Raw genomic sequence first — 72,089 nt, 5'->3', positions numbered from 1 at the left:
GAAGTCAAGTTAGTAACATTGAAAGTAGAATGTATTGAAAATTCTCCAGAAAGATCAATTTTATACGCATTGTTATTAATTCTCTCAAGGACTTGATAAGGGTCATCCCCTCTTGGATGTAACTTTGTTTTCATTTGATATAGGAATCGCTCCTTGTAAAAATGTATCCAAACCCAAACACCGGGTTGAAAAATGATTTCCTTCCGTTCTTTGTTAATTCTTAAAGCAACTTTGAAATTTGTTTCTCAATTCTCTCCTGCCTCTTTGTATAATGTTTTGATCAAATTTGACTTACTTGTGACTGATTCACTCACAAAAATATTAGAAAGAATAGAAAGCAAATGAAGAGGCGTAAGTGGATGAAATCTATAAACAACTTCAAAAAGGAGAATAAGGAGTTGTACTATGAAGTGGTATGTCATATGCAAACTCAGTTAACAATACCCAAGACTTAATATTTTTAGAAATAATAGCCCTAAGCGATGCTACTTAATATTCTTAGAAACAACAATTTGGTATCCAATTTACCCCAAAATACTTTACAATAGTGACTTAAAAATTTAACATCCCTGTCACTCACAATTATTCTAGGGATTCCATGTGATCTTACTTCTTCGGTAAAGAATAAGTCAGCAACATGTTTTGCATCATCTGTCTTATTGCATGCAATAAAATGAGCCATTTTACTAAATTTGTTTGACATAACAAAAGTACTATCTTTCCCCTGTTTAGTATGAGGCAAACCAAGAACAAAATCCATAAACATATTAGTCCAAGATTCGTTAGTACATTCAAATGATTATACGATCCATTTGGTTGTCATCTAGATTAAGCTTCTTTGCATTTAAAACATTGGCTACAAAACTTATGAACATCTTATTTATCTTCGGCCAAAAGAAGTGTTCATGCAACATATTATAAGTTTTATTAATCCCAAAATGTCCCACTAAGCCACCATCATGTGCTTCTTTTACAGGCAAATCTCTTATAGAGCATTAGGAATACAAAGCTTACTTTTCTTAAATAAAAATTCATAAAATACATAATAATCATCCATAATTTTTTTTTTTTTACAATGACAAGATGCATGAATAGTTCCAAAGTCCATCTCTATCTAATTCTTTAATATGCTCAAATCCAAGAATTTTGCACTAAGAAAAGTAAAGAGATTGTACCTTCTAGATAATGCATCAGCTACCACATTATCCTTACGTTGTTTATATTTGATGACATACGAAAATGTTTCAATAAATTCCACCCACTTTGCCTGCCTACGCTTCAGTTTGCTTTGACCGTTAAGATACTTCAGACTTTCATGATCAGAGTGGATCACAAATTCTCTAGGTCATAAGTAGTGTTGTCATACTTGTAATGTGCGAACTAAAGCAAATAATTCTTTATAATAGGTAGGGTACACTACAAGAAATAATGAATACGATAGCATACAAACTAAACTTTTTATAACGTTTTCGTACGTCATGACAACCCATGTTATTAAAAGTCTAACACTTTTTATAAAAAAAAATTTAGAGGTATAATAGATTGTATAATAGAGCATAAAATTATAGTTTATATACGTTGTTATAGAAACATTTCAGCATTGTATTAAAGCTATAATATGTTATAATATGTTGAAATACTTACAATATTATGTTATCTTTAACTTATATTAGCATTTTTTAATGCTATAACATGGTATTCATCGCTTTAATCTTAAGTTATAACAATGTTATTTGATCATTTTATTATTTAAATATCATTTCATGAATTATATTTTGATAAAAAATTTATTCACGTATTCATTTTTAGCTAATTTCACACCGAAATTACTTCATTTCATATTAATACTATAATTTTCATTCACAATTGAAACTTCAACATCTATTTACATTACAAAATGAGTATTCATTAATTCAAAGAATAAAAAAGTTGTTCAAACAATACAAAAGGAAGTATTCTCCATTATTTACATTGATGCTGACTATCATGTNTGATGACATACGAAAATGTTTCAATAAATTCCACCCACTTTGCCTGCCTACGCTTCAGTTTGCTTTGACCGTTAAGATACTTCAGACTTTCATGATCAGAGTGGATCACAAATTCTCTAGGTCATAAGTAGTGTTGTCATACTTGTAATGTGCGAACTAAAGCAAATAATTCTTTATAATAGGTAGGGTACACTACAAGAAATAATGAATACGATAGCATACAAACTAAACTTTTTATAACGTTTTCGTACGTCATGACAACCCATGTTATTAAAAGTCTAACACTTTTTATAAAAAAAAATTTAGAGGTATAATAGATTGTATAATAGAGCATAAAATTATAGTTTATATACGTTGTTATAGAAACATTTCAGCATTGTATTAAAGCTATAATATGTTATAATATGTTGAAATACTTACAATATTATGTTATCTTTAACTTATATTAGCATTTTTTAATGCTATAACATGGTATTCATCGCTTTAATCTTAAGTTATAACAATGTTATTTGATCATTTTATTATTTAAATATCATTTCATGAATTATATTTTGATAAAAAATTTATTCACGTATTCATTTTTAGCTAATTTCACACCGAAATTACTTCATTTCATATTAATACTATAATTTTCATTCACAATTGAAACTTCAACATCTATTTACATTACAAAATGAGTATTCATTAATTCAAAGAATAAAAAAGTTGTTCAAACAATACAAAAGGAAGTATTCTCCATTATTTACATTGATGCTGACTATCATGTCTTTGTATTGTAAGTCTTCTATCACCTTCCATTTCCTATAAATAATCAACCATCTTTAATTTTATATTGCATTTGCTTTGTTTAATAAAGAGAATAAAGAGAAGGTAGCATGTGTACCTCTATATGTATAGGTCATGGGCTCCTTGTGGTATTCTCATACTTGATAATTCATGTGTTTCATGTATCGAGGTTCTGCAAATCTGTGTTCCATGTATGTTCCACTATTATGTGTTGACAAAAAACTTGTGATTAAATTTCTTAAAAGATAATCAACTTTTGATCAAGCACCACAACAAAATCAATCAAGATCAAGATAATATACAGTTGGTAATGTACCTCTTGTGGATCAATAGCCATGGGTTAATGTGCCTTTTCGTTGGCTTGCTGGTAACAGAGACACTTAAAGAGGTTACATGTACCTATTTCGTTGTCTTCTTTTCCATTCATATCTTTTATTGTTAGCTTCAACAAGATTGTCTCCATTAGACGTTTTTTCAACCACCATGTTATCTGGTTCTTCAATGCTTTTGTTTTCTTCTTCTTTCGCTTTTGTTTTCTTCTTCTTTCACTTCTGCTCTTGTTTTCCTATTTTGATCATCGTTTACAGTCACTGCATCTGTTGAACTCATATTCTGATTGGTCGTTGAGCATGTTCTATCATCGATATCAATTGGAAATAAACTATAAGGAACAAATTATTGAAAGATGAAAGATGAACAACTATTTAGAGAAAACATGACAGAGAATGAGCAAATGTGAACCTGACTTGATAGCACAATTGGTGATCCTAGCTCATCATTTTCAAATTCCACCAAAGTACTCGAGAGTACTAAATAATGAGCATCTGTCAAACATTTGTTTTAAAGAACAAGCAATTCATAATTGAGAAAATGAGCAGCAACAATAGAAAGAAAGTACTCGAGAGTAGCCAGGAGAGAAGAGCAAAGCATTCACCATGCAACATCAGTTATGGTAGCATAGTAAAGACTAGTCGTGATTGCTAGTGGCATAACACTTTCACTGTCATAGATATACAAAGAATTTAAAGTCATTACTGCAAAAATGTATCGATGTAGAAACTTAAATAACCGAATTGCACCATTCTTGATACACAAATTAAAGTTACTATTTTTTCAACCAATAAAACTGCTATTAATAATTTATCAAGTAATGAATAAAAAAGATGATATGAAATTAAAAAGAATCGCTCTTCTGTTAGAATTTGTCCAAGTATATCACATGTTCTGTAATGTTATTTTGCAAGGCTATAACAAAAGTTGAATTATGAGTGACAACAAATATGCTCAGTATCACGAATCATTATTGCTTCATCATAATTATAATTTATCATTATCAAACTAGTAATTACACAGAATCGAGTCTTACCTCGAAAGATCCTTCCTATAAAATATATAGGCTATATTAACTGTAGAGAAACAAAAGATCGTGGATAGAAGAGAACCAGTGATATTTTCTAATATGATGCATACAGTTAAAAATAATATTACAAGAGCATCATTTTATTGAGTCACCAAAAGTAGCCCTATTGTAGCTCCCAAAATAAAATTATGACACAGTAACCCAAATAGAAGACTTTCTTTTGCACCCATGTATATGTTGAAAATGGAGCAGGTAACATGAAAACCATATTGGGGAATGAAAAAGTAAGCACGTTGCAAAAGGTGATCAATATGAGCTCACAATTCAGTTATAAAACAAGCTCCACTTGAAATTTTATCAAATCAATTGAAACCATATCTTTGTACAAAAAAACCAAATTGTTTGCCTATGCATTCTAGCATAATGATACAAAGAATAAACAATTAAAATAAAAATAAATGACCATGTGTACAAGAAAACCAAATTGTTTTACGCTTCCCCTTATACTTACCCGGAAAAACTTCAATAGTGTCCCACACTTGAATTTTTTTTCCATAGACTCTTAAAAAAGAGAACAGTGAAGCATTGAGGCTAGACACCTTCCAAACACAAAGTGAACGAGAACTTTGGACACTATACAAACAGGTTGGAAAAAAAAAATAACAAGAAAAAAAAAGACCTAAGAAAGTTCCTAGACGCTTATGATCCGAGGGAAAGGATTATCATCCCATTTGCTTTTTGGTATTTATCTAAGCAGATATAACTGGAAAAACTATTTTCGGTAGAAGTACCCATGCACAATCACTCTTGCTGGGCTCTACTAGAAATATGTTGTCAACCAATTCTGAAAAAAGAATCATAAATTCGAAATAGAAAAGAAATTTGAATACATAGATTTATTGGCAAATAAGAAGAAGATGGCGAATTACCATGAAAATCACTATAATATTATACACAAATGAAAAGCCAAAAAGGAATCAGCCCGGACTATGATATGCTAACAAGTTCAGATTCAACAGAAGCATTCCAAAAAGAAAAGAATCACCACCAAGATCATCATTAAATCATAGACAAATCAAAATACAAAAAATAAGCATTCCTACCCTACATGGAAACTACTAATTCATTCACACATAAAAAAAAACGAAAACAAGAAATCATGCAAAGAGAGTAGCGAGCAGTATAATGAGAAACATTGAGGGAATAATACAAACTGAAGGGGATTCCAACGAAAAAGTTGCAAAAGTTGCCATGGATGAGATGGTGGTTAACGTGGAAGTAAGTCGAGCAGTTTTAGGCGAATCCATAATGAAGAAAGCTAAGTTTTGTATCTAACCTAACAACCATTCTCTTATTTTCGATTAAAACTGATTATAAGATATTAGTGTTATACAGAAAAATTCATTAAATTGTCGTGTTCAATAAGAAAAGGTCAACACTGGCATATTCTTGACGAGAGACCTAACGACACTAATTTTTGGAAAACGAAGTTCTTCTCTTCATGACTGTCATGTGTCGCTCCTAGATATCAAAATCCCCTAGTTGAGCAAAGATTGTTGTAACATGAACCGGAGAAATAGGGAAGGAAAAATGTATGTTGAGGAGAGTTTAGGGTTTAGGAAACTTGTGTGGGTACAAAGGAAAAAGAAATGAGGAAGGGAAAACAAATTTTTTTAAAAAAAATCATATCCTTACGGTTTCTTTTTTTCCCCATTCAAAATCCTTCACCCTTTTTTTTCTTTCAAAATCCTTCAGTTTTTTTCTCTTTCAAACCAAACTTTTTCTGGCTTCCTTTTTTTTTTCTTTTCATCCTTTATAGCATATTTTTTAAAATGCTAGGCTTGAAAGCTATTATATAATGAATTTCGTGCAATGGTAGTTCAATACTGCTCCATCTAGTTTTTCACTAAAATACATTAATGTATTTCATCTGTTAGGATCGTACAACAACGTACACACTTGATCTAGATGAACACAAAGAACAGGATAGAGAAGATGCAAGGGGAATATTGGCTAAAGATTTTGTATTGATAACTATATGTACAGTAAGAGAGAATACAGATAATATAAAAAGTACATTTTCAAAGCTCACCGTTGACCAAGTTATAAATAAGTAACATGCTCCATAACCTAACAATTCTCTCACCTGAAGACTGATCCAGTCAACCAAGAATCTCATTTTCAAATGATCACTGCACCATACCAATTAAGGTTTTGCATAACCTCAATTTTCCAACATCAACACATTTTATCAACATGTCTGTCTGATTCTTTGTATCCTCTATCTTCTCCAAACACATATCACCTTCTTCCACTAACCTGTGAGTGAAATGGTATCGCCTTCTAATGTGTTTTGTCCTTGAATGATAGACTGGGTTTTTCACTAACTATATGACACTCCGACTATCTGTATAAAGAATCTTCTTGCAGTGCTTCATGCCTAATTCTTCTAGATAGTCTGTCATCCATATAATCTCCTTTCCAGCTTCAGCTATTGCCACGTACTCAGCTTCAGTAAATGAGAGAGAGACGCATTTCTAAAGCTTGGACATTCAACTCACTGTTGTTTCATCTATAGTGTAGATATTGTTGTAAATTGTCATAAGGTCCTCTGATTAGTCCTATTCTTTAGGACTTTAAGTTTCTTTCTGCTGATATTTTTAGGTTTAACCATGATGGTAAAGGCTATATAATGCCATACTTAGAATTAATAAAAAAACACTTGAGATTGAGTGACATATTAGTGAGAGTCTTTGTAGTGTGATAGTGAGGTATTCACTTGTAACACTTTGTTTATTAGTGATTGGTTGCTACTCGTGGATGTAGGGGAACTTCTCTCTTCGAGCCACATAAATATCTTGGTGTCTCTTTGTGTAATTTCATTCATTGATGTTGTGAGTACATTTGTTCCGCTTTCGGCGCACAACAAGTGGTATCAGAGCCTGATTGTGATATTTGGGGTATTGTGAAAGTTTTGGCCTCATCGACCACTAGACGTGCCCACAATCGTGGTTATTTTCTTGAAAATCAATTTTCAAGAATTATGTTTTTTAGTTACATCCAGATTAATTATTGCAAATGGCAGAATCATCTGGAATTAAATCACGATGTGGATCGAAATTGTTGAGTTCCAATCTCGAAGTAGAGAAATTTGATGGAACCAATAATTTTGGTGTCTGGTGAGGCGAAGTTAGCGATTTGCTAGTCATGCAAGATCTTGATGCTTCTCTCCAAGGGGAGATGCCTGAAGACATGACAGATGCTGAATGGACGAAATTAAATCGACAAGCTTGTGGAATTATTCGATTCTGTCTTGGCAAGGATCAGAAATATTCATTTATGAAGGTTACCATGGCAAAAGAACTATGGGACAAGCTTGAGGCAAAATATATGAAGAAGAGTGTGGAAAACAAACTCTATTTGAAGAAGAAACTCTTCCGTTTTGACTACAAGAAAGGTATCTCAATGGCTGAGCATTTGGATGATTTTAACAAAATCATCACTGATTTGCTCAATCTAGATGTTACAATTAATGACGAAGACAAGGTGTTGTTGCTGTTGAATTCTTTGTCGGAATCCTATGAGTTTTTAGTAACCACCTTACTAATGGACTCACTGATCTTGTTTTTGAAGATGTTTCAAATCCCTAACGAATAATGAGGTGCGAAAGAAGGAAAAGGAGGCATATCAAGACTCTAGCACAAATGTTCTCACTGTTCGTGAGGACTTCTACTTGGAAAAAGAGCGAAGGTGGAAAGTCCCGATCAAAGGTGAGAGGTAGATCTGATAATTGGAGAAAACTTGATAAAAATGAGTGTGCATATTGTCGACAGAAATGTCATTGGAAGAAAGATTGCCCGATCTTAAAAGAGAAGGGGTCGAAGTCCAATGTGGTTAGAGATGACGACACTGATACAAATAATGCCTTAACGATCTCTTTATCAGTCATCCAAACCAGTGAATGGATTCTTGATTCTGGGTGCTCCTATCATATGTGTTCCAACAGAGAGATGTCTTTGGACTTCAAAGAGTTCAATGGTGGAGTTGTCTATATGGGCAATGATAGTACTTGCAAGATGATGGGAATCGACTCAGTACAAATCAAGGTGTTTGATGGGGTTGTACAAAAAATCAATGATGTGAGGTATGTCCCTGACTTGAAGGAAAATTTGATTTCCCTTGCCGTTTTGGATGCGAGTGGTTATCGCATCATTTTGGAAGGAGGGAATTTGAAAGTAGCTCGGGGAGCTTTGGTGGCAATTAAAGAAACTAGAAGAGGTAGCATATACTACCTCAACGAAACCATAATAATTGGGCATGCTGTTGTGGCAAGTTCGAAAGAACAAGACATATCAAATTTATGGCACATGAGACTTGGGCATGCTGGTGAGAAGGCGCTTCAGACATTGGTGAACCAAGGAGTCCTTAAGAGTGCCACAACTGGTAAAATTGATTTTTGTGAACAATGTATATTTGGTAAACAAAAAATGTGAAGTTTGGTACAGCTATACACCAAACAAAGGGCATTTTGGATTATGTTCACACTGATGTATGGGGTCCCACGAAGAATGTCTCATTGGGAGGAAAGAGGTGGTTTGTCACCTTTATTGATAACTACTCGATGAGAGTTTGGATGTATCCCATGAGGCACAGAAACGAGGTTCTCCAAATCTTCCTAGAGTGGAAGAAAATGGTAGAGAGTCAGACAGACAGGAAAATCAAAAAGTTGAGATCAGACAACTGTGGAGAATATACTTATGATCCATTTCTTAAAGTATGCTGAGATGAAGGGATCGTTCGACACTTCACTGTTCCTGGTAAGCCACAACAAAATGGAGTTGCTAAGAGAATGAACCAGACATTAATAGAGAAGGTTCGATGCATTTTGTCTTAAGCAGGATTGAGTAAGGCATTTTGGGCTTAGGCTCTCAGTTATGCAGTTCACTTGGTGAATCGTTTACCTGTTTATGGAAATGGTGGGAAAACATCGCTTGAGGTATGGTCGGGTACTCCTGTTAGTGATTATGATAAATTGCATGTGTTTGGGTCTCCTGCTTATTATCATGTGACAGACTCAAAGCTGGATCCTAGAGCAAGAAAAGTCAAGTTTATGGGCTTTAGCAAAGGCGTGAAGGACTATAGGTTATGGTGTCCAGAAACAAGTAAGATTGTTAATAATCGAGATGTGACATTCGATCAGTCTAAAATGTTTTTGCAAANATAGATTATGGTGTCCAGAAACAAGTAAGATTGTTAATAGTCGAGATGTGACATTCGATGAGTCTGGAATGTTTTTGCAGGAAATTGAAAATAATGACGAGGCATTGAAGCAGGTGGAGAAGGTGATGTTCNTGCAGGAAATTGAAAATAATGACGAGGCATTGAAGCAAGTGGAGAAGGTGGTGTTCTCTCCTGATATGGTTGCTCCTACTGAAGAACCTATTATCAGGTAGATAATAACTCTGATATCTTAGAACAGGAGGAGCAAAGCCTTGTAAATGAAAGAGTGGAGGAACCTGAGTCCTTCGCCAGGCATAGACCACGAAGAGAAATTCGAAAACTTGCAAGGTTTGATGATACGATAACATATGCTTTCCCTTTGATTGATGGAGTTCCCAATAACTACAAAGATGCTATCCAGAGCCCGGATAGATGGCACTAACAAAAGGCTATGAATTAGGAGATAGCATCATTGTAGATAAATCAAACTTGGGATTTGGTACAACTTCCAAAAGGTAAAGAGGAAATGNGTAAGAAGAAAATTGGTTATAAATGGGTTTTTGCAAAACAAGAAGATTCTTCTGGTATACGTTATAAGGCTCAACTTGTGGCTAAAGGCTATGCAAGAAGATATTGATTACAATGAAATTTTCTCACCTGTGGTAAAACATTCTTCTATTCGAATTTTGTTGGCTTTGGTTGCTCAATTTAACTTGAGCATGTACAACTCGATGTAAAAACTGCTTTTTTGCATGGAGATTTGGAAGAAGAAATATATATGGCGCAACCAGTTGGTTTTCGAGTAGTTGGACAACAACATTTGGTATGCAGATTGAAGAAATCTTTGTATGGGCTGAAGCAATCTCCTCGCCAATGGTATAAAAAGTTTGATCATTTCATGGTAGAGCATATGTATACTCATAGTCAATTTGATCATTGTGTGTATTATCGGTGTCTTGATGATGGATCGTTTATCTATTTGCTCTTATATGTTGATGATATGTTAATTGCTTCAAAGAGACAGGTGGAGATTGATAAGCTCAAAGATTAGCTTTCTAAAACATTTGAAATGAAAGACTTAGGCAATGCAAAGAAAATCCTTGGAATGGAGGTAGAGAAAGATCGAAAAAAGATACAGTCTGGTTGACTCAGTTTCAATATCTACGCAAGGTATTGACAAAATTTAGTTTGAATAATTCAACCAAACCCGTTGGTACTCCACTTGCTCCTCATTTCAAAATTAGTGCTTCCATGTGCCCAAGTTCTGACGATGACAAAGGGTATATGGAGAATATTTCTTATACAAATGTTGTTGGTGCTTTGATGTATGCTATGGTATGTACTCGACCTGATCTTTCACACACAGTAAGCATGGTAAGTCGTTATATGCATAATCCTAATAAAGAGCATTGGCAGGCTGTCAAACGGAATCTTAGGTACATTCTTGGGACTATTGATGTTGGTATTAAGTTTCAAAAACAAGAAATGTTAATCTTGACAACCTTGTAGTTGGTTATGTGGATTCTGATTATGCTGATGATTTGGATAAGCAACGATCTACTACGAATTATTTATTTACTATGGCTGGTGGACTTGTTTGTTGGCGTTCAACATTGCAGTCTACTGTTGCATTGTCTACCATCGAAATAGAGTATATGGCATTAACGAAAGCTTTTAAAGAAGCTATTTGGATACATGGTTTGATCAATGACTTGGGTATTTTGCAAGAACATATAAATATGTTTTGTGATAGCGAGAGTGCTATTTGTTTGTCAAAAAATAAAATCCATCATGCTCGTACTAAACATATTGATGTCCATTTTCACTTTATTCGAGAAATTATTAGTGAAGGGGACATTCGTTTATTAAAAATTGGAACTTCTGATAACCCTGCTGATATGTTGACAAAGGTGATCGCTCGTGAAAAGTTCTGGCATTGTTTGGATTTCATCAACGTCGGAAGAAAAGAGTAGTGTGTTGACGTGGTAGCAACCAAATCAATTATCAACTTGAAGATCTTATGACAAGGTGAAGATTGTTGTAAATTGTCATAAGGTCATAATCTTTAGGACTGATTAGTCCTATTCTTTAGAACTTTAAGTTTGTTTCTGCTGATATTTTTAGGTTCAACCATGATTGCAGAGGCTATATAATGTCATACTTAGAATTAATAAAAAAAGCACTTGAGATTAAGTGACATATTGGTGAGAGTCTTTGTAGTGTGATAGTGAGGTATTCACTGGTAACACTTTGTTTATTAGTGATTGGTTGCTACCCATGGATGTAGGGGAACTTCTTCTCTCCGAACCACGTAAATATCTTGGTGTCTCTTTGTGTAATTCTGTTTATTGGTGTTATGAGTACATTTATTTCGCTTTCGGCGCACACCAGATATATCCAGATGTGCTCTGGCTAGAGTCTACATCTCCACTAAGATCAGCATCCACAAAACCTTGCAGAACTACTTTCATTTCCATAACAAAGTGAAGTATTCGATGTACCTCTCAGATATCTCAGAAGCCACTTCACAGCTTCCCAATGTTCTTTTCCTGGATTTGTCATGTACTTTCTAACAACTTCTACTACATGTGTTATATCAAGTCTAGTGCAGACCATAGCATACATCAAACTCCCAACTGTAGAAGCGTATAGAACTGATGCCATGTGCTCACGCTCCTCAACTGTCTTGGGAGATTGCTCTTTTGACAATTTAATACGATTTGCCAAGGGGGTAGTCCTGGGTTTAGCATCATTCATCTTGAATTTGAACAACACCTTCTCAATGTACTGCTCTTGGGATATATTTAATGTGCCAGCAGATCTATCTCGAGAAATCCTCATCCCAAGAATCTGCTTCGTTGCACCCAAATCTTTCATCTCAAATACTGAAAACAAGCTTTCCTTCAGGTGGTTTATCTTTCTCATACTTGATCCAGCAATTAGTATATCATCCACATACAGGAGTAGAAACACATAAGAATCAGTGTATTTCTTGGGGTAACAACACTGATTCTTTTCACTCCCGTGGAAACCACTCTTGCACAGGAAGAAATCAAACTTCTTGTACCATTGTCTCGGCTTGTTTCAGTCCATACAAGTTCTTATTGAGCTTACACACCATGTGCTCCTTGCCTGAAGCTACAAACCTTTCTAATTGTTGCATATAGATCTCCTCATCTAGATCTCCATGTAAAAATGTCATTTTTACATCTATCTGCTCAAGGTGCAAATTCTCCAATGCAACAATACTTAGCAAAATTCGAATAGTAGTTAATTTCACAACAGGAGAAAAGATCTCAGCATAATCAATGCTTTTTGTGAATATTCTTTAACTACTAACCGAGCCTTAAACCTCCTTCTGCCATCTGGTTCAGCCTTGATTCTGAACACCCATTTGTTCAACAAAGCTCTCTTTCCTGTAGGTAACTCAGTCAGCACCCACGTATTATTCTTTTCAAGTGAGCTCATCTCATCATCCATGGCTTGCTTCCACTTGGTTGAATCTTCCACTTGTAGGGCCTCCTCAAAGGACTCTGGTTCTCCTTCGTCAGTCGGCAATAGATAATGTAATGAGGGTGAATATCTATCTGGTGCTCTGATAGTTCTGGATGATTTCCTCAACACCTGCTCAGATGTAACTTGCTCCACGTCTAGTTCTTCAGCAACAGGAACAGGAGTTTCTTCCACGTCTAGTTCTTCAGCAACAGGAACAGGAGTTTCTTAAGCTTATGTTCTAACATCANCCTGTGCTATCCAACTGACCAATAGAGATCAGGTTCTTCTTGGATNTTCTCTGTCCTTGTACAAGACATTTTCATCAAAGGTCACATCGCAGTGTCTTAGGATTTTCTTATTCTTGTCATCCCAAAACCTATAACCGAACATGTCAGAGCCATAGCCTATGAAGTAGTATTTCAAAGCCTTAGCATCAAGCTTATCTCTCTTCTCTGGATCAACATGAACGTACGCAGTACAACCAAAAGTTCTCAAGTGAGAGTACTTGAGTTCTTTTCCTGTCCATACTTCTTAAGGCAATTTGAACTTCAAGGGTACTGACGGTCCTCTATTAATCAAATATGCTGTTGTGAATGAATCCTCATGCTTCTTGCTCGCCCATTCAATGTTCTGTTCATCATTTCTGCAATATCATTTTATCTTGCCTTACTGGGAATTGTTCTTATTAATCTAATTCCCTCAGCTGCACAAAATGTTTTAAACTCTGATTTGTTGTATTGTCCTCCATTGTCAGACCTCAGACATTTGATCTTCAAGCCGATCTAATTTTCAACTTCAGCTTTCCACTTCTTGAAGGTGGCAAACACATCTGACTTGTGTTTCAGAAAGTAAACTCATACCTTCCTACTGAAGTCATCGATGAAGGTGACGTAGAACCTTGAACCACCAAGTGATGAAATTGGAGATGGTTCTCAAACGTCTGTATGGATCATTTCCAACTGCACTTTCTTCGATTCTCTGGCAGCCTTTGTGAAACTGACTCATTTCTGTTTGACCATAACACAGCTCTCACAAAGACCCATATCAACAGATTTTAAGCCTTCTAAAGCTTCTTTCACAGTCAGTATCTTCATTCCTTTGATGCTCATATGTCCAAGTCTATTGTGTCATAGACTTGAATTGGAAGCACTCTTAGCAGCAGCAGTCATGTTTATACACTCTGCAGTAGTGTATAAGGTTCCAGATTTTGTGCCACGTGCAACAACCATGACGCCCTTCACAATCTTCCACGAACTCTTTCCAAACTCTGCTGCATAGCCTGTGCTATCCAACTGACCAATAGAGATCAGGTTCTTCTTGGATCAAGAATGTATTTGACATCTTGTAATGTCCACTAATTTCCTGCTGAAGTTTGTATGANTGTCCATACTTCTTAAGGCAATTTGAACTTCAAGGGTACTGACGGTCCTCTATTAATCAAATATGCTGTTGTGAATGAATCCTCATGCTTCTTGCTCGCCCATTCAATGTTCTGTTCATCATTTCTGCAATATCATTTTATCTTGCCTTACTGGGAATTGTTCTTATTAATCTAATTCCCTCAGCTGCACAAAATGTTTTAAACTCTGATTTGTTGTATTGTCCTCCATTGTCAGACCTCAGACATTTGATCTTCAAGCCGATCTAATTTTCAACTTCAGCTTTCCACTTCTTGAAGGTGGCAAACACATCTGACTTGTGTTTCAGAAAGTAAACTCATACCTTCCTACTGAAGTCATCGATGAAGGTGACGTAGAACCTTGAACCACCAAGTGATGAAATTGGAGATGGTTCTCAAACGTCTGTATGGATCATTTCCAACTGCACTTTCTTCGATTCTCTGGCAGCCTTTGTGAAACTGACTCATTTCTGTTTGACCATAACACAGCTCTCACAAAGACCCATATCAACAGATTTTAAGCCTTCTAAAGCTTCTTTCACAGTCAGTATCTTCATTCCTTTGATGCTCATATGTCCAAGTCTATTGTGTCATAGACTTGAATTGGAAGCACTCTTAGCAGCAGCAGTCATGTTTATACACTCTGCAGTAGTGTATAAGGTTCCAGATTTTGTGCCACGTGCAACAACCATGACGCCCTTCACAATCTTCCACGAACTCTTTCCAAACTCTGCTGCATAGCCTGTGCTATCCAACTGACCAATAGAGATCAGGTTCTTCTTGGATCAAGAATGTATTTGACATCTTGTAATGTCCACTAATTTCCTGCTGAAGTTTGTATGAAGACATCTCCCTTCCCTTCAATCTCCAAGGTTTTGTTGTCGGCAAGATACACCATCCCGAAATTTCCTGATTTGAAATTTCGAAACAATTTCTTACTTGGAGACGAATAGAACGATGCACCTGAATCCAAAATTCAGGATTCAGCTGGGCTGTCCACACTAAGGATTAAAGTGTCCTTAGTATCTTTTGTTGTATATATAAAATCATCATCATTTTCAGATTTATGATTCTACTTCTTCTTCAGTTTTGTACAATTTGTCCGAAAATGTCCTTTTCCTNTTCCCTCAGCTGCACAAAATGTTTTAAACTCTGATTTGTTGTATTGTCCTCCATTGTCAGACCTCAGACATTTGATCTTCAAGCCGATCTAATTTTCAACTTCAGCTTTCCACTTCTTGAAGGTGGCAAACACATCTGACTTGTGTTTCAGAAAGTAAACTCATACCTTCCTACTGAAGTCATCGATGAAGGTGACGTAGAACCTTGAACCACCAAGTGATGAAATTGGAGATGGTTCTCAAACGTCTGTATGGATCATTTCCAACTGCACTTTCTTCGATTCTCTGGCAGCCTTTGTGAAACTGACTCATTTCTGTTTGACCATAACACAGCTCTCACAAAGACCCATATCAACAGATTTTAAGCCTTCTAAAGCTTCTTTCACAGTCAGTATCTTCATTCCTTTGATGCTCATATGTCCAAGTCTATTGTGTCATAGACTTGAATTGGAAGCACTCTTAGCAGCAGCAGTCATGTTTATACACTCTGCAGTAGTGTATAAGGTTCCAGATTTTGTGCCACGTGCAACAACCATGACGCCCTTCACAATCTTCCACGAACTCTTTCCAAACTCTGCTGCATAGCCTGTGCTATCCAACTGACCAATAGAGATCAGGTTCTTCTTGGATCAAGAATGTATTTGACATCTTGTAATGTCCACTAATTTCCTGCTGAAGTTTGTATGAAGACATCTCCCTTCCCTTCAATCTCCAAGGTTTTGTTGTCGGCAAGATACACCATCCCGAAATTTCCTGATTTGAAATTTCGAAACAATTTCTTACTTGGAGACGAATAGAACGATGCACCTGAATCCAAAATTCAGGATTCAGCTGGGCTGTCCACACTAAGGATTAAAGTGTCCTTAGTATCTTTTGTTGTATATATAAAATCATCATCATTTTCAGATTTATGATTCTACTTCTTCTTCAGTTTTGTACAATTTGTCCGAAAATGTCCTTTTCCTCCACAACTCCAACACGTTACGTTGGGTTTGTTTGGAGATTTTCCCCGGTTCTTTGATTTTGATCGCCCGTGTTTGTTTGAGCTANCTTGAAGGTGGCAAACACATCTGACTTGTGTTTCAGAAAGTAAACTCATACCTTCCTACTGAAGTCATCGATGAAGGTGACGTAGAACCTTGAACCACCAAGTGATGAAATTGGAGATGGTTCTCAAACGTCTGTATGGATCATTTCCAACTGCACTTTCTTCGATTCTCTGGCAGCCTTTGTGAAACTGACTCATTTCTGTTTGACCATAACACAGCTCTCACAAAGACCCATATCAACAGATTTTAAGCCTTCTAAAGCTTCTTTCACAGTCAGTATCTTCATTCCTTTGATGCTCATATGTCCAAGTCTATTGTGTCATAGACTTGAATTGGAAGCACTCTTAGCAGCAGCAGTCATGTTTATACACTCTGCAGTAGTGTATAAGGTTCCAGATTTTGTGCCACGTGCAACAACCATGACGCCCTTCACAATCTTCCACGAACTCTTTCCAAACTCTGCTGCATAGCCTGTGCTATCCAACTGACCAATAGAGATCAGGTTCTTCTTGGATCAAGAATGTATTTGACATCTTGTAATGTCCACTAATTTCCTGCTGAAGTTTGTATGAAGACATCTCCCTTCCCTTCAATCTCCAAGGTTTTGTTGTCGGCAAGATACACCATCCCGAAATTTCCTGATTTGAAATTTCGAAACAATTTCTTACTTGGAGACGAATAGAACGATGCACCTGAATCCAAAATTCAGGATTCAGCTGGGCTGTCCACACTAAGGATTAAAGTGTCCTTAGTATCTTTTGTTGTATATATAAAATCATCATCATTTTCAGATTTATGATTCTACTTCTTCTTCAGTTTTGTACAATTTGTCCGAAAATGTCCTTTTCCTCCACAACTCCAACACGTTACGTTGGGTTTGTTTGGAGATTTTCCCCGGTTCTTTGATTTTGATCGCCCGTGTTTGTTTGAGCTATTTGATTTACTTCTTCCCCTTCGATCAACACTGAGAGCATTGCCTGATGAATCTCCAATTTCCCGTTTGTGAATACTTTCGCTGAGAACTGCATCTCAAATTTCATGAAACTTTAGTTTATGAGATCCTCAAGAAGTGCTGATTGCGGCAACAACAGTATCCCATTACTCGGGTAAAAGTGACATCAAAATCAACGCTTTAATTTCATCATCGAAATTAATTTCCACCGAACTCAGTTGACTTACGATCATATTAAATTCATTTATATGATCAGCAACAGATCCACCTTCAGACGTCTGTAGATTAAACAATCTCCGCATCAAGTACACCTTGTTCATAGCCGACGATTTTTCGTACATATTCGACAACGTCGTCAACAGATCTAACGTTGTCTTCTCCTTGATGATGTTGAACGCCACATTTCTGGATAGCGTCAACTAGATCAGTCCTAAGGCTTGTCGATCCTTGAGCTTCCACTGTTCCGTGGCCATGGTATCCGGCTTCACCCCCAATAGAGGTTCGTGAAGATCTTTCTGGTACAGATAATCTTCAACCTGCATCTTCCAGAAACCGAAATCGGATCCATCGAACTTCTCAATTCCAGTCTTTGAACTTTTCATCTTCACAAACCGTGGTGAATTTCGCCTAGCTCTGGTACCAGTTGTTAGGATCACACAACAACGCACACACTCGATCTAGATGAACACAAAGAACAAGATAGAGAAAATGCAAGGAGAATATTGGCTAAAGGTTTTGTATTGATGACTACAGATATATACCGTGAGAGAGAATACAAATAATATAGAAAGTACATTTTCAATTCTCTACGATATATATATATGGTTCCATTGACTATCTATAGTTTTACCGTATTTAACCATCTACTATATATAACTATTTACCATATATAGCTTTACTAGATATAACTTTACCGGATATAACTTTACTATGTATAACCGTTGACCAAGCTATAAATAAGTAGCAGGCTTCATAACCTAACACCATCTTGCATCAAAACAGCATCTATGCTTAAACCACTTGCATCACAGTCAATTGCAAAAGTATTATCAAAGTTAGGTAAGACAAGTAAGGGTGCATTAGTCAATTCTCCCTAAGCTTATTGAATGCATTCTCTTGCATGTTCCCTAATTAAAAACAACCTTTAATTCAATGGTGCAGCTATGGTGCTAAAATCTTTTATAAATCTCCTATAGAAATTAAAACCCATGAAAACTCCAAACTTCACTTGCATTTTTTTTTTGGTGTTGGTCAATCCCTGATTACTTTAACTTTTTCTTCATCTACTTCTACTCCATTTTTACCAACTATGAAGCCAAGAAAGTTAACTTTTTCCATGCAAAAACTACCCTTATTAAAATTAACATAAAGTTTCTCTTTTTTTAAGTGTAATCAAAACTGACTTAACATGCTCCACATGCTCATGCAATATCTTTAAATAAATTAAAATATCATCAAAATAAACAACATGATTTCCAAAATATTCTCTCAAAATGTGATTCATTAAGTGCATAAATGTACTAGGAGCATTACTTAACCCAAAAGGCATAACAAGTCATTCATACAATCTAACCTTAGTTTTGAAACTTGTTTTCCATTCATCTCCTACCTACATTCTAATTTGATGATATCCAAATTTCAAATCAATCTTTGTAAATAGACATGAACCATGCAATTCATCAAGCATATTATCTAACCTAGGAATAGGATGTCGATACTTTACAGTGATTTTGTTGAGCCTCTATAATCCACACACATGCGTCATGTTCCATCTTTCTTTGACACGAATAAGACTGGTACAAAACATGGACTCAAACTTTCTCGTATATAGCCTTTCTCCATGAACTCCTTTACTTGTCCCTGAATTTGTTTAGTCTCAGTTAGGTTGGCTTTATAAGCTGGCCTATTAGGATTGACTGCCCCCAAAGTGAAGTCTATTTTATGTTTAATACCACTAACGGGAGGTAGTCATTTAGGTACTTCATCTTGGAACACGTCCTCAAATTTTTGTAAAAGAGATTGAACATACAAGGTAAAGACAAATTGTTATCGTTAGAGACCAAAAATCCTTCTTGTACATAAATACAAATATGGGTTTTCTTTGTGAAAACATTGCCCTTCTAACCTCTCCAACTCTAGCCAAACAACTCACTTTTTTTTTTCTTTCAATTTTATTCTTCTTTTCACTATTTTTTCTCTCAATTCTTGAACTCTTTCTTGTTTTTCTCGAAGGTACAAGAGTGGTTTTTGTACCATTTTTTTTTATAAGAGAATACCCATTCAAAAGACCTTCCTATCAAATTGTCAAGGTCGGCCAAACAATATGTCTCCATCAAGCATTGGTAGCACATCACAAAGAACTTCATCTTTATATTTTCTCAAATTAAATGATATTTAAGCTTGTAAGGTTTAGGACGGTGTTGGGTTGAAATTTGCAATCTCTTGATCAACATGGTACTTACTAGAGTGGTGCAACTTCCACTATCAATAACAAGACTACAAGGAGTCCCCCTGACTAAACACCTTATCTGAAATAGGTTGTCTCTTTGATTATCAACATCATTATCCGTAACTTGAGTTTTAAGAAGTCTTCTTGTAACAAGTGTCAAATGACTCTCATCTTCCAATTGCTCCTCATTCTTCTTCAACTGGCTCATCTTGGTCAATTTCTTCACTAATTGTGACAACTTGTTCACTCTTGATGATCATGACTCTCTTGCTAGGACAATCACGATTAATATGACCAATTCCTTGACATTTCCAACATTTGATGTCTTTATTTCTTTCTCGAACCTCCTTGTATTCCTCCACTTTCTTTTTACCCTTGGTGGTCTCAGCTTTGTTCTTTTTGTTAAGCTCATACTTGCCTCTAACCTTGAAATCTTCCTTTTCAAAATTTGCATTCTTTTTCCAAGTGTTGAAAGTAGTAGACTTAGAAATAACATACCTCTTGGGGTTCTCCTTCTCCCAAGCTAGTTGTCCTTCGATTTTGAAGCAAGGTGTAACAATTCTTGCATATCAAAGTATGTTTGTCTATCCACTTGATGAGCAAGTTGTCGGTTTAACCCACCAAAGAATCTAGCCATTGTATCCTCCTCGTCTTCATCATTGCATGCTCTATTCACAAGGGTCTCCATTTTGTTGTAATATTTTTAAACACTTTTGGATCCCTGTCGCAGAGTACAGAGTTTTTGCTTGAGTACTCGAGAATAATGCTTAGGAATGTACCTTTTTCTCATTAATGTCTTCAATTCCTCCCACGTTTCAATTGGCTCTTCATAATTCCTTCCTAATAGACGCGTTTTAAAAATCGTGAGACTGATGACGATAGTAACATGTCAAAGCGATATTTGTTAGCAGTGGACTTGAGCTGTTACAAATTGTATCAGAGCCAGTCACTAGACGGTGTGCCAGCGAGGACGCTGGGCCCCTAAAGAGGATAGATTATGAGATCCCACATTGATTGGAAAGGGGAATGAAATATTCCTTATAATGGTGTGCAAATCTTTCCCTACCAGACGCGTTTTAAAATTGACCTATGGACTAGATGTTATGTGTCCTAGAGGATATGTATGTTCTGTTAGTGAGCCTTAGCCTATCTTTTATCTTCTTTTTTTTTTTTTCGGTCCTTGAGCCACATTTAAGGTCTGTTATGCAACATGGGTCAATTAAGTCTATGTAAGGGCGATTGAGGCGCAACCGTTGATCGTGAACTCACTTCGATCGGTGAGGGCCTACTTAGAATATAGGAATCTGACATCATCCATTTAGGGCTCGTAGCATGTTTTAGGGTACTACGGAGGGATTTCAAGTTGTGCCTAGTTGGAGCCGACCTTGCATTGTTTTGGCCTGGAATGGTATAGTAATAAGGAGCATTCTCAAGTGCCATTAAGGGAGCTTCCAGCTATCACTTAGTAGTAGACATGTATGAAGTTATATGTAGATTGAGAGGTTACCTATCGTGGATGACGACTCCTCCATACCTTGTCTCCAACTTATGCACAAGAAGAATGATGTCTTGATGGACCTTGAAATTCGAATACACCCCGATAGATAACATACACCGTTAGAAATATGAGTAAGTAGGGTATATGAACCTTATGAACCTAAGCGGGCTTGAATTGCACTCGAGCTATGGAATTGGCCAACTCTAGAACCTTGATTGAGCACATCGCTTAAGGAACATTGAATATAATAAGTTTCAATAAGAGCTTACAAGCAAGTGCTTATTGAGTATTTCTATACTCATTCTTCCTATTCTTTGTTTACAGATGGAGCGAACGTTGTTGGTGGGAGCGTGCAAAACTGCGCGGTTGTTTTGATGTGACTTCACAAATGTGATTTTCATACCTTTAAATACTTTTTGTCCAAATCTATCATTGTATTTGACTTCAATTTTTTATCTTCCTTGTTTTACAAAATTGAAAAAAACGTTTTTGCCCATTTTTATTCTTGAGTATACATGGAAATCTATGATTCAAAATTTCGAAAAGCGGGTCACAATAATAGTTCGATCCTATGTCGTTTACGTTCAAACCACTTTAAAAACTTAAAAAATTATAGCATAAACCAAACCAATTATGACCCACCCTAAGAATTAAACATGGCAATAAAGTCAATTATGAAGTACAGATCGAACAAGACTAACAATAAATGAGAAAAATGGTATCAATGAATTATTATTATTATTATTTTGACCAATAAATTGGACGACGTATGCAATGAATTGAAAATTTTGCCCACCACTTGAGAAATCTGGAAATTTGGCTGTTCTATTGCAGAGGGTCAAAGATCAAAAACCAGAAATGATCTTTGAATAAGAAAAACAAAATAAATAAATTAAAAAAAAAAAGAAAAAAAAAAAAGAGAAGAATATTACAGAAAAAGATTTTTGTCATTCTTCTGTCAAAGAATTGAAAGACAGATTGACGGAGGGGCCTAAGAGCTACCTGTCTATCATGTCATTTCAAACAAACACCATCGACAGCGACGAAACTCAAGAAAAAAAGAAATTAAAACGAAACCCATTTTACGCCCTTGAAGAACTGGATCCTTTCTCTCTTTATTTTTCTTTTTCCATCTTTTTATGAATCAGCTGAAGAGGGTCTCTGTTGCTCTTTTGTCCTTTAATGTTTGATGGGTCTGTTTGATTTCGCTGCAGAACTGGTGGGGTTCTTTGGCTCCGTGAAGTTTTAGTGGAAAACTTAGGTTGAGATTTATACATTTTTGGGAATACGAAGTGGGTTTTTGGGTAATCTCAGTGGGGGTTTGAATTTGAGGGATTTGGGGATAAAGTGGGAGGCAAGAAGAGGGGAATATTGGGGTTCGTTCTAAAAGTAGCGAGGAATCTGAGTTTTAACTTTTGGAACTTTCTGGGAAATTTTGGAACCACCCCAAAAAGTTACGTGAAACCCATTTTCGAACCTTGAAAATTCAAACGACAGATTTTGTTGGGTTTTTCTTTCTTCACTGTCGGTTTGATTTACGTTTTTTTGAACTCTGTTTCTTTAAGGGCTTTTGATTTCATACCTGGCGGAGTTTACCAAGAGACTTCGTTTGTGTTGAGGGTTTGGGGATTTGGGGAAATGGCCATGGCTATGGCTACGGCCCATCACAGAGAGAGTGGCGATGGGGGTATCGATGGCCACCTTGATAGCACCGGGAAGTATGTCCGTTACACGACGGAGCAAGTGGAAGCTCTTGAGCGAGTTTATGCGGAATGTCCTAAACCGAGCTCTTTGCGGCGGCAGCAGCTAGTTCGTGATTGCCCCATTTTGGCTAACATCGAGCCAAAGCAGATCAAAGTCTGGTTCCAGAACCGCAGGTATAAGAACTTTGATGGGGTTTTTTTTTTCTTCTTTTGGTTCTTGTTTTCAAATGATTGATTGAGGGTTTTATTTGCTTGGGATGATGGAATTTCTTATGGGGTTTGCTGGTTTGTAGGTGTAGAGAGAAACAGAGGAAAGAGGCTTCTCGTTTACAGTCATTGAATAGTAAATTGACGGCCATGAACAAGCTGTTGATGGAGGAGAACGATAGGTTACAGAAACAAGTGTCTCAGCTCGTTTGTGAGAATGGGTCTATGCGACAACATTTGCAAACTGCTAACGTATGTCTTTCTGTTTGATCATTGTTCTTGTGAATCATTGTGTTTTAGGAGTTCAATTGTTTTGCAGGCTGCAGCAGCACCAATTACTGATGCAAGCTGTGACACAGTGGCTACTGCCCCTCAGCATTTACTTAGAGATGCTAGTAGCCCTGCTGGGTAATTTTAGAGACATGTTCTTATGCTATTTCGTGCGTCGTTTAACGACCTCTAAGGTTGATTTTAGTTTATCTAATCTATAACAATCATGGCAGACTCCTGTCTATTGCAGAGGAGATTTTGGCAGCCTTCCTGTCAAAGGCTACAGGAACTGCTATCGATTGGGTCCAGATGCCTGGGATGAAGGTTCTAAATTCATTCCTTCATTAGCTCGTCCTTTGCTTAATATGAATTCTAATCTGGGTTTGTATTTCGTCCAGCCTGGTCCGGATTCGGTGGGAATCTTCGCCGTTTCACAGAGTTGCAGTGGAGTAGCGGCTCGAGCCTGTGGTCTTGTTAGTTTAGAGCCCATGAAGGCAAGAATATGCTCATATTACTGATCTAGCAACATGTATATTATAGTAAATGGGGTGAACTTTTATTTATACTTCTGCAGATTGACGAGATCCTAAAAGATCGTCCATCTTGGTTTCGTGATTGCCGGAGCGTTGAAGTCTTTACGACGTTTCCCACTGGTAATGGTGGGACGATCGAACTTGTTTATACGCAGGTGAGCTTTGTAATGAACATCTATTACAGTTTTTCTGTTCAGTAGTTAACGACATTTCGAGAGGAAACTAATGATGGCTGAATTACTTTAGGTTTACGCTCCGACTACGTTAGCACCTGCACGAGATTTTTGGACTCTAAGATACACGAAAACCTTGGAAAATGGAAATCTTGCAGTAAAAGCGCCTCCTACTCTGCAATGTTCATTATATTTTTTAACATTGTGTATGCTAACTTCTTTTTTTCTTCAGGTTTGTGAGAGATCGCTGTCCGGGTCAGGCACGGGGCCTAATTCAGCTTCTGCTGCTCAGTTCGTGCGAGCCGAAATGCTTCCCAGTGGTTATTTGATTCGTCCTTGCGATGGCGGAGGTTCAATCATCCACATTGTAGATCACCTAAATCTCGAGGTTTGTCTTTTCAATTTTCACTTCGTAAATACTATTACAGGAGGCACATTTTCTAAATGATTGTATAAATTCAATAGCCTGGGAGCGTGCCAGAGGTCGTGAGACCACTTTACGAATCGTCAAAGGCCGTCGCTCAGAAAATGACTATAGCAGTGAGTAAACTCAGATATGTATCTGTATTGTTTGGTTTTCGTCTTCTCATCATCGCGTTCGACATTTAGGCTTTTCGCTACGTTAGGCAAGTAGCTCAAGAGACAAGTGGTGAAGTAGTATACAGTTTAGGCAGACAACCGGCCGTTCTTCGAACGTTTAGCCAAAGATTGAGCAGGTAGTTCTGTAAATTTTACACGATGAACACGTCTTATCGATCTTCCCCGTAGTTTTTAACAATATTTGAACTTTGTTACGTTAATATAGAGGATTTAATGAGGCTGTTAATGGATTTAATGATGATGGATGGTCTTTGATGAACTGTGATGGAGCTGAAGATGTGAGTCTTGCCATAAATTCAAGCAAGAATGTAAATACATCGTATGATCCTGTCAACTCTCTTGCATTCCATGCGGGTGTTCTTTGTGCAAAGGCTTCCATGCTTATACAAGTAATGTTCATAATTAGTTCTGTGGTCGATGAAACTTCAGTGGATATCTTGTTATGATTTCAGCTCATTAGATTGTTGATTATGGTTTTCCTTTCAGAATGTTCCTCCAATTGCTCTAATTCGTTTCTTGAGGGAACATCGATCGGAGTGGGCTGATTTCAATGTCGATGCGTATTCTGCTGCGTCGTTGAAAACTGGTTCGTATGTATACCCGGGCATGAGACCGACCAGGTTTACAGGGAGCCAAATTATCATGCCGCTCGGCCATACAATCGAACAAGAAGAGGTATTTGTATAAAATTAAACAATTTAATTTGGATATATTAGGATGTATTATGATGTTTGTCTTTGTTCATCCAGTTGCTTGAAGTTGTAAGGCTTGAGAGCCACCCTCTTGCTCAAGAAGATACTTTTATGTCCCGGGATGTTCATCTATTGCAGGTATTGTCTTCTCCTTTGCGTTGATATCATCACCATTGTGAGATCCCCATATTGGTTGGGGAGGAGAATGAAACATTCTTTATAAGGGTGTGAAAATCTCTCTCTAGGAGACGTATTTTAAAAACCTTGAGGGGAAAACCGAAAGGGAAAGTCCAAAGAGGACAATATCTGCTAGCGGTGGATTTGGGTCGTTACAAATGGTATCAAAGACATCGGGCGATGTGCCAACGAGGAGGCTAAGCCCCGAAGTGGGGTGGGGACAAAGCGATGTGCCAGCAAGGACGCTGGGCCCCGAGGGGGATGGATTGTGAGATCCCACATCGGTTGGAGAGGAGAATGAAGCATTATTTATAAGGGTGTGGAAACCTTTCACTAGGAGATGCGTTTTAAAAAACTTTGAGGGGTAGCTTGAAAGAGAACAATATTTGCTAATGGTGAGCTTAGGTCGTTACAATCCTGGTCATTGCCCCTCTATCAGCTGGGCCATCAAATGCAATGTTATTGAGAAAAATCCTGATATTTTGTTGTGGTTATTATTAGCTCTCTTGTTGTGGGCCATCAAATTTATTATTAGCTCTCTTGATTTCTCGTGTTGGGCAGATGTGTACTGGAATCGATGAGAATGCTGTTGGAGCGTGTTCCGAACTTGTGTTTGCTCCGATCAATGAGATGTTTCCTGATGATGCTGTATTGCTGCCTTCTGGTTTTAGGATCATCCCTCTACATTCTGAAACAGTTGAGTTCAATGGTTCTTATAATCTAAACATACAAGAATGAAAGATTCAAACTCTCGATCTCTTGGTCGAGTATATATGTCTTATGAGGACATTTTCCTTGCAAAAAACATCGTAATTGACTCGATATGTCTTTTACATGAGTGAACTTTTAACCAACATGCTTTTTGTTTGGTTGAATCATCCAGGGTGACTCAAAACATACATGGAAGAACTCGAATAGGACTATGGATCTCACTTCCAATCTTGAAGTTGGTTCATCTGCTTCACAAGATGCTGCTGCTGCATCAACATCTAACTTCAGATCAGTTTTGACTATTGCCTTCCAGTTCTCGTTTGGTAGCAACCTACAGGATGACGTTGCAGCGATGGCAAGGCAGTACGTTCGGAGTGTCGTTTCAGCTGTGCAGAGGGTTGCAGTTGCCATATCTCCCTCTGGATTAAGCTTGCCATCGGAACGAAGGCTATCATCTGCTTGTCCAGAAGCTCTTACCCTGGCTCGATGGATCTGCTATGGCTACAGGTTCTCTCTTTCCCAACCTATAAAAGAAAATTATACTTCGAATTCAACGTAATAAACTGTCAAAATAGAAAACTGACTGTCTATCTCTTTCTGTCACACAGATGCCATACTGGAACAGAATTGGTGCTATCAGACAGTGTGGATGGTGACTCAGTGTTGAAACACCTATGGAATCATCAGGATGCAATTCTTTGTTGTTCCCTCAAGGTAAGAAAATAGAAAAAGAATAAGAGAAGAACATTTTTAACCATGTGTGATTGTCTCCTAAGCAATGCGATTTATTTGGTTGGATGGTTGCAGTCACTGCCCCCAGTGTTCATGTTTGCAAACCAAGCAGGCCTCGACATGTTGGAGACGACCTTGGTTGCGTTGCAAGACATCACTTTGGATAAGATTCTCGGCGACTCTGCCCTTAAGGCCTTCTCTGCTGATTTTTCCAATTTAATGCACCAGGTTACCTACTATATATATTCTCCCTTTCAGTTCATTGCCAGCCATGCTTGGTTGTTACTTTACTGCATAAATAAAACTTGAGATGATTAGCTATTAACAAGGTCGGTTTGCGATATAACAATGCAAACTAACTGAATTTTATTTGTTTATGACCAGGGCTTTGCTTACATACCTGCTGGAATTTGCATATCGACTATGGGGCGCCATGCTTCCTTTGAACAAGCCATTGCATGGAAGGTTCTTGCAGAAGACGAGTCCACCGTGCACTGTCTTGCTTTCTCCTTCGTCAACTGGTCGTTCCTATGATTCTTTTCCCTGTACACTTGTTGAAAATTATGTAACAGTCCAAGAAAATAGGATGGGGGGTTCTACAATTTTGTAACATCTTATCTATACATCAGCCGCAGGTTTGAATTATAAGGATGTATCCGGCAGAGAAAATTTCTGATGATGTCAAATTCTTTTGTTGTGACAAGAATGGAAAATGTTGCATTTCTGGAACCAACTTGAAGCGAATTTACAATGTTTAAACAGTTTGTATACGTTTCATTGCCATCAGACTGTGTTCCAATAATTATGGTGTTAAACGAAAATCCAGATCAAATCACCCATTTCATCCCCTCAGTTGCAAATTATACCCACTTGTTACAAGTAGGGTGAATCATACTCTTACAAGTTTCTATTATTTTTTTTGTTCATAGCCAATTCACCGGGATGCAAGAGACCAGAAGTTCATGAAGAAAGAAGGCAACGCAATAAACCAACTAATGAATGCCATGGCCGTTGCGATTTCGAACTGTACACAGTGGTTCTCTCTGCAGCTATCTAGATCGTTGTCTATAAGGATAGTAATGCCTGCAGAAGAACAAGCTGCAGCAAACGTGAGAGTTGATGTGATCTGCAGGAGAAAACATTCAAGTGTCAGCTGCTAGACCAGTAAAATTCCAGATAATAAGTCAGGAGTACATCATCGACTATTAGTCCTAAGAGAATGGTTGCAGAAATTATGGGAGTTCTAAGGGGATCTCCGAGTATTCAATACGTCATCATATGAGATGACCGCGTACATGAAAAAACTTGTATTCAACAGCTACAGAAGTGATATGCGTCCACAATTCAAAGTAAAAGACAACAATGGAATTATTATTTCACTTTCCTCCTACCTCCCAAAACCTCTCAGCATCCAAATACCAAATGGGAATTTCATCACAGTAAACCACGTTGCAGACTAAAATAGAGAATTCAAATAAAACTAACAGCATCGATTTTCTCTAACAGTACCACCGAGTAGTTCATTGATTAGTAACAATCCTATGAGAAATACCATCAGGATTAAAGTTAGTATATTAAAACGCATTATTTCCACTATTCCAGTTCAAGAAAGATGGACTGGAACTAACTAGGTATCCAGCAATCAGCATCCAGAGTATTCAAGATCATAAGAGTGAATCTATGGATGAAAAGTATGCGTAAATCGAAGTCTTCGATCCTTTTAATATAAACATACCCCATCACCAATAGTGAATAAGCTGACTATCCTGCAATTCCGTAGTGATCTTCTCACTAACAGAGCATATATGTCAATGGAGGCTAACAAGAGGCTCCACAAACTTTGCAAACCAGCTGCTGCAACAAGATAGCTGAAATAGCAGAAGGTTGATTGTTTCAAGGAACAGCAACACATAATGACTCAGGATAAGATTTAGATACACGTGCTAAGAACTCAAACATGAAATAAATGATAAAAAGATAAACCTTAATTTATTGCTAGTGAACCTGGAACCAGCAACATTAGAAATGACTATTATCAGTCGATAATGCAAAATAACAATCTGAACAAGTTATAAACATTCTTTATACGTCCAGAAATTCATAATTCCTATGTTCTTTCTCACAACCTCCAAAAATAGGAACAGTAAATGATCCAACGACACACATCAATACCAATTAACCCAGGTCCACGATTACTGATGGTTGGTGAAGAGAAAGTTTATGAGACTATCAACCATGTCCTCAAGTGCTTGTTGAGGATGGTTGGGAGAGAGTCCCACATTGGCTAATTTAGAGGATGATCCTGGGTTTACATTGGCTAATTAGAGGATGATCATGGGTTATAAGTAAGGAATGTATCTCCATTGGTATGAGGCCTTTTGGGAAGCCCAAAACAAAGCCACGAGAGCTTATGCTCAAAGTAGACAATATTATACCATTGTAGAGAGTCGTGATTCCTAACATTGTACCAGAGTCATGTCTTTAACTTAGCTATGTCAATAGAATCCTCAAATGTCGAACAAAGAAGTTGTGAGCCTCGAAGGAGTAGTAAAAAAAGTGACTCAAGTATCAAACAAAGGGTGTACTTTGATCGAAGGCTCCAAAGAAAGGATCGAGCTCAATTAAGGAGCTGAACCTATGGATTCTTGAACAGTAACCAAAGACGGAACTCAAGATGAATTAGACTGATTTCATGAACCCCTGCACGCCCGAGTATATGCTTCAACAAGAATGAAACAAGGGTAGATTGATACAATAGAAACCTCTGGGAGGCTGTTCAAGGGCTCTATAGGCCTCAAGAGAGGCTCTATGGTGTACTTTGTTCGAGGGGAGGATTGTTGGGAGGGAGTCCCACATTAGCTAATTTAGAAGAGGATCATGGATTTATAAGTAAGGAATCCATCTCCATTGGTATGAGGCCTTTTGGGGAAGCCCAAAGCAAAGCCATGAGAGCTTATGCTCAAAGTGGACAATATCATAACATGGTGGAGAGTCTAATCCCTAATAGTGCTTCTATACTAAAGCTTTCGCTTGAGTTCGCCATTAAATTTTAATAGACATCAATTGGATGTTCAGCGTATTGAACCAACAACAACCAACAGATGCATGTTACAGAACGCTTGTTCGTTGGCAAAATTCGGCCTTAGCTTATCTGAAAGTTCGACCATAATTTCGTAGCCAAGTAAAAATGTCAATTAAAACAAAGTAAGTGAATCTAATTCACTGCAACCTTAAATCTAATTCCTAAAGCAAGTCTAATTACTTCGAAGTACTCTCTCTGCCGTAGACCCGAAAAGATGCAAACCAACCAATCATAGATCCAAAGGCTACAGATAGAACAAATAACCTTTCATTCAACAGAAATAGAAGAAAAATCTAGAAACAGATAAAACAAAATCAAAATCCAGAGGGAAGGGTTCAATTTAGGGAAATTGAGGTTTACCAAAAGGCAGGAACGGAAGGGAAATCGCTGGTAGTAGCCATGACAACCAGAGCTGCCGCCGCAAACATAAACTGAGAGAACCGCAAGGCGAGTCCTCCGCGAGTGCCAGGCATTCCTTCCATGTCCTTCATCCTGACCCTTGGCGCATCCTCGCCGTCGGTTGTCGGGGGATCCTCGACCGGATGAACCGTCGCATGGCTCACACTCATTTCTCCACGACACGATGCCTCAATTCATCATCTTTCACCCAATCGCATCATCTCCGCTTCGGGCGGAATCAGCGATGCCGTCGGTCTCTGAACCTCTCCTTCTCGGACACTGTAAAGAATCTCAATCTAATCGAGAATCTCAAGAAGTCTCATGCGAAAATCAAATCTATGTTGATGTCTCTGGGAATCTGGCGTGAGCGAAGGATTGAAATCCTTGAATTTGCGACCAACAACGTTCGGCGCGGCGATGGCCGATCAATAAGGTACTGGTTTGGGAATTAATTGCAAAACTGTTCCAAATTTTATATTTTTAAAAAATACAGATTGTTACGAAGAATACTACTTTCTTTTATATATATATATATATATATATATATATATATATATATATACTTTATATAATGGTCTCATTAATAACTTGCTAGAAAAAACATTAGTCCACCGTCCAAACCCGCACGAAATCCTCGTAGCTTTTAGAAGACCGAACAAAAAAAAGGCCACACAAACTCTGTCCTTGTCGTCCTTCAGTGGTATAGTAGTACTTTCCATAGTAAAGTTGTCTTCGATCCTTTATTTGATAAGCTCCTCTTTAAGCCTCGATGTGCACGAATGTGTTGAATCATTGATCATAATCATACACATTCTCGTCTACCTTCATAAATTGTCAAGATCTTAGCATGGGTCATATAAATAATTTGAATTAACCAGATGAACGTTTTTTTATTAAAGTAAAATAAATTTATATAAATTGTTTTCGAAAAAGATAAAAGAAAAAACACAACTTCATTCTCGAGATATTTTTGTTAAATGGAATATTAGAACAAAAAAGTCCGTAGGTAACGAAACAACCAAAAGTATTTTTCTTGCACGTTTATTACTACCTAATTTTTTAGGTTTTAAATTAGGGGGCATAACGTGGATTGACATGAAAAATACGGTGAAATTTTGCATAATTTTTTAAAAAAACATAGTATTAAAAAGAGAAATTCAAAGAAAATTACAAATGGATTGTTGTTTCAAAGTTTGTTACGGATCCGGAACAAGTTATATGATACAAATTTAAACCACCATTCCTACACATATGATTGATGCTCACGATGACCCTCCTTCAAGAACATTCAGCTCCCAACGCTCCTCTGCTCGTAGGCTCAGGATTTGATGATGTTGTTCACACTATTAATAGGTCGAGTAAGCTTTCTTAGTCATCTTTGGATGTTGTGGAAGCTAACTAGGTTATTAGGGTAGTTCATTAACTACCTTCTAGGGCTAATTTGGTTTTGTTAGCACTAGGATCTAGACCTTTGATCACTGTTCATGGTCTTAGGTGCTCGATCTACTAGAGACGTCCTAACATAGGGAGCTCTAACACCCTGTTCTTAACTCATTATATACATGCATGCTCAATACATGGAGATAACACAATCAATTACTTCGAATACATGTCTCATTTTCAAATATATGTGCATGCTTAGCAGGGAGATGACCTAATCGATCACTTGGAGTACGAACGAGTCATTCTTAATGCAGATTATCTCTATCATCTCATGCAAACATATTGTTCACAAATCTCATTCTAAATGCATTCAGGCATTCACAGGCATCATAGAAAGCATGCTTAACTCAATTCAATGCCCTAAACATGCAATTTTATAGTTATATATGATAGGTCGTGCGTTTCTTCGCCCACTCCTATTTCCTTACAAGTACTCTTCAAGGAATCTAAATGGTTACTTACTTGGTCGTGTGTGTCTTCGCCTACTCCTATTTCCTACCCGCTTGATACTCCAAAGGCTAAATTTTTTATTAATTAGTCCTAATTCATATCATATTATGTTTAATGTCAAAATTGAAGTTGAAACAATCAGACGGACGTCGAATGAAAGAGAAAGCACCAATAGTCCTTTTCTCTCCCGACTTCTTTAATTTAAAGAAGCATACAATTTAAATACTCGGCTCTAAACAAAATTGGTTTTCCTGAACCCATAAATCACACTTTTAGTTATTCCTTGATTCGTTGATCGATTTTGATAAACCGACATTGTACATATGAGATTTGTTTGGGCAGTAAGTAGTCTCTTTGACATCTTTTCAGTTATAAAGAGTTCTTGACGTGAAAACAAAGAGATAAAAGATTGATCCTTGAACAAGAAAAGTAGTGGATCGATGGTTATTTTCATTTGATAATCAAAATCTAAGTCATTGTCTAAGAATTTTTAAATATTACTATTTTTTACTATCCCAATCAATTATAAAGATTAAAAAAAATAATAATTGTATCTAACTCGTTGAATCATGGATGGAGTATTTTGATACTCGATTATATTAGAACAATAATTGCATATTCATTTGAACCGGACAAAGATTCGAAGTAAGCTTCACTTTCTACCTAAACAATTTTTCTAACATTTAGCACGATTTTGTTTTATCGAGTTTAGACAGATCATTTAAGTCGACATATTGTGTGTGAAGTTCGTCCGTAAGAAATGAGTAGAGGAAACAAAAGGCAAAGGATGAGGCAAAGGTTAATCCCATTGCAGGTTCTTCAAGTGAGCCAAAGGTTAAGCCATCCACGTGAGACTTTAAAGATGATGAAATAAGCAATGCCAAGTTTGAAGAAAATCATAAAGGGGCCAAATCAGAAGTAAAACCTCATCGTTCTTCTCCTAGCATATGATGAACCGTTGACTCAATGAAATTTTATCCACTACTGAGTAGGAGAAAACTATTTCAGCATATGATGAACCGTTGACTCCCTCATCGTTCTTCTCCTAGCATATGATGAACCGTTGACTCAATGAAATTTTATCCACTACTGAGTAGGAGAAAACTATTTCAGCATATGATGATCCGTTGACTCAATGAAATTTTATCCACTACTGAGTAGGAGAAAACTATTTCCACAGCGAGGAACGACCATGGAACCAGAAGTCGAATTTCAAGAAGTCGAATTTCAAGACGAGGCTGAGAAGAATCTAAGTCCACTGTTAGTAAATATTATCCTCTTTGGAATTTCTCTTCTATGCTTCTCCTCAAGGTATTTAAAATATGTCCGCTAGGGACAAGTTTCCATACCCTCATAAAGAACGCTTTGTTCCCCTCTCTAACTGATGTAGGATCTCACAATCCACCCTCCTTCGAAGTCCAACATCTTCACTAACACTCGTTTCACTCTCCAATTTATGTTAGCACTCGTCTCACTCTCCAATTGATGTTGGATCATCTCACACGCCCCTTTTATCTTAAAGAAAAGAAGAGGAACGAAGAAGAGTAAGCCAAGTACCACTCCATGACCCCTCACACAATAGATGTCCCAGCTGAACACCCTCAAGAAGAGTGTCCGATTCCATTTGAAGTCAATGCCAGAACAAAAACTATGGAGGATAAAGCTCACTGTTTGAGGAAGGTTTCTCGAACAAAACCAACCTCATTCAATAGTGCAACATAAATGTTATTAGCAAGTATGGGTGAGAGGGGCATTGTGAAGGGCCGTTCCACAAGATTTTTAAGCTGGTTTATAAGCAAGGAATACATCTCAAGCTGGTTTATAAGCAAGGAATACATCTCAATTGACACGAGAGCTTAAGATCAAAGTGGACAGTATCATAACATTGTGGAGAGTCGTGATTCCTAATATAATGCAGTACTCCGCACTCTGTATTAACAAGTTATAAATACTCACATCTCTTAGGAACCCAAAGAGAATGAGGAAGTCGAGAATCCAAATGAGGAGCAGATGGAACTCACACGAGAAATGGTCATGTACCCATCTTTAGTTCCAGTTTACATCGAAACAAAGCTAAACGAAAAACGAAATCATTATAAAACTGTGAAACTAAACCAATTAAGATAACATTAGCATCATATACCATCTCTAGTTCCAGTTTACATCGAATAAAGTGAAGGGTGTACAAATAAATTTTCGTTATTCAAGTAAACTCTTACTTTCGACATTCCGTCGATGATTCCTTCCCGTCGCCTTCGTAAATCCTTTCACCTACAAATATGATGACACTAAGCATTATGTCACACCATCGGTAGATAACTTAAACAAGGCTTACATGCACAATGGCATAATAATTATATATGAATCTCTCAAAATCAATACTATGATCAATGAGACATCTAATAGCACAATAATACATCCAACAATATCATTTTCGAACTCAATATCATGAGCTATACAAAGGAAGCACAACAAACAATTTACCCCGACATGAATCGAACGTTTCATCACATGCACAGAACTTAAAATTTTGAAAATACATAAACAAACTGATTTTCCCAAAACCAAAGAGATGCTGAGATGCAAAAACTCACTTTCCCACTTCAAAGATGTCAAGTCATACCTTAACTTTAGATAATCTTCCCCAAGCAGTCGCAAATAGGAAGAAAACAAGGAGTAGGATAAAAAGCATTAGTAATGAAACAATTTTCCATAGCTCGAAGGCACGTGGTTGATCGAATTTGCTTTCTGATTCATCCTGAAAATTTGTTGCATTTTAGTAAGAACACATGATATAACTGTTTGTGCGAGACCGTAGCAGTGTTTGTCAAACTCGAGTATTGGTTGGAAGAGAAATCTAAATGGATATTAAGAATTACTTGCACAAATTTAGAAAAAGGAATCGAAGAGACTCACATTCATATCAAGATTCCCCATCGGTTGCACACGTCTCGTTGTAAAGATTTTCTGAGCATACTTAAAAAGCTCCAAATCCAGGAAATTTTGTGTTTTAATCTGCTGCAGAACCGCATCAGAAATATGGCGCCGTGCCTGCAAGCAAGATAGTATTGAGGAACAAAAGAATCAGCCAAATAAATGGATCAGCAAAGCTTTTTGTTTAAGGATCCGCCAAGTTCTATTTCTAGCCAGAATAAATATTTTTGGCAAATAAAAACCCAATCAAGTATTCAATCATACCTCTTTTGAGAAATTTGCAGGAGAAATCTCCTTTAAAGAAGCGAATCGACGACGTGATTGGGTCTTCAGTAGACTTGAAATGCACCCTTCATAAACTTCAATAAGTTCTGCAGCAGTCATCTGGCATGTCTCAAGAAATATAAATTAGGCAACATACGAATTGTAGATATACAATTTTCTGAGGTCACTTACATTTTCCGTTCGTGCTTCACCTTCATCTTGCCTAGCGGTTTTTTTGTCGGTGGTACCATTATTCTGTAATGGTAAACAGGATTATTAGAGATCCTGGATTAGCAAAATGATTAGTCATAAACAATGAGAGGAGCTTGCCTGGTCAACATTGCTCTCAAGCTCGGAATCCAAAGGTGAAGTGCTGCTATTATCTGTAAATCAAAAAGGGAAGTTAGTCGAACCACTATACATCATCAAAATAGAAATCATGACGACCGGTAATAGAAATCATAAACCTGATTGATTGGCCGCTGAAGTGTCTGTGCTAACGTTGGCATTTCTTAGCTGTGAAATCACCTGCGCACCAACTACATTTGCAAACATCGTCGCAGATTCCTTATGTTCCGCAGTTAGACCAACATATAACATAGCACCCAACCTCTTCTGCAAGATTTACAAGCATCTACCATAATTGCAACCATAATGAGGCAAAGTATCAGAAAAATAATTGTCCATGTATCCAATGTTATCATTTAAGACACCTTCTCTTGTTACCTTCGCCACATCTAGCACATGTTGACCAAGACTCTTATGTTCCTGTACACAATGCCGGATCTCATGGGATTCAGCTAGGTAGGAGTTATTTGTCAATCCCGCTATCTGAAAATTTTGAAAAGAACGAGAAAGTGCATCATCAAAAAATATATGTTAACTTGAAGCCCCCAACAAGACAGAGCTTATAGGGTATCAGAAACTCAACTAAAACTAACAGGCCAACTATCCGGGTCCATTGAATTTAGAGCAGATTGAGAATACCAAAATTGTTCTTTAGAAAATTGCAGAAAATGTTGATTCAGATCACTGTTTTATCTTATAAACCACATAATGTTTACGTGAAACCGGAATGTAGATGACATATGACATACAAACAAATATCCCCACGTAGAGAACAACCAACAATGAAAATTTCTAAATCATATTCATACCAATATTGAGACAAGAAAATCTTTGGTTAGATCGGTTCGAGGAAACTAGATGAAACACTTCTCAAAGTGAGGCGTCCTACAAGGCATTGATATCTGCCCCTGCCAACCGGTGCACTTCCATAATTGAATGCAAGTTTCGTATGCAAATCCATCGTAGACTCTGTTGGTTTGCATTCAATCATGTCAATTTCTTTGAGAAGATCTGCACATATTTTCTCTAGGGTATAACTATGCCTTTATGAGACCGAACAACCTCTATACCTACGAAATATTTGAGATCCTTGCCCTCGAATTCTCTAGCCAAGTGATTCTTCAAAGTCTGTAATTATGATTAATCACTACCTGAAAGGGTGACACCATCAACATATACTATTAAGAGAGCAATTTGCGATTCTGATCTCCTTTTACGAACGAAGTATGATCTGATTGGCACTGAGAATATCCAAGGATGATAACAAAAATTGCAAACCTACCAAACCATGCACAAGGAGATTGTTTTAGTCCATAGAGAAACTTCTTAAGTTTGCATACCTTTCTCGGTCAATATTTCCTTTACATCCACGGAGAATATCCATATATACCTCTTCTTCTAAATCGCCATTTAAGAGGGCATTTTTTATGTTTAATTGTTGCTGACTCTAATCAAGATTGGTTGCAGATGGAGTTCAGCTACCAAAGTAAAGTTTCCTCGTAGTCGAACCCCATAGGATTGAATGAATCCTCTAGCAACAACTCTAGCTTTCAACCGTAAAAATCCCACCATTCATTTTTCACTAGGCAAATTTGTCACTATCCTTGTGTCATTTTTCTAGAGTGCGACAATCTCATATTAATTTAGAATTTCTTAATTTTGACATTAATGAAAATTAATTCAGAATTACCTGGAAAGTAGCCCCATTATGAACAATATCATGAACAATGGGTTCATCAATAAACTCATGTAGTGGCATAAGAATGTCCTCCATGTCATATGGACTGTCCCTCTTAGCTTCACTTGAACCCTTCCGTCTTCTTGCGTCTCTCTGTTCATAAACATTCGGTAGATGGTAATGTTTTCTTGATAAGAAAGTAGCCAGTAAATGTGCGAAAAAAATTATTTGCACAATTCGTCTACACATTTCAACAATACACCATGAAACGAACAGGGTAATATCAAAAAAATCATCATGAAATGCACAAGATCAGCCAACAGGACACATACTCGAGCAAATAGGTCTCCCATCATCCATGGAACCAAATACTTCCACGGCCAGATATCCAATGTGCTCACTCCATTTGACTTTTTAAGCATTTGTTTGGACATTTTAGCCACAGAAGCTAGGTCAGGATGTACCAAAAATCTAGCTGCAACCTCAACAGCAAATTCATATGAACTAAGAACCCGGTCAACTGGATTCCTAACAATTGTCACCACCGAAGTCCTCTCTGTGGGTAGTTTTTCCATGATACTATAATCATCATGAGTAGCTAACAATCTGCACTTGGCCTTGCTGCAATTCAAATTCAAATACCATACCGACGCACAAAATTAGTTAAATAATATCATAAAGTTACTCCGAATCAAAAAGTTTAGCCCCGTTTGATGACCATGTGGTTTTTGGTGTTTGAAAATTACACTTATAAAGTCTACTTTCATCTAACTTTCCTTGTTTTATTACCTACTTTTAACATATGAAACAATTTGAAAACTAAAGACAGATGACCACTTTGGAAAAAGAAAATTATACCTGGGATCAAAACGTAGCTTATCGTAAGAACGGGGACACTCCTGAGAGGTTGGGTACAACTTATTCAAGAAACTGCATCCATAAAGCGAACCAAATAAACACTAAAACTGATACATGGGAGGTCAACATACAGAGAAATTTGTGATTTGGAAGTTACCAATGGTGGTATGATCGCCCGCCTGTTCTCGGAACATGGAGAAAAAACAGTAAATCTTTTAGAGTATGTTGATCTTCATTGATACTTTGCTGGAGAGAAGATGAGGCCCAGTTTTTGACAGCCCTTTCACACTGTTCAAAATTTTTCTCAACAGTTGAAGCACATGCTGCCATATAAAGGGAAGAACTCAGTTCATCAACGAAGAAGGAATGTCAAGAAAACATGATCTTACAAAAGACTAAATTCTAAGGCTCCAACCGATTCTGAAGAATATCAGAAGCAATGTTAACTTAATTGTAGAATCCATGCATCCCACTCCTTAAACCACTGAAAAGAAAAAAGGAAAATATCATTCCTTCAAAATCAAGAAATTGAGCTAAAGACAATATTTCCCCATTGGCAGACATTAATTGTTAGTATGAAAAGTTCTGCACAAAACATTCTTAAAATCATTAATCAAGAACACATTTGATAACATAAACTTGTTTTTTTCTTAAAGAATAAGCAAATTTTTATCAAACGGACATAAACATTTGTTCCTCAAAACTAAAAACGAGCTATAATCAGCCAGAAAACAAACGCAACAGCAACACACCAGAGAAGAAACACTAAGAACAAAAAGGAGAGGCAAATAGGCAGAGAATTTACAATACGGTAATAGAGGAGAAAACGAAGAAGCTAACATAAAGAAGACAGAAAACAGGAACAGAACAGAAATCCCTGGATTAAAACGGCAGAAAAACAGAGCATTAATCCGACAAAGAAAATGGATGTCCTACGAGTATCGATTTTAGAGATCTCGTGCTCGTAAATTCCCGAGATAGCGTTGGGATTCCGAGAACAGGCCTCGCGATCAATGAGGCCCCACCCTAATTCAACCTTCAGAAACTTCCAGCCACTTTTTCGTCTCGATTTTTCCCAGCAATCCAAGCAGAAACAGCGTCAAATAGGGGAGAAAAGACAGAGAAAAGGAATAAAAATTTCTTACTTCGCGTTGAATGGAGAAGAAAAACAACGGCTAGATTATCTCCGGCCCCTCCTCCTCCGCCGGAAACAAAGGGGGAGGATTAATCTCTCTGCCCAACAACTCAACACCTTCCTTTTTCAACGTCTGATTCAGAGAATTTGGAATGATTTCATCAGTAAAGCTTAAAGCCTTAAAATATTGAGTATATATAGAGACACAGGTCAACACCAAAAGGACGTTTAAAGACTCCTGAGAAAGCGAGAGACGGGATTGTTCTGAGGGGTAAAATCGTAAAATACTATTATTACCTTCCTTAGAACCCTATAATTATTATTAATATTCTTTCATCTTTATCCCTTCATACAAAATAAAAAATAAAAAATAATTATTTCAAAACTACTTTTTCCATAAAAAAGATAATATTTAAACGGAAAAAATTAGTAATATTGCAACTTTCAAATAATAAATATTATTTTTTATATGAATATAAATATATATATATATATATGACCGTGTTAGGATTAGATGTGCGCACCCAACAAATATATAAAGTAAATTGAAAGAATTAAAATTGTTAAAAAAAAAAAAAAAAGTCAACCAATTTGTGAAAAAGTCAACCAATTTGTGACCGGTTCGGGATAGAACAACTAACTTGTACTTCTAATCTGACTTGCAAGCATTGATCAACCATCTCGTGCTCAAGCTCAAATCATGACCAACTAGCTTGTGGTCTGTAAAATTAAAACCGTGGCCAACTAGCCTACGATTAGGAACCATAACGTGGAACAATCAAATTGTGGCCTTGGAAGTACAATTAACCGATATACTTGAGAACTGATTTCAACCTAAAATACTCGTCATTCAAAGCATGTAAGAGGTCCCGTACACACAGTAACATTTACATGATGCATATCCAACACAAACATCATACAGTAACCATATACACACGTATTTAATAGTTAGTTTAGAAAGAGTAGAAATACTTTGACTCTTCCTCACAAAATATCCTAAATCAGCCTTAGTTATTAAAATTCTTGCTTAGAAACGAGGATTCTAAAGTTCAATAGCCTTGAAAACCGAACGGAATCAAATCGGTCCAATTGAATTTAATCAAAATAGTCTCATTCAATCAAATCGCTCCAAGAATCAAATTGACTATATTGTAAATCGAACTCTAGCGTTCGACGGAGTGTGCGAACGAGCAATTGTGAGATCACCCATATTTATCTTGTCTCGTGTTTTATTGTATGTGTACCTGATGGTAGTGAACACTCCCCTTTGTTACCTACAAGTAGCACGATGACAATCATAACGACAATGAGAAAATTTCTAGTTCGAAACTTTTTAACACACTCAAACTCACTCAAAATCAAGAACAAATTAGAAAAAAAAAAACGAAAAATTGTTCATAGTCAAGACTAGATCTCGACATTGTTGATGATGAAGAGCCGCAGTCATTCGACAAAGAATTAATGCAATCGACACCAAAATCAACAGTAGCCAACACGAACAATCACAGAAAGCAAACGAGTTGATCTCTAATTTATTTATTTATTATTTTATGAGGGCTATATTTTAAAATTTTAATTAGAATTTTGTCTTTTTTTTTGTTTTTAATAATTTGATAAAATCTTAATAAATAATATATTTAATTAAAATATATTAGGTTATCGAGGCATTGGAAGAAAGTGGATTTTAGTTTGGCATTTTCCAAGTTTCCAATTCCCAATGATAAAAAAAAAACGTTACAAAATTTTCACAAAGTCTATGCATTGCATGTGAACCACGTGTCATGCACTTAATTTCACTTCGGTTGCAATTACCATATTACCCTCCCCTCGGCAAAGTTTTTATTTATTTATTTATTTATTTTCTAACCGTCAAAAAGTGGAATTAGAATTTTCGAATTAATTAATTAAAATTTTGTTGAGGACGTCGCCCGTCATTCCCTCTTGTCCGGATTCTTATCACTTATGTTTCCTTGGTGGTGGGGACCACATTTCTTTTAATTGAAGAAAAAAAACCATTTTCTGCCCAAATTTTTTTAATCATTTTTTCACCTCATATTCATTTTATTATATTTTATTATAAAAATTAGGGTGTACATGGTTCCGGTTGGGGTTAGATTGAGTAGAGAAACAACATTTTTTCCACTTTTCTCCACAAATAATAATAATAATAAATAAATAAATAAATAAATAAATAAAAAAAACAACATTTTCCACTCCTCTCCACTCATCTCTCACTCCTTCCCACAATTATCCCTCCTCACCAGAAAGTAACAAAACAACAATGGTCAGATTTACTTGAGAAAAAAAAAATGAGAATGACCTTTACCCAGTTGAGATTCACACGAGATTTACGTGAAGATAAATCTAATCAATAAGGTATATATTAAATATTCATTTTTCTTTTATCTTGTTTTTTTTTTTAGAAATCACAACCAATTATAGTTAGATTTTCATTAAATTATTACAATTGAGTTAGAAACTAAATGTTATAAATGAATTATAAATCAGGTCAGATTAATAATATTAGATTAAATTTATATCCGTAGCCAAACGCATAGATTAAAAATAGAATGGTAGAAAATTTGTGATGAATAGATTAAAAATAGAATGGTTAAGAAAATTTAACAAAAGACCACTTAAATAAAGGAAAAATTTGGAAACAGGGTTCCACTAGAAATTTAGAAATACATGAGAACAAAATTAGAAGGCAACAGAGTAAATACATATAAAAAAATGAAGATTCAGGAATTAAAAACCATAAACTAAATACGGAGAGAAAAGTAAATACATATAACAAAGCCAGAATAATTTGAAATAACTCTATCTACTTTTTTNTTTTTTTTTTTTTTTTTTTTTTGTTTATACAACCGTAACCATTTTTTTTATACAACAGTAACCATGAAAAATAAGATTTTTAATAAAAATATAATTACAGATATATAACATTTTAAGATTTTTAACAATGGACCAATGTAAATTAGAGAAATAATTTTATAGGGTTCAAACTTGAAACTGATGTCGTGGGCTCACATAAGTTGACTTGGATTTCAAAGGACAAAATCGAACTTTCATTAAAATATATTCGTGACAACAACTTAAACTAACCAGGTAAGTGACCTTACTATCGGCATGGTTATATTTGATGTTGACACGTGCATGTGGTTCTGCACATGTCATATATACTGATATGTGTGAATTATCTATGAATAGATATGCTTATATTATGTTTATGTTATGTTATAATATATGAATTGTATGATAATAATTATGGTACGATGTGTTCAAGAAAATGTTTGAGTTAGGATACGAGAAGGATGCACAAAACGAAATGTAACAATAGGAGTAAGATACATTCATGAAACATTAAGGTTAGATTACATACTGGAGTGCTATGGATAGGAGAGATTGATGAAAGAATATGGTTAGGATATGGGTAGAAAGGGATGAGATTGTGATAGATTGATAGAACGATAGCGTTAGGATACGTTCCTGTGATGATATGACTAAGGTACATTCATGTAACGATATGACTATGATAGATATAAGAACGTTATAGCTATGATAGGTTAGGGAACGATGTGACCACGAAGTGTTTACGATATGACATGTTTATGATACGATATATTGTGATGTGATGTGATGTGTTATGTTTAGATTGTTTTGTGTGACCATTAAGGAATTTGTTGTATGAATTGCACGTTATGAAATGACATGTTAAAAGCATGGAGCGTTATGTTATGTTTTCTAAATTATATGTATACAACATGTTATGAATGACATGATATCACGATAAATGAAATGAAATGTAACCCCGTTAGGATTATGTATGATACGTAGAGCGAAAAACGAGAAATGACATGTTAAGCATGAAAGATGATAGCGGAGTTATATTCATTAATGATAAAAGTAGAAATATTGGGGACCTCATGCATTATGTGTGCTCATGCATTTGGGGGATACCCATATTCCATCACGAGGGTACGGACGCGTACATCCAATGACAAGACAATGATAGTTATGTTTTGCATAGCGCTGCCGTGACAGTTACTAGTTTTAACGGGTGTTCGGCCTAAGGAGCTCACAGAGTATGCTTGCCCGTTAAGGAAAGTGGCCCAGCAGTGTGCGAACTGACTAGTGAGCCCATACTCGCACGTATGGACTGTGTGTAGAGTATATGGTACACGTCCAAATTACCCGTTAGGACAGCACCGTAGGAAAATAGATTGAAAGGATAGGTCCCGTAATTCCATTTGCATGTTCTTGCATTTAACCACAATAGTGGGGTCATTTACTGATTATTTCTGTAAATACTCAGCCATGTGCTACTCCATTTTTTAGGTTAAGGCAAGACATTTCTGTACAGCTGACGACGGCATCGCAACTCGAGACCATGACACATGCATAGGATAATGGTATTTATTTTTTTAGACTCAGGCTAGAATATGATGTTCTTAACTTAAACGCTTATTTATTTTATTTAGTCTTTTGTTATGTCGTTTTAAAGATGTTTTCGAAACATGTAAGTCCATAACTGTGTTTTAAGATAAATGGTATGTTTTATGGAATTTAAATGAAGTCTTTCACATTCAATGTTTAGGATATATGTATACAGTAGTGACTTTAAATTAAGTAGAAATTTCGGGTCGTTACACCAACCTTCTATTTTCGGGTTGGGTTCGGGTTATTAAATTTTTTTAAAATTTTATTTATCCACAATTTATAATTATTCTGATACAATCTTAGATAAAATATATTAAAAGTTCACAAACAAACACAAATCGATCTATAATTATTCACATAAAAAAATAATAAAAAACAACAAGCGAAAATTGTAACATATTAACATAGTTCGACATTGTCATAAAACTAAGGACAGCTAAATACCTATTTTTCTTGACAATAGATTAAAAAAAATATATATATAAGAATAGATCATCAAATTAAATAAACTATAAAAAATAATTAGTTTAAGGAGATTGTATATAACAAAAATAAAAATATTATAAAATATTTTAATTGCGATGTAAGATTAGAGAGCCCTACATTAAACAAAGAAATTAAAAATAATAAAATAATATAAAGGAAATTAAACAAAATATAAAATAATATTAAAAAAAATTAAACAAAATAAAAAATAATGTATATACGTGACGGGTGTCCTTAGAGAGGTCGAGGTACTACTTTGGCAAACTTATTAATACCGAAAGATCCTTAATATAGTTTATATATTTTTATTTGGCTCGGGTCAACCAAAAGGTTTTATCCACTAACTCAAAATCGAAACAATTCAGTTCGAGTTCAGAAAAATGAACCCAACCCTATTCGAAATGCTAATCCAACCCAACCCAACCCTTATAGTTCCACGGTTGATCCGGGTTCTCGGGTTGAATATACAAATGTAGCCATTTTAGCTCTAAATTTAAAGAATCATTGCAATTTTTACCTTGTTAAAATTATAATCTCATATTTGTTCATTGAATTATGAACTATTTGGGTAATACAAAAATTTAAATAAAAAAATTGACATTAGAACTTATTTTTGTTAAATTTTGCGGGTTTTGGTTAATTAGTAAAAATATTAAATTTAGTTTCGTGGAAAACTTTATTTTATTGAAATTAATGATATTATAAATAAATTTTTTAATTTTTTTTTCTTTTGTTTAAATTATCAAATGAATCGACCAACTTGAATAGAGGATAAAAATTACAACACTTGTCTAAGTTTATTAAATCCGTAAAATTTAAAATTTTGGTGACATTGGATGGGGTCTATCACAATATAACTAAGAGTTTTGCATTATTGGATATACGTGAAATAAATTGGAAAAGTTATTTTCTTTTAATGACAGATATATTTTTGAATATTTATCCCAAACAATTTCAAAAAATATAGTTGGAAACGTCGTCTCGAGTTAGAGGTCACACCTCACAAATACATGAAACTTGAGTATATGTCACGAACACTAATAATTTAATATTGCTAGCCAAACTTACTCTAAGACATCGTAAAGATCCCAAATGGGTATTTTGCCTGGGTTTGAATACCTTGCATTACATGTCAATGGTGCAAGAGTTTAAAATGTTCGTGAATATCCTAAGACCTCGTAAACTACTGGCCAGCGTGACGAATGACATTGATAGCTTGATTATTGCTAGAAGGTTCTTTCGAGATGTAAAGCTTATTAAGCTTCCTCTCGATTTGCATCAAAAACATCTTTTTTTTTTTTATAATCTAAATCGTCAACATTGTTCAAAACCATACATCTGAACGAGGGGTAGATTTGTCAATCTCTAGAATTACAGTATTTGAGATTGACATTGTTGGAGTAGGAGCCTTACCGATACTTTGATCTTTTCTACCGACTTGCAATTTTCAAGAGGATTTTGTTTGAAAAATTGTTTTGATGTCCAATATTTCTAATATCCTTTACGCTAGGTAGATACTTATAGTCTCCCATGATATTCTGCTTTGACCTTTTCGCCCTAATAGCTTTGACTTTCGAACATAGATAACGTTTCTATATCTATCTAGTTTAGAGACTTCGATCCTTCATAATTTTCATGATAACCGCTCCAACTTGGATATTTGACTTTATGTTAAGGTTCTTAGTTACTTTTTCAAGACATGTATTAATCTATTTGATTTCGACTCCAAACTTCATTTGGACTGAGATCTTGCATTGTAATAACTTAATTTGAAAATTCAAATGCATCATCATCTATTTTAATTGATGTAGGTGGACAAGAGGTCGGAGGAATGTAGTGTGCAATCTTACATATCGATGCAACCTATATCCCGTATTGTAATTGTAAGTGCACTATCTCTTATTGAACTGTTGTGTATTGTGGCTGTGTTGCATAGTCGAACTTATTTTCATTAGTTGTCTTCTTGTGGTATTATTTCTATTTTTTAAAAAAAATGATTGTCCTCCGCGATAAGACACAAGACCATCAAAATCATATGTTTTCTTGTCCTATTAATTATTATTACTCTTTTGAACTCTCATCTTCAAATGAAGCTTGCTCGCTGAATTTATTATGGAGGCAAAAATCTTTTCACTCCGATGATAGTTTTGGGAGTTTGTTTACTGTCCTATACTACTTAAAATCCTCTTAAAGTTATGAAATAGAGTAAGATTAGTTCATTGAAACCTTTTTGTAGACAGACATGGAAAATTTCCTCAATATTGGTAGGCAGTAATAGCACGAGGAATATGAAGACTCCTACATCAGGTAAACGTGCTGACACACATCATTTTGATATGTTGTTTTTTTCTTTTACATGATATTATATTAGTTCGATAAGAACACAAATATGTGGAGGGATAATTCTTTTTACGTTCTGTGGGACATCTATGGGACAGGGAGAATTGATTTGAAAGACTTGGATAAGTGTGGCAATAAATAATAGCTATGCAAAGTTATTTTTTTTTATTTTTTTTTTTTTTGGTTATTTTTAACTCAAAGTTTTCCTCAACTGAAGTTTGGCATCGCTGTTCTAGATTTGAGAGTTTGATGGTATTGTCAAACTTCTCATATGTTGCGTTATTTACAAGGAATGAATGTAACGACCCTAAATTTCCACATACTCATAGTCGCTACTAACGTCTCATGCTCATCTATAATGCGGAAATATAACTCTTACATGAACATAATTGATAACGTAAACTAAAAAAAACGTTTAAAACAACTTCTTCTCTGGAAAACACAGCCATGGTCTTACGTGTTTAAATATGAAATACTGAAATTTAGAGAAAACAAAAACAAATACAAAATAATTTAAAACAATGAAATGCAAAACAACCTATTCTAACTTAAAACTAGAAATTTAAATATGAATCTACCCTATGCACGTGCCACAGTCTCTACTAGCGATGCCGCCGTCCTCCATAAGTACGTGTTGCCTTTACTTGAAAAATGATGTGGCACACGGCCTGAGTATTTCAAAGAATACTCAGTAAGTGGCCCCACTATAGGGGCCATGCAAATGCAAACACATGCAATCATGATTTATGGACCTATCTCTAATCATCTTAGGGGTGGCTTCCAGTCTCGGACAAATTGGATGTGTAGTACTTCCCTACACACGACTCACACGTGCGAGTGTGAATCCCCAGGGCGCTCGCACACCCCCGGACCCTCTGGTCAAGCTAATCTGTAGCGACGTCCGGAGGTCAGCGGAACCCCATAGTGTCATACACCTCACGAACACCCTCATCTGTGTGCTTTCGCACCTGTGCACATTCACGCTCATCGTACGGTGCGCGTCCCCATTCATCATCTGTAGGGGAAGTAGCCTTATACTTATGAACACAATATGCATGAGGTCCCTCTAAATCCATCATAATGTCTCTTCTGACACAACCCTCTAGTCTCATCTCTTTGTTACTCTAGGTAACACATACTCGTGGATATTTATATTAATATCATTTTCACGCTCTTAGGGTTGTGTCCTATGTCGATCTAACGACATGATGCAATATGGCACTCATCATCATATAGCATGCTCAATATGGAAAACATCATCATATTAAGGTAAACGTCACGCAATCATCATACTCATCATATTGCCACAAAGTGCATCAAACATATCAAGTACGACATTCATCAAAATATATATATACTGAGCACATCATTAGGTATCATAACCCACACATCATCATAACTCATACATCATCATAACTCATACATCATCATAACTCATATACCGCATCGTACGACATAGTTCATACATCATTGTAACTCATACATTTTTTAGCCTATCCTATAGTAAGGTCACTTACCTGACTAGCTTATATAGGTGTCACCAATTTATCCTTAATGAAAGTTCGATTTTTCCTTTTGTATCCAAGTCAACCTATATGAATCCATATCATCAATTTCATGTTCAATTCTCTAACTCTTACAATGGTTCATGTGCTAAACTTCATTCGAGCATTAAAGACTTTGCATGGATATAGTCTTGGAACGTTATAATATACATCTAAATATATATATATATTCTATTTATATTAAAATTTCATTTTGTATTTTTATTTCGAGTGACTGCTTTCTTGTCTTATGATATTGTTTTGTACTCTTCTCTTTCTCTCAATTTTTGTTCAATAAATATTCTTGACCAATTTTTAATCGATTCTTACTTAATCATATTATTGGTCAATTCCGATCCATTCTTACTCCCAAGTCGATTCTTACTTAATCATATTATTGGTCAATTCCGATTGATTCTTACTCCCAACTCTTCCCTTTTATTTTTCTCTTTCTACCTATTTTTTTTTTTCTTTTGATTTTGTAATTTGGGTTTTTGTATTTTCTCTTTTAGTTATTTATTATTATTATTTCTTTCTTTTCTTCTGATTTTGTCTCCTTATTTTTCTTTTCTTTTCTCTTCATTTCTTCTCTTATTTTTTCTATTTACAGTATTTGGCCTCTTATATATATATATATATACTTTTTGATTTTGTTAACAATATTTTGTCTTCTATATGATGTTCTCCTTATATTTCTTGGATTCTCATTAATTTTTCTTTCCAGGTCTTTCCTTTCTCTTGTTTTCTTTTTTTTTTTCTTGTTAATTCTGTTATCATTTAAATTCACAGATATAACAGATAAATTTTTCTTCCCAAATATTTTTTTTGTTTAAACAGAATCTTTTCTTTCCATTAGTCTCATTATAATTAATTTTCTATAACCTGATAACCAAAATCTAAATAAATGGCAGAACAAAAGATCTGAGGAGAAGGAAATCTGATTTGGATTAATGAAAAAGAGATTTGAAATATGAATTACCCTAATAACAAAGCAAGATCTCCCTCCCCAATAATTAAATCTCGGGCTCTTCTTATAAATCCGGCTCTTCTTATAAATCTGGTTGTTGGTATTTTTTTTTCATTAGTAGAGGGTAGGTTAGGGAAAATTATTATTTTAATTATTTAATTATTTACTTATTATTATTATTATGCATTTTTTTTTCGGGTCGTTACAATGAAGGGTGATAAAAGACTTACCATACAAAATCATAACATGATAGCAACTTCTGGACATCGAACATCAATTCAAATAGTGGAAAATACTTTATTTTATATAGTTTAAATAACTTGTTTATTCTATGAAATTATTGAATACTCATTTTGTAATGTATGATGAAATTTCAATTGTAAATGGAAGTTATAGTATTTATTGTATGATGGAGTACTCGAATTTAGTTACAAAGGAATACTTCAATAAAATTTTTATCAAAATATTTTAATGAAATGATATTTGTTGCTAATATTTTAGCTATATTAAACATATTATAGCTTTAATAGAGTTATATAGAATGTTTTTGAATTTAAACTCTAAAATCATACCAAGGAAAGAATGATGAAAGGAAATAAAGATAGAAAGAAAATAAAGTCAGAAAAACAAAACTAATGTTTTTTTTTTTAAATTTTTTTAGTAGTTTAACGACTATTCAGTCTCTTATAGATGGCGGTTATTCACACGGAGGTTGGGAATCCAAAAATGAATCATTGAGATCATAAATCGTGTCTTCTTCCTCTTCTAAGATACAAGGAAAAGACGTTGAGTCGATGGATGCGGCCTCTTGAAGAAGCTTTTGGAAATCAACTTCTGAAGTTGTCTAGGCTTGCGTTGCAAGTAGCCTAGATTTTAAGTTAAAAACCTTAAATCTTGAAGGTGACATTTTCAGATAATCAAACCTTCACTGCCTTGGTATGAGTGTATTTATCCTACCATTTGAGATAACCAAACCTTCGCTCCCTTGACATCTGCATGAGTATATGTATTTATCATACCATTTGATTTTTATTGTTTTGAAGATCTGGTTTATTCGATTTCATTTTCCTGAGGAATAAAGGGCTTTGAAAAGGTTTTTTTCGTGTATGGATCTTGATTTAAATACGTCGGATTCATGACTCTGAAACTTTTTAGTTTTGAATACGCGATTTTTGAAGGATTCTAGCAATTCACGATATGAGTAATTTCAACTGATTTTGTATCGACTAAGATATTCATAGAATCTTCTGGTTTTATGGAGGTCTTCCGGAATAAAGATGAATCTCGATGGATATGTTCTTTTGACGATCTCAATGACTTTTGAATCATCATACTCAGGCTCTATTAGAAAATACTTAATTTACAAGTGGATAGGTTCTTTTGACGATCTCAATGAATTTTGGATCATCATACTCTGACTCTATTAGAAAATACTTAATTTACCCATGGTCGACAAGATGAGCTATTATCCATGTGAAAGTAATACATTGAAAAAGTTGAAAAGAAATACTAGTATGACAACCTATACTTAAAGATGGGAGTCTGTAGGGATTTTTCTCTTCCTTTTTTATGGCTTAGAGACCATCATTGCATCTCTAAGTGTTTGAGCAATTTTTTTTTTTGCTGAATTTCTGGATCTTGAATTTTCTCTACCACTTCGAGTAGAATCTCTTGGATCTTTTGTAAGGACATTTATGCATCCTTCGCATGTCCTTTTTTCTTCCATCCGTATTCTATACTGGAATATGAATCAGATTCTTCCTGAAATTCGAGGATTTCTCCCTTACTGGATTGTTCTGAGTTGGTCAGAGCTAGACGTAGTAGCTGATTCTTCAGCTCTTGATCGATATCCAACTCATTGATCTTTCCTCTGATCGGACACTTATTGACATAGTGTCATTCTTCCCGATATTTAAAGCAAGTTTGCTTTCTCTTTGGGATCTTGTAGGGGTATACCTTTTCTTTGAATACGTCGGCTTTTGAGATTGCATGAGTTTACTCCGATACTTTTCTCTAGGCCTGTATGGTTTATATGATTTTGGATACGTTTTGACCTTCTTTCTTCTGGAGGTCGAAGGAGCTTCTATCCCCTTGCATCCATATTGATCGCAAAATTTTCCAAGCTCTTTTCCTGTTTGATATTGAAGAATTGAGTTTGTTTTGAATCTTTGACTCATTGCAAAGTCTGAGTCCTTCTTCTATGATGAAAGATGCTATGGATCCATATGACAAAGTTTGCCATGGAATTGTTCCATTATACTTTGTCTTAAGACCGTATGTGATCCTCCTTGAGAAGTGTTTTGGTAGTCCATTGACAAAATTCTCCTTCCAGAATTCCAATGAACGGTCTGTTTTAATGAGAACTTTGCTGAAATACATGTCTTTGTACCACCTAAAATCGCCTAAGGTTGGACACTTTAGGTTCATGAGTATTTCGGCAGATCTCTCCTGCTATTCTAGGGTGTCACCTACGAAGAACTCTATGAGGGTATAGACGAGGGTGTTGACAGCATCCGCTACCCTTTCGTATTGTATCTCGGTCCTGGTTGATGGACTTTCTTCTTTAATGATTTGAGTAGTTGGCCTAATAACATAGTGATTTAATATTTGTTGGCGAGTTGATTCGTCAAGATATTTGTCCCACAAGTCTTTGAGTTGCCCGGTAAATCCGGTTACTAGGACTTGAGCTATTTGATGATCGGATTTATGGCTCTGTAATTTATATGCACATGCAGCCATCATCATCTCATTGACAACATTCATTATCAGATAGTCGGACAATCCATCGATATTCCATTCATAGATTGCTAGACCATCGTAATGGGCTTGAGTTTGTAGCGTCTTTTCTTCGAATTGAATACCCGGGAAAGACGGTTGTGGATACCAGTTTTTCTGATTACTGGTATTATTTTGACTTCTTCTAGAGATCCTTTCAATTCGATTGTATAGAGGTTCTTTTATCTCATTTACAATCTCATCTTCGGATTCCTGGATCTCGTCGTGTTAACGACATTGATAGATGAATCTTGAGGTGTTATTCCAGGATTTAGAATCCTATCCAATTTTTCTTCTATCTTGGTCATTGCAGCCTCTTCTTTTGAAACCCTCCTCGTAAATATGTCGAGATTTGTCGGACTGAATATTTGGATTGACTCATCGATCTTCAGTATAGAGCTGCTTGTGCTTTCCTACTGAGTATCGGATTTCCTCGAGATTCTTTTCGCGATACTCTCAAGTTGAGTAGCGATCGTGGATAAAATCTTATTTGAATAATTGTTTTGATGCTGGACATTCTTGATATCTTTAGAGTTGATTACCCTTTTCTAGTCCTTCAGGAATATTTTTTAAAGGACTGGCTTTGACCTTTTATCAGTAGTAATTGTCAAATTCAACTTCTTCCAACGGAGGATATTTTGTATATACCTCGCCTCTTGTGGTAGTCTCCCAACTCCTTTGAGTTAAGGTGCATATCTGCAAAATATTTTCTTCAAACCATTCAAATAATGGTATATTTTCCTCTATGGTTTCCATATGAGAAAAGGCATTTCTTTTTGAAGAGTTGGTAGATGACATAAAATCTGCTTTTGGAAATTCCTTGCCTATTTGGAAATGAGCTCTCATGAAATTTAGTTGACTTTCGTAGACAGATCGAGTATATGTATCAGTATCGGTTGGAGATCTAGAGCCATCTTCGTAGTGGATTGATGCCCTTCTTTGATCATAACAGACCTCTTCTACGGGGTCATACATTGATCTTCAAACTTCTAAAGTGTTTGGTCTAAAATTCAGGAATTCTTTTACTTTCGAATCTGACAAAGGTTCTTCGCTGAATTTTATTTCAACGCTTCGGTCGTTATGTTTGATGATTTGGACTGTGTTTTGAGATTCTTTCCTTTTTGGAAGATTTGCATCTTCCATTTTCTAGAGTATTTTTGGTTATTTGATCTGAAGAGAGAGTTTTTGGAACAAAAATAAATAAACAAATAAACAAATAAAATAATTATAAAAATAATAATAATAAATTAATTAAAATTAAAATAAAATTAAATAAAATTAAAAAAAAATATATTTCCCCACTTCTCNCATCCCTTCTTAAAAAAAAAAAAAAAAAAAAAAACACAAAAAAACAAAAATGATCAGATTTGAGGAGAAGTAAATGGACTTTCAACATAGCAGATTTCGAGATTTTTGTCANAAAAAAAAAAAAAAAAAAAAAAAACACAAAAAAACAAAAATGATCAGATTTGAGGAGAAGTAAATGGACTTTCAACATAGCAGATTTCGAGATTTTTGTCAGTTATTATGGTAAAATCCTATCTCAGATTTCCTTCTCTTTTATAGTTATGGTTATAAGAAATTAATTTAGGATCAAATCTTTTTTCATAGTTTAACAGGTCCTGTAATAATCAGATCCCATATCCAATTGATTAGATTTTTGTTAGCATTTTAAGTTATACGACATAAGGTTATAAAGTTAGATTCAATAAAGTTTTAGTTGGCAGATCTATAAACCAGAAGATCGTAGCCAAACAATCAACTTAGAATTGGACTTACAATTGGTCAGTAATATCTGTATACACAATTGAAAAACCTATTTACAGAATGAAAATAATGAGAGAGAGAGGGAGATTGAGGAAAGATTTGTTGAACAGGATTTAAGGATTTAACAATAAAACAGGAAATATCAGAGGTAGTGAGCTCCTTTAAATTTTGTCTAACAGAAAATATCAGAAATTTTACGATGGCCAATGTAAATTAGAGAAATAATTTTATAGAGTTCAAACTTGAAACTGATGTCATATAGGTTGACTCGGATTTCGAAGGACGGAATCGAACTTTCATTAAAGATATATTTGTGACGACGACTTAAGCTAGCCAGGTAAGTGACCTTACTATCGGTACGGTTATATTTGATGTTGACACTTGCCCTATGGTTCTGCACGTGTCATATATATTGATATGTGTGAATTGTCTGTGGATCGATATGCTTCCTATATGTTATGTTACGTTATAATATGTGGTTTGTATGATAATAATTATGGTACGATGTGCTCAAGGATATGTTTGGGATGGGATACAAGAAGGATGCACAAAATGAGATGTAACGATAAGAGTAAGATACGTTCATGAAACGTTAAGGTTAGGTTACATACCGGAGTGCTATGGATATGAGAGATTGATGAAAGAATACGGTTAGGTTATGGGTAGAAAGGGATAGGTTTGTGATAGATTGATAGAACGATAGTATTAAGGTACGTTCTTGTGACGATATGACTAAGGTACGTTACGTAATGATATGTCTATGATAGGTATAAGAACGTTAAGGCTATGGTAAGTTAGAGAACGATATGACTATGAAGTGTATACGTTATGACTTGTTTATGATATGATACATTGTATGCTAGATTATTGTGCTTAAGTACGAAATCATGTGAACGTGAATGTATGTTATTTATGCTGCTTAGTTGATGTGATATGAATGCATGTGACGATGTGTGGCCCTTGTACGATTATGGCTTGTTGTATGAGTATTGGAATGTAACTGAATGAATTGTATGACATGAAATACGGTAAATTGCATGATACATAACCCCGTTAGGAATATGTATGATATGTAACGAAATGAGAATGAGAATGACATGTAAGCATGAAAACGTGACACGGGGTTATGTTCATTAAATGATGACTGTAGGACTAGTGGGACCTCATGCATATTGTGTGATCATGCATTTGGGGGGATACCCCTATCCCATCACGAGGGTACGGACGCGTACATCCAAATGGCAGGACAACGATCGTTATGCCCTGCATAGCGCTGCCGTGACGGTTTTAGTTTTAACGGGTCCCGGTGGGCCCCCAGAGCATGCCCACCGGCTAGGGACAGTGGCCCAGCGGTGTGCGAACTAGCTGGTGAGCCCATACTCGCACGTATGGGCTGCGTGTAGAGTATATGGTACACGTCCACGATTACCTGTTAGGATTACACCGTAGGGAAAACGAAACGAAACGAAACGAAACGAAACGAAACGAAACGAAACGAAATGAAACGAAATGAAATGAAAGATAGGTCCCATCATTTCATTGCATGTGATTGTTGCATTTAACCCCAATAGTGGGGTCACTTACTGAGTATTTCTTTAAATACTCAAGCCATGTGCTACTACATTTTTCAGGTTAAGGCAAGGCATTCCTGTACGGCTGACGACGACATCGCAACTCGAGATCATGACACATGCATAGGATAGTGGCATTTATTTTCTTAGACTTAGGATAGAATAGGATGTTTTAAACTTAAACGCTTATTTATTTTATTTCGGGTCTTTTGTTGTGTCGTTTTAAAGATGTTTTCGAAACACGTAAGTCCATGGCTGTGTTTTAAGTTAAAGGTTATGTTTTATGGAATTTAAATGAAGTCTCCCGCATTCAATGTTTATGGTACGTATACAGTAGTGACCTTAAATTACGTCGAAAATTTTGGGTCGTTATGTCTATGACATGGTTGATCCCTTTGGCGAGGATCTTAATGCTCTTGGAGAAATATTTGTCGACTGACAAAGTAAAATTTGGATAACAATTGAAATAATTTGATCCATTCTCTAAATTAGATTGAACCATTCCCAATAAAGAATTTGAGAAGTCCCTCATCTCGTAGGGAGATAATGACTGGGTATCTAATCCAAGCTTGAACCAAGGTTTGACAGCGACTTGAACAAGACCGACGTGAAGATAGTTAAACTCTTCACGATGTTGGAGTATAAGAGATTTTGAAAAAAGATTCAGAAATTTCCTATTGCTTGAGATAATTTGAGAATTTGATGCATAATCTTTAAGTAAAATTGGAGGTCGAAATTTGGGAGATAGTTTTAGGATGTACCTTTGGAAGTCCAATTTTGGAGTTGATCTCCAATTCTTGCAATATGATATTCTTGATTGATCTTCAATTCTTGCAATCTGATATCCGACAGTATTTGAGATGGTGAGATTTTCTCCTCTTCCGTGTTCATTTGAATTTTCTTCTTCTAGAAGATTTGAAATGGGTTTTCTCAGAAATTCGTTCATAAGATGAACATATAGGAGACAAGAGATAGATAGAATAGAATAATTCTCTTATGAATTTCTCAATTGATTTTCAAGAGAGAGCTATCGACCGATCGATGCCTCTTTATATTGATGAAGTTTTTGATAGACTTCGGATTTGAAAGTAGATTTGAAAAACATAAACTAAAAGATAGCAAGACAGGACCCGTGCGAGATCTGCTTTTCTAAAAGTAAGAAAAACCTAGAGCAAACTAATAATTTACCAAGACAAAAATGGATAATTCACATGCGAGCCTTCAATGTGTGACTGACAAGTTGTCAATCTTCGTTTTGTCTCTAATAAAGATGTCAGGTTGTTGATAAAATCTTCTTCAAAATCCTTCGTATGACTAAGCACTCAAACTTGTCAACGGACTTATTGCGCTTCCCGTGTCTTACCACCTGGAGCACAAAGGCTATTCACTTAGCTATGAATTTTTACAAATTCCTCCAATCATCCTCCTGCTTTCAGCACTATCATACTTAAAGATTGAGTAACTCTTCTTCCCTCACAAATTTAAGGCTCTGATACCATCTTACATGAGAAAAGACTTAATTTACAAGTGATCCCAGTAATACATTGAATAAGCCTGAAAAGAAATACTAGCATGACAACCTATACATAAAAGAAAATAATTTACAATACTCATCAATCAAATGGATGAAAAAGAAAATAAGGAAGAAAAAGACAAATAATTGAAAAAGGAAAGAAAATTCGGAGTGTCAAACGACATATCCATACACAATTTTATTTTACAAGTAGTTTGACGACTATTCAGTCTTTTGTAACTGCCAATTTTTAGCAAGGTAGTTGAGAATCCAAAAATGGATTATTAAGATCATAGATTGCATCTTCTTCTTCTCCTACTATGGAAGGAGAAGATGTTGAACCGACTGTTGCGGCTCCTTGAAGAAGCTCTTGAAAATTAGCTTCTGAAATTGTCTGAGCTAATGTTGCCTAGACTTTCAATTAAAAACTCAGTGGTCTTTTTCTTATATAAATCCTGAAGGTGGCCATTCTTAGATAACTAGATCTTCACTGCTTTGAGATCTGCGCGTGGGTATAAATGTATTTATCCCACCATTTGATTTTGATTACTTTGAAAACCTGTTTTACTTATCTTCAAGTTTCCTCTATTTGGAAATTTCAAGTTAGAATTAAAGAAATTTGAAAATAAAAACCTGTTTTACTTATCTTCAGTTTCCTCTGTTTGGAAATTTCAAATTAGAATTAAAGAAATTTGAAAATATACGCTAAAGCACCTAGCCAATGGAAATGGAGTTTTGAAGATGTTTTGAACGAAGTAATGGAACAGGAAATATATCTTTGGTAGATCCAAAGATTTTCCACCATTTGATAAACCAAAATGGATAATGAATTTTGTGAGCATTCTGACAGAATTGAATAAACCACGAGTGATGTAATTTTGATACCAAATGACATTGAACCATGTCATCTGATAATCTCTATAGGAGAAAGAGTGAGGAACAAAAGCACATAACCAATAGAAATGGAGTTTTGAACAAAGTAATGGAACGATTGCCGTATTGGAACGAAAAATATATCTTTAGCAGATCCAAAGATTTTCCACCATTTGATAAACTAAAATGGATAATGAATTTTGTGAGCATTCTGGCTGAATTGAATGAACCACGAGTGCTCGTAATTTTGATACCAAATGACATTGAACCATGCCATCTGATAATCTCTCGAGGAGAAAGAGGGAGGAACAAAAACACATAGACAATGGAAATGAAGTTTTGAAGATGTTTTGAATGAAGTAATAGAACGATTCCTGTATTGGAACATGATATATATCTTTGACAGATTCAAAGATTTTCCACCATTTGATAAACAAAAATGAATAATGAATCTTGTGAGCATTCTGGCCGAATTGAATGAACCACGAGTACTAGTAATTTTGATACCAAATGACATTGAACCATGTCATCTGATAATCTCTCAAGGAGAAAGAGGGAGGAACAAAAACACATAGACAATGGAAATGAAGTTTTGAAGATGTTTTGAATGAAGTAATAGAACGATTCCTGTATTGGAACATGATATATATCTTTGACAGATTCAAAGATTTTCCACCATTTGATAAACAAAAATGAATAATGAATCTTGTGAGCATTCTGGCCGAATTGAATGAACCACGAGTACTAGTAATTTTGATACCAAATGACATTGAACCATGTCATCTGATAATCTCTCAAGGAGAAAGAGGGAGGAAAAAAAACACATAGACAATGGAAATGAAGTTTTGAAGATGTTTTGAATGAAGTAATAGAACGATTCCTGTATTGGAACATATATCTTTGACAGATCCAAAAATTTTCCACCATTTGATAAACCAAAATGAATAATGAATTTTGTGAGCATTTTGGCCGAATTGAATGAACCACTAGTACTAGTAATTGAACCGTGCCATCTGATAATCTCTCCAGAAGAAAGACTGAGGAACAAAAGGTTTTGAAAAAGTCTTCTCCGTGTATGGATCTTGATTCCGATACGTCGGATTCATGACTTTGAAAATTTTTAATTTTGAATACGCGATTCTTAAAAGATCATCACGACGCGGAATATGAGTAATCTCGACAGACTTGGTATCGACCAAAATGAATTCATTAAATTTTCTAGTCTTATGAAGGTCTTCCGAGATATAGAAGAATCCCGACGGATAGGCTTTTTTGACGACCTCACTGATTTTTGAATCGTCATATTCTGGTTCTACTAGAGCTTCTGATAGAGATACATACTTTTGAAAATAAGTCCTGATTTTAGGAACTAGAGAAAATCGAACAGGAACAACCGCGTTCGAGAAGGTTGAGGGAACAGAAGGTCCTTTTGAAGTGAAAGAGACAGTAGGTCTCGATGGAGTAACGGTAGATGGCCGTGTTGAAGGAGGCAGAAGACCTCATCGGAGTGATAACCTCCGTTTGTCTTTGAGCAAGTTATGCTTTAGACCTGGTCACCAAACTAGCATCCATCTTATAACTATCAGATGTCATTGGAGTAGGGGTGCTCAAAGAAGCAATGGGCTTCTTTCCTTTTTTCACAGTCTTTTTCCGATCATCTCAAGGCGAAGAAGAGTAGTTAGGGAGAGTATTTCTTTGAGGGTAGGAACTCTCTTGAGAGGTAGTAGCTAAGGGGTTTTCAATCCTTTTTATAGGCAAAATTTGAAAGTCGAAGCAAAATAAAATTACTTGTCATTTAGCAAAATTTTGTTTAGATACGAGATTCTTGACATCCTCTTCTAAAACAAATTTGGATGCTCTGGAATTTATTTTGATAACAAAATTTTTGTTAATTAAATCACTTTGAAATTTCTGTACACAAGTAATATTGAAAGTATTCTTTTTTTACGGTTGAGTAATTTTTTTTTTAATTAGAATTCCATATCCCCGAAGGAAAGCAAACAATAGATTCTTTCATGTTAAAAGACTTCAGGATTCCTCCATATTCTATATCGGATGCGTCGGTCTCCACTATTAAACTAGCCATCGGGTTTATCAGAGACAAACACGGAATTGATTTGATAAGAGATTTGATTTTTTGGACGATTTTGGTGTGTTCTTCAGCACAGGGTTTTGGATTTTTTTTAAGTGTTTCAAAAAGTGGTTTGCAAATGGGTATATGATATTTGGAAGGAAATCAGACACATAATTGAGACATCCCAAAAATCTTTGGAGTTGAGTTTTATCTAATTCGAAAAATTTGAGGCAAATTGGATCTTTGATGGGTTTAATTAGACACAAATGAATCTTGAATCCAAGAAAACAGATTTTTGTTTGAAAAAGTTTAATTTTTGGTTTAGACACATCTTTAGGAGTTTCAAGATTAATGTATGACCCTTAAAGGTAAAAGAGGTAAGTTATGATCAAAGAAAGGCATCAATCCGATGACTCAAGATCTCCAACCCATACTGATATGGATACTCAATCCGTCTACGATAGTCAGCTAAAAATGTCATCAGAGTTGATTTTCAGATAGACAAGAAATTTCTAAAAGCAGATTTTATGTCAGCTACCAACTCTTCACAAAGAAATGCTTTCAAACCTAAAAGAAGCTAACCAAAATGAATTAAGAGCTCAGTGATATTCTCATATGAAAGCCATAGAAGAAAATATACCATTCTTAGAATGATTTGAAAAAATATTTTGCAAATATGCACCTTTTAACTCAAAGGAGTTGGGAGACTGCCAGAAGAGGCTTGGTATATTCAAAACATCCTCCATTGGAAGAGGTTGAATTTGACAACTGCTACGAAGAAAAAGTCAAAGCCAGTACTTCAAAGACTATTCTAGAAAACGGTAATCCAACTCTAAAGGATATAAAAAATATCCAGCATCAAAGCAATTATTCAAATAAGATTTTATCCACGATCGCTATTCAACTTGAGAGTATTGAGGGAAAAATCTCGAGGAAATCTGGTACTCAGCAGGAAAGCACAAGCAAGCTTTGTATCAAAGATCGATGAGTCAATCCCAATACTCAAACCGACAAATCTCGACATATTTAAGAGGAGAGTTTCAAAAGAAGAGTCGGTAATGGCCAAGATAGAAGAAAAATTGGATAGGATTCTAAATCCTGGAATAACACTTCAAGATTCATCTGTCAATGTCATTAACAATTACGACGAGATCTAGGAATCCGAAGATGAGATTGTAAATAAGATAGAAGATGAGATCCAAGAATAACTCTTCAAGATTCATCTATCAATGTCATTAACAATTACGATGAGATCCAGAAATCCGAAGATGAGATTGTAAATAAAATAGAAGAGCCTCTATACAATCGAATTGAAAGGTTCTCTAGAAGAAGTCAAAATAATACCAGTAATCAGAAAAATTGGTATCTTCAACTGTCTTACACGAATATTCAATTCGAGGAAAAGACGCTACAAACTCAAGCCCATTACGATGGTCTAGCAATCTATGAATGGAATATCGATGGATTGTCCAACTATCTAATAATGAATGTTACCATCAAATAGCTCAAGTCCTAGAAACCGAATTTACCGGGCAACTCAAAGACCGATGGGACAAATATCTTGACGAATCAACTCGCGAACAGATATTGAACTACTATGTTATTAGGCCAACTACTCAAATCATTAAAGAAGAAGATCCATCAACTAGGAAATTTATGATGCATCACCACTTCTCAATATCAAAAATGGTACGCTCGTCACCCTGAAAATTTATGATTTCAAAATAACATTAAAAGCTCTCTCATAAATAAGCCGATCAAAATTGCATTCAAGAAAGTCTAATACAGTATCTTAAAAAAACAACTGAAGGCCTTAGAGATGCAAATAACCATAGACTCAAAATTAATTACAAATTATCAAAAGTACATAACATAATTTGCTTCATAAATTCCTTCCTTTTAGTAAAGGACTTAGACAAAAATTAATCCTAGGTATTCCTTCCATTACTCAACTATACCCTTTCAAAATAATCTTTAAAAGACCATAAATGTATTAATTGAACAACTTCTAAGAAAGACAAAGTATAATGAAACAATTCCTACAACTTCAAAATAAGATTGTTCAGTCTAAAATCAAAGTCTTACTAGACCAAATAGAAAGGAAAATTTGTTCAACTATATCTAATACCTTTTGGAATAGGAAGCAACGTATAGTTAATCTTCCTTATATCAAAAACTAAACTTCGAATAGAAAAATATCCTACGAAGGCCCGACCTATTCATATGAATAAAGAATTACTAACATTCTACAAAGCAGAAATTAATAATATTTTACAGAAGGTCTTATTAGGCCGTCCAAAAGTTCCTGGTCATGCGCGGCTTATTACGTCAACAACCAAGCAGAGAAGTAACGTGGAATCCCACAACTGGTAATAAACTACAAACCCTTAAATAAGGTTTTGGAATAGATATCCAATTTCAAATAAATCAGATTTAATGCAAAGAATTTCAAAGGTAAAAGTATTTTCAAAATTTGATATGAAATCAGGATTTTGGCAAATCTAGATTTGAGAAAAAGACAAGTACAAAACGGCTTTCAACGTTCCTTTCGGACGGTACGAATAGAACGTTATGCCATTTGAGCTACAAAACGCTCTGTCCGAATTTCAAAAAATTATGATCTTTTCCAGACTTTTCAATTGTTTATCTTGACGATGTTCTGATTTTCTCTCAAAACATCAATCAACATTTGAAGCATTTTCAAACATTTTTACAACAGTAAAAACAATGGTGTAGTCAATCTGTTTTCTTGGATTCGAGATTCATTTGAGTCTCATTAACCCATTTAAAGATTCATTGAGTTTGCCTCAAATTTTCCGGATTAGATTACAAAACCCAACTCTAAAGATTTTTGGGATTCTCAATTACGTGTATTTCCTTCAACATATCAGACCCATTTGCAAACCATTTTCTGAAAGACTAAAAAATAATCCAAAACACTGGACTGAAGAACACACCAAAACGGTCCAAAAAATCAAATCCCTTGTCAAATCAATTTGTGTTTGTCTTTGATAAATTCAAGGGCTAGTTTAATAGTAGAGACCGACCCATCCCACATAGAATATGGAGGAATCCAAAAAAGAATCTAAACCACTTCTTGAAAGACCAAAAAATAATCCAAAACCCTAGACGGAAGAACACACCAAAACAGTAAAAAAAAAAAAATCAAATCCCTAGTCAAATCAATTCCGTATTTGTCTCTGATAAATTCAGAGCTAATTTAATAGTAGAGTCCGACGCATCCGATATGATATGGAGGAATCCTGAAACAATCTTTTGACAAGAAAGAATTCATTGTCCACTTTCATTCAGGGATATGAAATTCTAATAAAAAAATTACTCAACGGTACACAAAGAAATACTTCCAATAGTATCCTGTGTACATAAATTTCAAAAGTGATTTAATTAACAAAAACTTTGTTATCAAAACAGATTCCAACGCATCCAAATTTGTTTTAGAAAAGAATGTGAAGAATCTCGTATGTAAACAAATTTTTGCTAGATGGCTAGCAATTTTATCTTACTTAGACTCTTTCAAATTTTGCCTAGGGGTCAAAAAATCGTTGGCAAACTACCTCTCAAGAGAGTTCCTACTCTCAAAGAAATACTCTCCCTAACTACTCTTCTTCGCCTTGAGATGACCGGAAAAAAGATCGTGAAAAAAAGGGAAGAAGCCCATTGTTTTTTCGAGTACTCCTACTCCAATGACATCTAATAGTTATGCGATGAATGCTGGTTTCACACTAGTGACCAGGTCTAAAGCAAAACTAGCTCAAAGACAAACAGAGGATATCACTCCGACGAGACCTTTTGCCTCTTCAACACGGCCATCTGTCGTTACTCCATCGAGACCTACTGTCTCTTTCACTTCAAAGGGACCTTCTGTCCCTTCAACCTACTCGAACGTGGTTGTTCCCGTTCGATTTTCTCTAATTCCTGAAATTATGATTTATTTTAAAAAATTTGTATCTCTACTAGAAGCTTTAGTAGAACCAAAATATGACGATCCAAAAGTCAGTAAGGTCATCAAAAAAGTCTTTCCATCGGGATTCTTCTATATCCCAAACCCTTCATAAGACCATAAGTTCTATGAATTCATTTTGGTCAATACCAAGTCTGTCGAGATTACTCATATTCCGAGTCGCGCTGATCCTTCAAAAATCGCGTACTCAAAATTCATTTTTTTTTATAAGACAAAATTAAAAATTTTCAAAGTCATGAATACGACGTACTGAAATCAAGATCCGTACACGGAGAAGACTTTATCAAAACCTTTTGTCCCTCACTCTTTCTCCTACAGAGATTATCATATGGCATGATTCAATGTTATTTGGTATCAAAATTACGAGCACTCGTGGTTCATTCAATTCTGCTAGAATGCTCACAAAATTCAATTCTACCAAAAATATATTTTCCGTTCCAATACAAGAATCGTTTCGTTACTTCGTTAAAAACATCTCCAAAACTCCATTTCCATTGGCGTGCGCTTTAGCGTATATTTTCAAATTCCTTAGATTCTAACTTGAAATTTCCAAATAAATAAAACTGAAGATAAGTAAAACAAGTCTTCAAAGTAATCAAAATACACTTATACCACGCAGATCTCAAATTAGTGAAGGTCTGATTATCTGAGAATGGCCACCTTCACGATTTATTTGAGAAAAAACCACTGAGTTTCTTAATTCAAAGTCTAGACTGCTTGCCGCATTAGCTTAGACAACTTCAAAAGCTAATTTTCAAAAGAGACCGCAACAGTCCGTTCAACATATTCCCCTTCTATTCTATAGTAAAAGAAGAAAAATATATAATCTATGATCTCAATGATCCATGTTTGAATTCTCAACCACCTTGCTAAAAATTGGCAGTTACAAAAGACTGAATAGTCATTAAATTACATGTAAAAAAAAAAAAAAATCTTGAATGGATATCTTCTAACATATTCCTTTTCCTTTAACTTCACTCTCCCTTTTCAATTATTTGTCTTTTTCTTTTTTATTTCCTTTTTTATCAATTTGATTGATGAGTATGGTAAATTATTTCCTTTTATGTATAGATTGTCATGCTACTATTCTTTTCAGACTTTTTCAATGTATTACCACGTGAAATTAATTATTTTCTAATATAAGATGGTATTAGAGCCTTAGATTCGTGAGAGAAGAAGAGTTACTCAATCTTTAAGTATGTTAGTGCTGAAAGCAGGAAGATAATAAGAGGAATTTGTAAAAATTTGGAGTATGTGATAGCTGAGCGAATAGCTCTTGTGTTCTAGGTGGTAAGACGCGGGAAGCACAGTAAGCCCATTGGCAAGCTTGGTTGCTTAGTCATACGAAAGATTTCGAAGAAGATTTTATCAACAACCTGACATATTTATTAGAGACAAAACGAAGATTGACAACTAGTCAACCACACATTGAAGGCATGTGAATTATCAATTTTTATCTTTGTAAATTATTAGTCTTGAATTATTAGTTTGGTTCAGGGTGTTTTCTTACTTTTAGAAAAGTAGATCTCACAGGGGACTATTCTACTAGATCTGATCTTATCTTTTAGTTTATGTTTTTCAAATCTACTCTCAAATCCGAAGTCTATAAAAAGACTTCATCAATGTAAAGAGAGCATTGATCGATCGATAGCTCTCTCTTGAAAATCAATTGAGAAATTTCTGAGAAAATTCAAAAAATCAAATCATTTCAAATGTTCTATTGAAGGAGAAGAAAAATCAAATGAATACAGAAGAGGAGAAAATCTCACCATCTCAAATACTGTCAATCAAGAATATTAGATTGCAAGAATGGAAGATCAACTCCAAAACTGGACTATTCTAAAGGTAGATCCTAAAATCAGTCTGCCTAGCTCCTTAGCGTTGGTTTTTTATCCTTCACCTCTCCAACAAGGTAAAGTGACTTCCATTGCCTGCCCCTCTCTCTTTTCTATAACCATCAGTTATTGCATTAAGGTAAGGAAGGAAAGACAAAGAAGATATTCTATTCCTTTAGAGTCGAGTAAATGAGATCAAGGGAAAATTTGTACAACTCCTTCACCTTTACTCGAGAGTAAAAAAATCAAAGATAATTGAAAGACTGAACTCAAGATTCATCAAACAAATTTGACTCATTTTCTTTTTCAATCAATATCTTTTTTTTTTCCTTCATCTTCCGTCTTCCGTATTTGTTTATAGATCTGAAAGTGGTTGATTTCAGGATCATTAATAGGAAGGAGTAACTATCTACCAAATTTCGACCTTCAATTTTACTCAAAGATCATATATCAAATTCTTAGGGAAAAATATCCAAATTCATAGCAATAGGGAATCTCTGAATCTTTTTTCAAAATCTCTTATACTCCTACATCCGTGAAGCATTTAACACACGTCGGTCTTGTTTAAGTCACTGTAAAACCTTTGTTCAGACTTTGATTAGATATCCTAGTCTCTATCTAGGAATGGTTCAATCTAATTTAGAAGACTAGTCTATTTCAATTATTATCCAAATTTTTCCAAACATTTCTCCAAATATTTCTGGATCCTGCCAAAGGAATCAACCATGCTCATAAAGGCAAATATTAAAAAGTCTTCTGTAACTAGTAATTGTTCCAAAAACTCTCTCTTACGATCAAATAACTAGAAATACTCTAGAAAATGGAAAATGCAAATAGTGTTGAATACTTTATTTTATATAGTTTAAATAATTTATTTATTCTATGAAATTACTTATGGAAGTCGAATCTTCATTGTATTTACTGTACAATGAAGTACTCTAAATATCATTATTATAGCATAAGATAAAGCAGTGAATCCTATATTATAGTGTTAAAAAATGCTATAATAAATAAAAGATAACGTAATATTTTAACTATATTAAATATATTATAACTTTAATAAAGCTATAGAATGTTCTTAAAGCAACATAAATAAGCTATAGTTTTATAATCTACTAAAAACACGCTATAAAAAGTTCATACTTTTAATAATATGCTCTACCACGACGTACGAAAAAACGTTACTATCGTACTCATTATTTCTTGTAGTGAAATAAGCTTATTTATCTTATACTATTTGCAAAAGTGAAGATTCAAGCATAATTTGTCCCTAAGTATGTAGACCGCTGAAATTCTTACAAATGTTCTGTTTTATCTATATAGATAGTAACTATCGTATTTTATTATTATTCTTTTTCCTGCAAATGTTGAAATTTGCTTATGTACTCCTCTACTTAGAGGCCACATGCCCACAAACTTATTAATCGAGTTGTTTGTGAGAATAAAGATTCCTACATATCAACCCAAATTCTTCAAATATGTATTTTCACTATCCTTGCTTTTATAAGGTATTTTAGTATCTTCAATTGGAGAATCTTGCAAGCAACATTTTTACTTTGTTGACCATAGGATAGGTATGACTATAGACAATAAAGTCAACCCTATCGAAACTCCTACAAAAGAGTTTTATAGTAATTTGGGTGGTTGAAATGCAAGTTTCTTTTATAAGGCAACATGTCTGCTTAAAGGTCAACAAAAGGCACCTCCCTACACACTAAATCGAAAAATCGAACCCCCTGAACCAACAAAAGCCATCAAATCTTTCTATATGTAATAACTTTAATGGTTTGTTTCCCTTTCCAATCGACGTAGGTGGACTAGCTCGGAAGCATGTTTTAGATGGTTGATATAAGACCTTAAAGAGAACCTGTTTTAATAAAAAGAACTCGTAACATGAAACCTATAGTCCAAAGCACCATGGAGAGCAACAAAAGTCCACAGACCACCTGCCACCAACGAGTAAATTCTCCTTGTGTTTTAGACCCCATATTAATAATAGAGTACCAAACTATTTGCTAGCGGCAACACAGTTAAGAAGTTACATCCTTCCACATACGAACTTGAAAATGCAGTAAAATGGACTCGAGGAATGAAAAGTGTAGGTTTTCTTGGGAATTAATTGATAATGGAAAGTCTACAGTACCAAAAGTAGTTGTGGGAGATTCAACCATTTGTGTTCTTTTGTAATCGTCAACTAATTTATATATATATATATATTTTTGTAATTGCATACAATAAATATTTTATCTTATATCTTTCAAATAACTTCCATGTAATATGTAAATTATGAACAAATTTTTTTTTGTATTTAACGTGTCCTAAAATATTAAATTTTAAATTTAAACAAAAGTAAATTATATTAAAAAAAATATTGTTGAGAAATTTTTTTTGTAATAATGAATAAGAGATATAATAAAATTTATGTAATAGAAAATAAAGGTTATTAAAGGTACATTATAACAAAATCGAATCTATAAATACTATATTATTAAAAAATGTCATATAAGTTATAACAAATATTTCAACCATATAAAACATAACTTTAATAAATTGCTATAAAATGTTTGTAATATATATAAGCTATAATCTTTATTATAGCATCATTCATTATAGCTATAAGAAAACTGCTATAAAAAGTCTCACATGGTCCATTACGATGTACGAAAAATGCTATAAAAAAGTTTATAATAGCGTTTTTGTAAACAATTACAATCATTAGTTCTTATGGATAAATATATCCCTTAAAATGATATTTCAGTTAAACCTTCAAGGAATGTATAGAAAAGGATGGCAGCCACAAAGATGAAATAAGATGAAGCTGAAGAATAAGTTTTCATGTATATCTATCTATCTCCGAGTTCTTATGAATATTCGGTTAAAATTGATGGTGTGTCTTGTTCATATCCGTATGAATAGTAACTATCAATTCTTCCATTTACTCATTCTCCTCCACTCCTCCACTCCTCCACTCTCCTCCACTCCTCCACTGGATAAGTTCACCCAAACTCCAACCTATTATATGACACCTACTAGCCCATGGGTTTCTTCTCATTAATATGAACCTTTCACCCAAATAATCACCTATCTATATGGGAACAGATAGGTGATTATTTGTTATTAGTTGACTGGACTTAAAGAATGTTCTTTAAGCTGCCTACGTACCTTTCATAAAAGGATCAAGTCATAACGTAGTTCTATATATGGATATATATTTTTTAATTTTTAGTTTTTAATTTCTGGTTTTATTTTGTTTCGTGTTTTGAGTTTGGACTGTTATTTCACTGTTATGGGTCTATTAGGAAACATGTTATGGGTCTATTAGGAAACATGGACTTCAAGGGTTTGAAATCCATTTCATCTTGGTTTATGCTTTTCATTGAGGTCCAAATATATGAATGCTCTAAAAAAATGGAAGAAAATCTATGAATGCAGCTTTGAACATTAGACATATAGGTTTTAATAACAGACTCCTAAAGTAAGACTACAAGAAGATTATGTAGACAGTGACTTGCAAGAACTCTTAATAAATCCACTTGAACCTAAACAATGTGCAAGTGCCAAGTGAACCTACTCAATACACTGTTTTTAATGGAAGAAGATTATGTAGACAGTGACTTGCAAGAACTCTTAATAAATCCACTTGAACCTAAACAATGTGCAAGTGCCAAGTGAACCTACTCAATACACTGTTTTTAATGGAAGAAGATTATGTAGACAGTGACTTGCAAGAACTCTTAATAAATCCACTTGAACCTAAACAATGTGCAAGTGCCAAGTGAACCTACTCAATACACTGTTTTTAATGGAAGAAGATTATGTAGACAGTGACTTGCAAGAACTCTTAATAAATCCACTTGAACCTAAACAATGTGCAAGTGCCAAGTGAACCTACTCAATACACTGTTTTTAATGGACTAGAACCAACCAATGTATCATAGCTTGAACATAGGGATCTTCAGAATGATGATCCTCATAATCATCCATAATTGCTTTTTAGGATCTGCAATTCCTTCAACTAACTGTTTAAGAAACTAGTGAAGAAGTGTCAACATCACAGCTTACCGGCTAACCTGATCCAGTACTTCTATAATGGATCCACTCATACCTCAAAGAACTTAGTTGATGTATCAAGTAATGGTTCTATACTATGGAGAAAAGAAGACAACCATTCTACCAAACAACATATTGTTGGAATACATAAAGTTAATGCTTCGGCAACATTGAGTGTACAAATATCAGCCATGAATAACATGCTACATAGTCTCACTTTGGGGAATCAGACCTATATCGCTACTTTTAATCAAATTTCTACTCCGAAAATCACCTTATCGATAATTTTTCTTTCAACCCTATATGCGTTAAGGTCAAATCCTCACTCTCCTACCGTATAACATAAAGTAGAGGCAGAATCCTAACTTCTCTTGGTAGGACAAGATGCAAGCACCTCATTCAAATACACGAAGCAAGGAGTTCCACTATGATTTAACAATCAACAACAAATGGCATACATGCAACAACAGAATACGCAACAAATGCAACCACAACTGTAAGAGCAAACTCTTCTAATAGTCTAATGAAGGAGTTTATGGTTAAAAACGATGTGATAATCCAAAGTCAAGCGACATCATTGATAATAAAAGTTGGACAATTGGCAGTAGTTGAAGAACAAGTCGCAAGGATCATTGCCAGAAAAAGCGTCAACTAGAAAGATGGGAACATTGCAAGGCAATCACTCTTAGGCCTATACTAGAAAGATGAGTTCACAAAGCACCTACAGCAAGAGAAAAAAGGTTCCGTCTACAAAGAAACAAAAAAACCTTGATTTGGATGTCAGACCACCTACTCCATTTTTTCAAAGATTTAAGGAAAGAACCAAAACGAGAAACATTGCAATTAGAAGAAAAGTCCATATAGGAATTGCTTCACATTGACCTAACCTACTCCCAATCTGAGCTCAAGCTGCTCGAGCCAATGTAAGTAGTTGAGTATTTGGTCGATATCTACCCATGAACCTTTCTTTTCCTCTTCCTTTCTCAGCTGCACTGTGATTAAATTAGAATGTTGATGATGCTTGGTTGGTCTTGCATGTGTAGGGTTACAGAAAAAAGATGTTCAACATTTTTAGTGCAAGTCTCTTCAGCTGTTTTGTAGGCACTAGTTGCAACAACTACAGATAGATCCACTTCTTACTTTATTTTTCTTTTTATTTATCTTTAAAGAGTCAGATCTCGTTAAATAAAAATTTAGCAATAAGTTTGCTATATCAGTTATGAAGTCAATAAAGAATTTTTCTGATGTGTACAATACTAACTCTAATATTTCTGATGTGTCAATAAAGAATTTAATCAGGATTATTTGGATCTCTAATATTTCTTTTATATAATCATTGTCATTTTCTTATTTAGTTGATATATACTGGATTTTTAGCTTGTATAACCTTTATGATAATGGCAGACATCAAGAGAACCATAAGATGGAGTTCACCCTTATGCTCAAGAAACAAGGGTGCGAAGTAAGATGTTTGGAAAAATGTCCAAGAGGAAATTACTTCTATTTTTTCTTTCCATTTATATTACATATTTGGATGATCCTACTTTTTCCGTTTCCTTATTGGATGATCCTACTTTTTCCGTTTCCTTATTGGTTGGATCTATTGAATGAGATCCTGGAGACAGGGCTGGGAGGTATGAGTCGATTATGATCCTACTTTTTCCGTTTCCTTATCGGATGATCCTACTGTTTGTGAATGCTTTACAAATTCATTGTAAAAAGAATCATTATGTCACCTGTGATAAGCTGTGTTTTTCATAAGCTGTCCTCTATGACCTGGTTTTAACTAAGAAACCTCACCTGGTTTTAACTAAGAAACCTCACCTGGTTTTAACTAAGAAACCTCACCTGGTTTTAACTAAGAAACCTCACTCGCTCACCAAACATGGTTTTAAATCAAGTATATATATCTCAGGATGAATATTCTACCCCAATCATATGCCCACAAGCTTCCACATTGGTTCACCCAAACTCTATTTGATACCTAGTAGCTCTAACATTTTTTCGTGATCTAATCATATCAACCTACCTTTTATGAATGAACTAGGAAAAAAGAAGGAAAAAAAAACATTTCTTTGATTTTTTTCCCGAGCACCTCTACAAAACCCTTTTTCCCTGTATGTCAAACAAATTGTTAGAGATCTCGTGTAGCTACATATATTT

General features: G+C 35.2%; 3 protein-coding genes and 1 long non-coding RNA gene across 6 annotated transcripts; 1 reads left to right on the top strand and 3 right to left on the bottom strand.

Moving 5' to 3' along the window:
- Positions 1 to 22,295: 22,295 nt before the first annotated feature.
- LOC111798197 (homeobox-leucine zipper protein REVOLUTA-like) lies at positions 22,296 to 27,847 on the top strand. Its single transcript, XM_023681202.1, has 18 exons — positions 22,296 to 23,197; positions 23,317 to 23,482; positions 23,550 to 23,638; positions 23,734 to 23,824; positions 23,899 to 23,994; positions 24,075 to 24,188; positions 24,280 to 24,363; positions 24,439 to 24,594; positions 24,672 to 24,746; positions 24,816 to 24,922; positions 25,012 to 25,195; positions 25,293 to 25,481; positions 25,556 to 25,636; positions 26,237 to 26,371; positions 26,559 to 26,893; positions 26,995 to 27,100; positions 27,194 to 27,346; positions 27,503 to 27,847. Exons 1-18 carry the CDS (start codon positions 22,959 to 22,961, stop codon positions 27,650 to 27,652), a joined length of 2,550 nt encoding a protein of 849 aa, XP_023536970.1. The 5' UTR covers positions 22,296 to 22,958; the 3' UTR covers positions 27,653 to 27,847.
- On the bottom strand, positions 26,714 to 27,635 carry LOC111798200. Its single transcript, XR_002815672.1, has 3 exons — positions 27,519 to 27,635; positions 27,142 to 27,408; positions 26,714 to 26,910 (listed from the first exon to the last, which is right to left on the bottom strand). It is a non-coding gene; the product is annotated as an uncharacterized LOC111798200 (long non-coding RNA).
- A 15-nt stretch (positions 27,848 to 27,862) lies between the features above and the next one.
- Positions 27,863 to 31,082, bottom strand: LOC111798199 (CASP-like protein 5A2). Its single transcript, XM_023681207.1, has 3 exons — positions 30,561 to 31,082; positions 28,854 to 28,986; positions 27,863 to 28,244 (listed from the first exon to the last, which is right to left on the bottom strand). Exons 1-3 carry the CDS (start codon positions 30,767 to 30,769, stop codon positions 28,053 to 28,055), a joined length of 534 nt encoding a protein of 177 aa, XP_023536975.1. The 5' UTR covers positions 30,770 to 31,082; the 3' UTR covers positions 27,863 to 28,052.
- Positions 31,083 to 34,582: 3,500 nt separating this feature from the next.
- On the bottom strand, positions 34,583 to 39,880 carry LOC111798198 (protein-tyrosine sulfotransferase-like). Of its 3 annotated transcripts, none has more exons than XM_023681204.1 (14): positions 39,511 to 39,880; positions 38,990 to 39,058; positions 38,732 to 38,897; positions 38,575 to 38,646; positions 38,049 to 38,337; positions 37,729 to 37,869; positions 36,417 to 36,521; positions 36,158 to 36,305; positions 36,021 to 36,073; positions 35,883 to 35,945; positions 35,691 to 35,810; positions 35,409 to 35,543; positions 35,116 to 35,250; positions 34,583 to 34,763 (listed from the first exon to the last, which is right to left on the bottom strand). In XM_023681204.1, exons 2-14 carry the CDS (start codon positions 39,036 to 39,038, stop codon positions 34,692 to 34,694), a joined length of 1,548 nt encoding a protein of 515 aa, XP_023536972.1. In that variant the 5' UTR covers positions 39,039 to 39,058; positions 39,511 to 39,880; the 3' UTR covers positions 34,583 to 34,691. The 3 variants fall into 3 exon arrangements, with proteins under 3 accessions (XP_023536972.1, XP_023536973.1, XP_023536974.1); XM_023681205.1 differs by having other exon boundaries at positions 39,720 to 39,880; XM_023681206.1 differs by lacking the exon at positions 34,583 to 34,763 and having other exon boundaries at positions 35,110 to 35,250.
- Between the last annotated feature and the right edge of the window lie 32,209 nt (positions 39,881 to 72,089).

Source organism: Cucurbita pepo, chromosome LG07 (assembly GCF_002806865.2).
Source record: "Cucurbita pepo subsp. pepo cultivar mu-cu-16 chromosome LG07, ASM280686v2, whole genome shotgun sequence".
In the NCBI taxonomy this organism is placed as follows: domain Eukaryota; kingdom Viridiplantae; phylum Streptophyta; class Magnoliopsida; order Cucurbitales; family Cucurbitaceae; genus Cucurbita; species Cucurbita pepo.
This window is presented reverse-complemented; position numbering and strand designations above follow the sequence as displayed.

Bases quoted from the DNA above. Each gene is read 5' to 3' on its own strand.
- LOC111798197 (XM_023681202.1), top strand. From the start codon at position 22,959: ATGGCCATGGCTATGGCTACGGCCCATCACAGAGAGAGTGGCGATGGG. The intron at 24,595-24,671 runs GTTTGTCTTTTC...TAAATTCAATAG, and splicing joins TAGATCACCTAAATCTCGAG to CCTGGGAGCGTGCCAGAGGT. The intron at 25,482-25,555 runs GTATTTGTATAA...TTGTTCATCCAG, and splicing joins ATACAATCGAACAAGAAGAG to TTGCTTGAAGTTGTAAGGCT.
- LOC111798199 (XM_023681207.1), bottom strand. From the start codon at position 30,769: ATGAGTGTGAGCCATGCGACGGTTCATCCGGTCGAGGATCCCCCGACA. The intron at 28,987-30,560 runs GTAAACCTCAAT...CTGCTATTTCAG, and splicing joins CCTTCCGTTCCTGCCTTTTG to CTATCTTGTTGCAGCAGCTG. The intron at 28,245-28,853 runs GTATGTTTATAT...TTTCTCCTGCAG, and splicing joins TATTCACTATTGGTGATGGG to ATCACATCAACTCTCACGTT.
- LOC111798198 (XM_023681204.1), bottom strand. From the start codon at position 39,038: ATGGATTCTACAATTAAGTTAACATTGCTTCTGATATTCTTCAGAATC. The intron at 38,898-38,989 runs GTTGGAGCCTTA...TTTATATGGCAG, and splicing joins TCTGATATTCTTCAGAATCG to CATGTGCTTCAACTGTTGAG. The intron at 35,251-35,408 runs GTGAGTCTCTTC...ACAAATTTTCAG, and splicing joins TGGGGAATCTTGATATGAAT to GATGAATCAGAAAGCAAATT.